Raw genomic sequence first — 57,006 nt, forward strand, 5'->3', positions numbered from 1 at the left:
AGAGTGGCAGAAACGGGCTTCCATAATTATCTACATGAAAATACAATAAATTAATACACACCACCTTACGTGGGCCTGTGAGGTTTTTTTTTTGGAAGTGTATAAAATACAGCATTTGCAAAGTATTCACTCGAAAATAATAATCTGGCCTGTGCTAAAGCACAGGACAGATGAGCATTGACATGAAATGTGAAAGCTGAAAATGTACCTACTCTAAATAATGACGTACTAAACCTTTTCAGAGGTCAGAAGCTGGGTCACTGCCTTTCACTCAACTTTCCATGACCCCTCACTCTTTCTTCTTGTTTTTGTCATTCAGCAGCTAACTGAAGCCAAACTGGATTAATGAGCTCCGTATTATTTACTTCTGTGTGCTGCAGACACTCCAAAGTAAACGTCTCTGCCTAGCTAAGGTCCACCCAGTCGCTGCATCCCGATTCTCCAAGCTGTCACAGCGGTCATTGTTGTTATGATAATGACTTATCTTGCCTGATGGTTGTGAACATCTGTGTGTGGGATGCTCAATTCTCCGCAGGCCGATGGAATTCAGACCTCCGCTGGCCCCTCAACTCCTTGGCTCCTTCGCTCCCCAGCCTTCACTCCTTCTTCTCCTGCACCTTTTGTCATCTTTCTCTGGTTAGCTCACAACACATCTACGCTCAGCTCTCCACTCTGTCTCTCACCGCATCATCAAACTCATGGCAGAGAAAAATACACGCATAAACATGTGTCAGCATTACAGAAGCCTAGTCTGGCATCCCGGGAATTTTTCTGCCTCTGTTGTACCTGGAGAGACTACAAAGGCGGACGTAGCTGCTTTTTTTTTGCCGTGAGAGAGGGCAACTTTGCTTGCTGTTCACATAAAAAACGATTGTTATAAGCTCCCAGCCTGACTACGCGGGGATTTTGACTTCTCTGTGCAGTATTTTATTCCAAATCGTAAAGCAAGCTTTTTCATGGGTGATTGCAGCGACACAGTGAGAATGAGGGAAAACAAGATCTCCATAAACTAAGGGACATGGCGAGTTGAAAATATCTGGAAAACGATCATTATGAGGCACTACTTAAAATAATCGCAGCAAAGACAGTTAAAAACCATTGAAATTGAAAAGAATAATTAGAAAAATCGTGACACTTGCAATTACATTTTGATGAGTTTCGAAGCTTTTAAACCTTTCTAGCTCTAATTTGCATAACTTTAGCTCCCGATGAGTTCAAAAAGCTTCTCACTCTAACTATTAGAGCCTTTCTTTCAGATTGATAGTGTTTTGAGTCAATGTTTTTTACTACAGAAGAACTACTCCAGAATGTGCTGTAGTTTACTGTACCGCATAACAATGAAAGATATCTTTGTATTTGCCTGCAGCATAAGCCCACCACATGACATGACCTCCCTTCTTCTTTATAGTTACCTAGAGACACTCTGACTTTAAATTCAGCATCTATTTTCAGGGACAAAGTTTTTCTTGTATCTGCTGTTCTTGTCTTTGTTTTGATGATTTTTTTTATTATTATCATCACAGCTTTTGGAGCACAGGGCTGGCCCTGGCCACTTTGGTGTCCAAGGCGAGATTTTATGTTGCTACCTAGATTGTTATGAAATCACCGCCTCAGACTCATTCACTTAAATCTGCAATCAGTAATCAGTCTGTTAAAAGGAGCCACGTCTGTGTTGTTCTTTACCAGAATATAGATGAAGGAGCAGGTCCCAGGCAAATACGAGTGAGACGCACAATCAATAAAATCAGTTGTTGATGTTTATAATACAATAAAAAAGATTTTCACACTGAATGTTTCCGAAAGGTTTAGCAGCTGAACAATCACTTGGTCTCCTTTCAGTCTCTCTCAGGTCTAAACAGACCTGAGAGCATCTGTGTGGTCGACCTTTTGTTCTGTGAAATATTTCATCTGTTTCTCCTTATAAAGTCTCTTTACCTTCTGCTCACTTACAGTAAAGTCAGACTTTCACCTGCGCTCGCCTCGTGTTTGTGAGCCAGTGTAGCTTGGCTGCATTTGGAGAAAAGAAAACGTCTGCCTTAAACCAGATAATGATAACTTAAAAAATAAAACATTCACAGTAAGCATTGATCGCTGTTTAAACAGGCATGTCTCTGCTCATGTTTTTTTTATATTTTGAAAAGATTAAAACATAAAATTCAACATTAGAAGCTTAGATTTCAGAGATGTACAGTCTAAAGTTACACAAAGGTTGGCATTTCACCAGATGAACCAACGTATGTCCTGCTGCTTGTGTTTCCCCAGCTGCAAAGACAAAACAGGTAAAGAAAAGCTTCAAGCATTATCTGCCCTGGTCAACACATTGCAAAGCACCCAAGGAAGTAAAATTTTAAAATTTCAGACACTCCATTTATTGCCAAAGTGTGGGTATTCATTGCTCCTACGGCACCAGACGGGATTTGTTAAGACCCTGTGAGGTTTTTTGGCGCTGCAGGAGACCACTGCATTGGGCATGGCATGGAGCAGCAGATCAGTAAAATAGAGGGGGAGAAGTTGGCTGTGAAGTAAATGGCGCAGCAGGGTGTTTAAGAGCAAACTGGAAAGCATAATGGCCATGCTGCTACCCACAGAGAGCCAATTGTGTGTCTGGGGCTCAGTGCTGCTGTCACTTGGGCTGAAACGGATGTGATGGCTAACGTAGGTTCCTTCACTTATATTTGTGACACTGTGACTTGAAAAGCCCACGTCTTTACAGTAAATCCAGAGCTGATGTACATTCAGAGGGAGTTGAGAGAAATGTATGAGGTCTCACGAAAGAATCCGTATTCCTGCAGTGTTTGGTACATAAACTTTGACGTATTTTATTGGAATTGGATGTAGTCGACCAAAACAAGTCAAAGAAACTTGATGTGTTTTTTCAAAGAAAATCTGAAAATTCTGGTGTAAATATACAGTACAGACCAAAAGTTTGGACACACCTTCTCATTGAATTCAATTAGAAAGTGTGTCCAAACTTTTGGTCTGTACTGTATATTTCTTCACCCCTTTAATCCGATTCCTCCAAACAAAACATGATTAAGTCAAGTACCTTCATAAGTCGCCCAATTTGCAGTAAGGACTTTGTGGATAAAAGAAATCAGTAGTGGAAAACAATGTGAAATTATGTTCCAAGTTTTGAAAACCTGGCATGGCACGATTTAATCCATCATCTCATAATGGGAAACATGCAACTGAAACATGATCTACCACCTAAACTGACAGGCCTTTTAAGAAGAGCATTAATCAGAGAAGCAGTCAAAATACCTATGGTAACTCTGGAGAAGCTGCAGAGAGTCATTGCTCAGGTGAGAGAACCGGTGCACAGGACAACTATTAGTTTTGTACTCCACAGATGTAGCCTAGAAATAGCAAGAAAACACTATTGCTAATAGAAAGTTATAAGAACTCTTGTTTTCAATTTCCCACCAAACCAGTTTGGTCAGGTAAAGTAAAAACTAAGTATGGCAACAAAAAAAAAAAATTACTGCTAATTCCTAATCTGCCTGAGTTTAAGATATGTTGAAAGGAAAAATAGGCAGAATTTTCAGTCTATAGATTTGCAAAGCTGTACAGACATACCTCAAATGGCATGCAGTTGTATTGGCTTCCAAGGATGGTTATACAAAGTATTATGTAACAACCTCACAACAAATCCATGCACAATTTTAGATTTTCATCTGCAAAAAATGTTGAAAACTATGTATCCCTTTCTTTCCACTTGAACATTTGGCATTACTTTATGTTGGCCTATCACATACGATTCCAAATGAATTAAAATAATAGAAGTTTCTGCAAATTGTGAGCTTTTAAGGGGATACGAATACTACTGCTAATCACCATACATATTTTATGTGTTTCCCTTTAAAAATTGTGCTAGGATCTTTGTCGCCACACAGTCTTCTGTACTGAAGTTTTCAATTTATATAAAAACCATAAAACAAACTGTAATCTGATTTACTAGGGTTTTTTTTCTGCCTTGGAGTTCTGTTTAAGGGCTGATCACAGTCTGTTATGATTCCATTACCATGGACTTTAAGAGCACATTTTCCATATTAAAAAGTAGCTGTGTATATTACGCCTCTATGGAGATTAGGCCACAGATTAGTGTAAAACATTTTTTTATGGTAAAAAAAAGCAGATTGGCTATTTAGGTGTGCCAGGACAGAGGAGTGAGCCAAGATATCTGCCCAGTTTCTGCTATAATTGCTAATATAATAAGCAGAGCTACACTGAAAAATACTGAACTATAGTCATAAAATTTGGTGTGTTTTTGTGCCCTGATGTCTCCCGCAGAAACTAGTCCCCTCTATTTCCCCTTTAATGAACTCCTCCTTTCCTGTACCTGTGATAATAAGTTTTTCTCCAGGCAGCTGACATGTGGATGGCAAGGAGGTGGCATGAAATGACTGTGTGATGACGAATTTGTCCATTAAACCAGGCTGAACAAGAACCAGTAGAGTTCTTCTGGCTCTATTTGTCCCTCTCCTTCCTTTCCCCTCCTTTACTTGTCCTCTAAAGCAGTCTAACAAAAACACACACACAAAAAAGCTCCACTCTGTATTCCCCCCGCTGTGAGAGAACAGCTGTGACATTTGCAGGCTTTTAGCAAAGAATATTACCTTTTAAGTAAACACGAGTGATGTTATTGTTAAAACAGTGCGTCATTACAGGTTTGTATGGGCACTTTGTAACAGAATGATGTCTTAGTCACCAAGCCCACACTAAAATCCCACACCTGTTGCTAAAAGCCCACATATGTTAGAATTTATCATTGCTTTTTTGGGTCTTAATAAAGCTTTGCTGCTGCAAATCCTTCAGTGACCTATGAGAATATAGTTCCAGGGAGAAAATGCATGCAGGGCATGAAACACAGAACTGTTTGTGAGCTGTACGCCACAGTCACATCTGACACACTGCTGAAGTCATATGTTTTAAATGGGCGGCACTGTAGCTTTGTCAAACTCCTCTGTAACCTTAACCTCCTCTGTTTGGGTCGGAGGCCAGACGATGACAGACACCAAAGTGGTTCTTCTAGAGGTAATGTCAAAATGTCACTTTTTAATACACTACAATTTCAGCTTTTATTGGAGGTTTCCCTGCTGGATTTCCTACGCCTGTTGTTACCCCACGTCAATTCAGATTCAGCATTTGCCAACTCCTAGTCCCAAGTGCAAAACTACATTACAGTGAATAAAATCACGTGCCATATAACCATGAAAACACTGTACATTTTTTTTACCCCTCCAGGGGGTCTTTTTGTGGGCTCTAGTGTCCCTTATATGATAGTAGGCTGACAGGAAACGGGGAAGGTGAGGGGGGAAGACATGCGGCAAATGTCGTCGGGTCCGGGAGTCGAACCCGTGACGGCCGCGTCAAGGACTCAAGGCCTCCAAATATGGGTCGCGCTAACCGCTACGCCACCCTGGCACGCCCGAAAACACTGTACATTTAATGAACAATAAAAATCAAAATACATTTCTTGAGTGTTACATGGTCTATATTGGTACAGTAATTGTGTGGCACATCTAGTCCCAAACCACTGTTGGTCTTGACAGCAACACATATTTTGTCACAAGTGAATAGATTTAATATGCTACACAGACACTGGCAAGTTATTTAATTCATTTTTCCATGACAGTGTTATGGAGGAATTGCTGGAAATTGATTGGCATATTTCAGGTTAAAAAAATGAAAACAATTAAAAATAAAAACACCACAGAAATCAGCAACACTATGCAGAATGCTCATATTTGTTGCACATTTGTGCATTCAACTCTACATATTTGCAATATATCATCATTATTTCATCAATGGATGTTTGAAAGCACTTATTTATGTTAACTGTATTTTTCTGCTTACAGTTAATGAAAACATGACATTTAAAATTTGAATATTAAAGCAAACCAATTTAAAAAACTATTTTTAGATACAAAAATGTGGGCTTAATGAAAAATATGTGTAATACCTGCCTAAAGGTTGTTATTTTCAAAAAGTACTTTTAATCTGACAAATGAGACTCATCAGGACGTATATTCTAATTTATTGAATAATAGCGTATAGCAATGGTCAGAACATAAAATTATTATAATTTTTTTTATGTACTACCGCACTTGCAGTCTATTTCATAGTTAGAGGTGTTTCTTAGTTTTGCAAAGCTTCAGAACACGATGGCCCGCCACATGTTCCAGTTGGATTACTAATGTGTTGTGCATCACCTTCCCAGTCTCTGCACACCCTTCCTTTCAAGCTTGACTTGACAAACATGAGATTATGTCAGTTAAGAAAGCTACCATACGTAGTCATTATAAATAAATAAATTATAAATGCATTTCGATTTGGCTTGTTTATCAGACTGAACAAACGTTCCGAAAATAACTACCTTTAATTACATCTTAGCTGTAGGTGAAATTAAAAAAGAAAAGCAAAGCCAGTAATAGTATATTGACTAACCTTGGCTGTCATTGAGTAAATGGTGATCTATGCCCAAGAAGTCCTTTCTTGCGTCACATTAAGTGCAGTAACAAGCAATACATTTGCTTGTAACTGCACTTACTTTGAATGTTTTTCAAAAATAAAACGAGAAGAACATGCAAACTCCATGAACCTTCTGGCTGCTCTAACCACATTACACTGGCACACTGCCGACTCAAAGTTTAAAGGAGCAACAATAAAATGCACTGCTGTAAAACAAAATTTAGCATGGACAGTACAACACCAAAAATATTTGGGTCACACGTTCCTGTAAAAAGATTTACTGTAAATTTCGGTAGATGACTTTAACCTTTATAACCTTTACAAAGTGCTCTAGTAGTTTATTTGTTTTTTGGGGCTGAGGAATAGTGTGTTATGTATGTGAACAAATTTAACATCTTACAAAATCTGACTATAGGGCCTTTTTCTTATGCAAGAAAAAAAACTTTGCTAAATGTCACAGTGGCATTCATCTGGTATGGACATGCTGTTTGATGCTTATGCAGTAAACTGAATTATATTAGCCTTCATGACCCGCAGGAAAGGAGCAACTTTTTTCTTTGTGCCCTGCCAAAAACAAGTCATGCCATGTTTCACTTTGACTTTTAAATGCAATGAAAGCACAGACGATTATGCAATATAAGGTAATGCAAAAATATACAGAACATTTACTGAGCTAAAGCTTGGACAGGAGGTAATTAGGTGCTGATGAATTTAGGGTAGGTTTAATGGGGAGATCTGTGTAAACGCATTAACACACAGGGGTGTTGATTTAGGCTGGCTGTTGAAAACAAGAATGTGAAGTTTTGAAGAGAGTGTCAGAAGACAAACTAGGGAAATTAAAATGTGCTTTCATCTAATAATTGACTGTGTAATCTTAGCCTGAATGGGCCGTAAGAGGTTTAGAAAAATCTCAAAGAACAAGACTGAAAATGCTGCCTGTCAAGATTAACACAATTATCTGCACTATCCACATACAGCATAGCACTCTGCACTGTGCTGTACTCTTATCTACAGCAGTCAATTATAAATATTAATTTTGGTGGAGCAAAATGAGCCTGACCCTTGATGAGTCTCAACCCAATTTACATTTTTAAAGATGTTTACATATAATCAGCAATCTTTGAGTTTATTAGTCCCTCAGTTCCTGGTGGTGCATAACTCCTGTGTGGTTTGTTTGTTTCCAGTATGCAGACAGGAAAGGCTTGGAAAGGGACTGTATGAGGCACCAAGAATTATAATTAGTTAATTGAGCTGCAGTGTGATTGTTCACTTTTCAGATTCAGACAAATAAGGAATACTAAACATGACTATCGAAGCCCATTGCTGTCGCTTAAATGAACAAAACAAAACAAAACTGTGAAGTCATAATTATGAGGTTTTTAAATCTGATTAACACTTGAATTTTGTTTCTACTATTTTAATTATGATGTTGAGGGTCAGAATTATTACTCTAAATATCCTAATCATTTGAATGTCATAATAATTGACTTTCCACAACTTTCAAAGTCAAAACTATTCCTTTTCATACCATAATTATTAACTTAATTGCATTGTATGTATTGTTGTTGATAACTTTAAAAGTGAAGATTCAACAACTGCTTTAAAATGAATAATTATAACTTAGAATACTGAATTTAGAATACTGAAGTCAAAAGTATACTAAAATATTGAAATCCTGTGTTGGCATTAAAAACTATGACTTTTAAAAATTAAACTTATAACTGAATCTCATTATTCTTAGTATGAAAGTCAGAATTGGGAATTAAACACCAATATTATTAATTACAAACTCATAATTGTGACTGATTTATTTGCCAGTTCACCTGTCCGGGGTCCAATTGACCGTTAAATACATCCACCAAGGAATAAAGGAGCATAGAAGCTGGATGAATATGTTCAATTTCCATCGTTGAAATGGTGAAAAATTGACTCCCAGACGTCACTCGTGGAAAACGATGTGGTTTATTTTCTTTACATCAGCGACATCTAGCGAACAATCCCGTCACTTAAAAGAAGGAAGTTACGTCAAGCCGGACTTCCACCAATCAGCAGCCGCGGTTCTGAATTCGAACGTCCACCCTCGGAAGACGACGTTAGAAAAAATGGATTATGTTGATGCTCTGTTTTCTTGGTTTTCTTCACGTATTTCGCAGTAGAGAAAGAAGCGAAGTTAAAATTCATCGTAAAATATATATCCTGGTAGGTTCAACGTGCCTTCCTTTCATACATAAATATTATCAGACCGCTGTTAAGGAAATTAGCCGTAAACGGTAACGACGACTGACTTTTTTTTTTTTTGTTTAGCTAACGGCGCTGTTAGTATCTTGATTTAGGTTTGAGCCCGATATATCGTTGTGGTAAACAACTGAGCACATAGAGAAGGACACATATGTTGATTATATGTTCATAACTCACATAGATCTTGAACCATGGTGAGAGAGAGAGTCCAGAAGAAGTCCTTCCAACAAAGTTTGGAGGACATCAAGGAGAGGATGAAGGAGAAGAGGAACAAACGGCTGGCTAATGCTGCAGCTCCACGCAGGGGACAATCAAGAATGATGAACAAAAACTCAGGTAAGTGTTTGTTGACTCGTTAGAGCTTCCGGTCGTTTAAGAGCCCCGGTTTGTGCGCACACAGAAGCGCAGGGGGCGTTTATGACGAGCAGATCTATATAAACTAAATGGGACGAAGACCATGCAAATGCGTGTAATGAAATGTACCTAATTTAAAATATAATCACACCTAATGTGTAGGTAGTAAACTAAGGTTCCAATATCACAAATACTGTATGACATTAGTTTTAAATGCAGCATTCTTGTTGCATTTCTCTGTTCCAGCAGCTACACTTGCAGAATTTAAATCTAAGTGAATCTGATTGTATTTTTTTTTTTTTTACAACTTATTGCTAAATATTTCCCATTTAAAAAGGGTGTTCCTAAAATGTTATCCCATAAGGTAAAAAAATTAAATATACTGGTAGGATATTTAAGGTTAATTTATGTATTCCTGGTTCTTCAAAAGATGCCAAATTTCTCTTTGTGGTTTTGATGCTCTGTAATGGAGGAGTGATCATTTGATCCATTCTAGCATTGATTTGAGTAAGAATAATAAAACGTATGCAATATAAGCATCTGCTAAACCAAACCACAATTTCCTGTTAGTTTTTATATCTCTTATATGAACCTTCTAACCTAAATATTGCTGAAGACCAAAAGCCATACAGTCCAATAATTTTTTTTTATTGATTACATTCAATTATTACAAAACATTTATGATATGGATGTGTGAATGCTTAATTGCATGAACTGTTAAATATTTTAGAATGGATTCTTCAAGTAAAACTTGGAACATCTCTATTTATTGTCTGCGTTCTATTTTATGTGAGTGTTCTTATATCCGTGTGGTCTCTTGGTTGGATATCTTTTATTCATCACTTTGAGTGAGCTTGCTGGGATTTTTTTTATGTGCTTCATAAATAAATTTGAAAAAATCCTATTCTGTGTTCTTATTTTCTCTTAGCATCCAGTTCTACACACACCATCCTTAAAGGTGTGCAACAGAATAACAAAGCGCTGGCTGTGGCCCTGCAAGCTGAGAAGGAGAAAGTGAGGCAGGCCAATGCGGTGATCCTGCAGCTGAAGCGTGAGCAGCAAGCCCTCTTCCTTCACCTGCTTCTCTTCAAGAGGAAGCTCAAGGAGCAGGAGGCGCTGGCAGCAAGTGCTTCACAGGTACACTCTCAGATAATGATGCCCATTTCTTGTTCAAGTACTTTTTTATTATTTTTTTTGTTATCCAGAATGTTATTTATGTGTCCAGATATCACAGTACACCTTTTACCTTTATATAATTTACATTATGTGTTTTCAATGATCTAGGCTAAACCAACAGGGATCCAACAGGAAACCCCAAACCATCAGAATTTGGAGACGTGAGTTGAAGTGTTTTTTTTTTCCTTATACATATAGTAGCTTATTTGGGCATCACTGTACATCATTTATCCTGCATTTCTTGTTGGCATTTGATTTGTTTTCATCCTCAGGAGGAAGCAAAGCAGTCAGCAGTTTGATCAGCTCACTTTCTGTGACACTTCACCAATTTGTCCTGGTAATTTTTTTGTTGTTGTTTATATAGATTTATCAGTTGTTTACATTTTGTACAGTGATTATGGCTTTCTGTATAATTATTTGCTGTTGTGTAGATTAGATATGCAGTGATCCTCTTTTTTTTTTTTTCACTTCTAATATTTATATAGATATCTGACATTTAGTATCGGCCGGTATGATCCGATGCAGAAAAACAGAGCTGGGTTGACTTAAAACATTTCTTCTTTTAAACACAATTTCAAACTTACTGAATTACAAATGTATTTGATAACTCTGCACCTGTACAGTAAACTTAAATACACCAATAGTTTCACAAATATGTACAAACAATACAACTTTAATTATTTCAGTCAATTCAATTAGGAGTAAAGCTGCCAATGTAAAATAAACAGAAACCGATAAAAACAATATATAAAAAAATAAACTGCAGCAAACCTTTTTTCATGTTTTAGAAAGTGATATTAGGAATTTTTTAATTTAAGTAAAGTAAATAACAAAGCATGACATCACTAAGATCACAAAGCATAGCATTAGACTGACTAGATCTGACCTTATGGGTCGTGCACATTGTCACCAATACTCACTCTAGAATTTATTTTATTTTTTCAATTTTGGGACCGATACAGATATTAATATTGGAGCAGCTCATCTCTAATTTTGATCCTTGACTAGAGTGAAAATATAGAAAAGGCACCTGCAAAATTTAGTGTTTTATTGTATATAATATGTTTAATTTTGTTCTTTACAGAGTTACTGTTATAAATTATTAGCTGGGAGAATGATCTGCTCAGATCATCAGTCTGCTGTATTAATTAAAGTAACTCATATTCAACATATCAAAACTTTTGTATTTATTTTCAAACCATTTCTCTGTAGACTCCCCTCCTTCTAAAAAGAACGGACACATTAACTGTGACAAAGAGGTTGCTCTGCCATCCACGGTGGGTGTGAGGCGTCGGCACGGCGACAGAAGAAGTAGGAGGCGCTCTGAGCGTGTGCAAGAACAACGGCGGTTGAGCAATGCAGACCCAGTTGCTGATCTTAGGGCCATATTACCAAGCCCTATTCACGGTGCGAGTTCAGGTCTGAATCAGAACCACCCAGGAGCAGAACCAGAGACAGTGGATGTCAGTGACAGAGGGGAGTTGCATCACTCTACACCTGAGCCAGTCCGTCCCAAAAAAACACACCAGCAGCCTGCCAGAAAACAAACCCAGCAGCAGCAGCCTCGCTCCAAACCTGAACCAGCTCCACGGAAACCCGACAGAGGCCGCAAACCCGATCGGGTCCTGCTAAAGAAGCCCTGGGAGAATCCCAAACCCAGAGCCCGCTCCAAGAGTCGGGACCACGTGGCCACACAGGGAAAAGCAGCTCCTCCGCCTCAGAGCAACAAGCTCAACACGTCGCTGGGATTCAACGACACGTTTGACTTTGACTGTGAGGAAACTGTCCACATCACGCCGTTCAAGGCGAAAGGCGAGGAGAATCAGCCAGCGACACTTCACATTAGTGAAGAGACGCAAGATGAAGACTCGGCGGCTGTTCCCAAACAGAGCGAAACCAGCTCATCATCGCCATCCTCGGAGTCGGAAGACAGCCTGTACGTCCCTCAGAAGACAAGACGGAGACAGTCCTCTCCTGCTAAAACCAAAGTCATCACCACTCGCAGAGGCCAGCGCTCACTGATTGTCAGAAAAAAGGAAAACATCCCTCCCACCCCAAAGATCTCTGGTGAGTTTTCACAGTAGAAGCTTAGTGGTTTTCTCCTTGTTTCATTGGTACCACTGAAAATGTCCAATTTTCTGTTGATTAGTCTTCCGGGACGAAGAGTCGAAGTTGGAGGTGGCACATTCTGGAAAGGGAGAAGAGAGTCACCAGAGTGAGTAAAAGCTGGATTCATTTATTCATATATTTCGCTGAACGTAGCTAAAGTTTCTTGTAGTGTGGAGAAATCTGATGAAATATCTAATTACATCAAAACTGGTAGGTGGAAATATTGAAGAAATGAATTAGTTTGATGAAATGTTCCCTATTTAAAAGTGGTAACTTTCTATCCCTCCATCTTTTCTTCTTACCTTCTTTTGCCGTCTGTGATTTTTGCAGCTTCTGTATTTAAAGCTTGACTGCTATAAAAATATCTGTTATAGATTATTGGAGCTGCTTTGCATTCTAGTGCAAAAATTTCCTGGAGAAAAAAACTGAAAATCTGGAAAAATGAGATTAGAATTTAGGAATGTAATTATTTTTGTTGTTGTTTTAACTCACTGCATCATGAAAATAAGCTTTTTTTATTAAGTCTTTCTTGTATTTATAGTTTGTAGGAGCAGGCTATGTGGATTTATACCAACCTAAAAAGTTGTTTCTTTCAGAACTTCAGAGGGACAGAATGGAGGACGGTTTCCCTGCTGTCAGCCCTCTGATCGAGGCCGAGATGATGAGAATAGATACCGTCCTGTCCAATTTTGGAGAACTGCCTTGTGAAAATTCTTCTCGTTTATCGAGCCAAACACCTAGGCTCAAAACAGGCCAGAAACGTAAGTTATAATCAACTCTTCCTCTCGGAGGGGAAAAAAAGCTTCTTTTTTTCTTTGGGTTTATTGAACTCTGGGTTTTAATTCTTCACTTTTGTTTGTATGTGATTCAATCTGCACCAATTTGCTTTTTTCCATTTCCTTTCCGTCACATCTTTCCTCACATTTCCACAGGTGGGGTTGGTGTAAGGTCAGCAGGGCGGGGCTTGAGTCTGTGTGACGTGACCAATATGTCCCCTGCAGCCTATCGTAATTTCTCCTGTGTCGGCCCACGCCGCTCCGACGCTCCCCCTCGGAAACGCCGCTGCACCATGACCGTTGACTACAAGGAGCCTTCGTTAAATGCGTAAGTTCTTTAAGTAGTTCACTTATGATCTTACTAAAATATGACTAAACAATGGTGTTTGTAACTTCCTCACAGAAAACTTCGGCGTGGAGACAAGTTTACAGACCTGCAGTTTCTTCGCTCTCCCATTTTCAAGCAGAAGTCTGGCAGGTCTGTGCAGAAATCCAGGAAGTCTTGCAGCCAGCAGCCATTTGAGAAGTACAACGAGTCTTTTGTTGGATGTCACTGAAGGCAGCTTTTTTGATATATGTTCCTGTAGAGGATTCCCATTTTTTCATGTCTCTGAAGGTTTCCTTTGTGATAGTGTAACCGTAATCAGTTTTTCTTGATTTAAATTCCTTTATTCTTGTTTTTGTCTCCATGGAAATGTAGATGATATTCTCCAAAAATGGTTGGATTTTTTAATTCTATGATCTGCAACATCTGTGTATTTTTAATTCTCTATTGTACTGTTTGACAATAAACTTTAAAACCACTCAAGTGGTTTGAATGGTGAAACATTTCAAAACAAAGGCACAAAACACAAAATTAGCCTCACATTTGTTTTATTTAGTCTACAAAATAGGCTAATTCTAGGTCAATAAAACCAATTGTACAAAGAGCATGAAATATATTTTATTTTACAGACATATTAAAAAAGATTATTTGTCCCAAAGTTTGGAAAGTACAAACACCTTTTTACAAAACAGCAAAACTGCATCGTATTGCACAATCTTTTCATTTATCTCCAAAGTATAAAGTTATCAATCTCCATCTGCAGGACAAAAATAAGATAATAAATTAAGACCTTGTCTTAAACATAATTCTTCTGAATTAAAGCGCATAAATAAGAATAAACTCTAGATAATTAAAGTAGTTCTGAGTTGACAGTGTAATCCATAAGTAGAAGAAAGGAAAATAGGCAAGAATTCCTGTTAATACTTGGAGGGGGAGGAAAGTGCATTTTGATAGTCGAACCTCCCTTTTGTGGGTTAATGGGGGAAATGTACTTTAAGTATAGATATTTAAAATATACATTGGGCATAAGTGCTTCAAAATGATTAAAATATGTACAAAATTTAAAGGTTATATTCCTCTTTTGGCAGGATAAACTCATCACAGACAAACTTGAACGTTAGTGCTGTACATGCTAATAGCTGCAGTTAGACAGGGAAGCTCCAGCTTGTTTTGCTAACAGGAAACACTTTTCTTAAAGACTCAATCCATCAAACATTTGGCTCCTTCACATGACAACCTGAGTCAACTGAGAGGAGAAAGGTGGACACTAAGAGGCTGTGTAAACAGAAGATAAAGTTAGATCTTTAAAAAAAAAATCAGGTGTCAATGTTTAATAATTTTTAAAAACAAATGATGAAAGCTTTCTCGGTTTTTGGGTATGCACAAAAAAAATCAAAATTGCCATTCTTTTTTCTTTTTCCAAGATTGTTTTTTTTGTTACAATCTTGAGTGTCTACATCCCTCTTGGCAAATCTTTCAAACAAGGAACTGATTCAAGACATAGGCCAGCATGCATTAAACATAAGATATGATCCTGAAACCAACTCCACAATCAATAATCCCTTTCTTTCTTTATTGTCTTCTGCATTACCCGCTAACCTAACCTGCGCCAGGCTACTTGAAAGGAAAACCTCTCATCTTTAGTCTACTTCTCGATGAGGCCTGCCTCTTTGATCTTGGTGTAGAAGAATTTCTCCAGTATGTTGGCACACTTGTAGTACTCGCTCTCCGGAGCGTTGTATTCGCGGCAGTTGGTGAAGATGCGCTGCATGTCGGCCATGAAAAGCTTCCGCGTCGTGTAGTACCTGCTCTTCAGGCGCTCGCTCATCGTCTTCAAGTCTGTGGGTAAAAACAAAATGAGCAAGGCAAACAGGCAACTTTAAAAAGTTGTTAACAGCACCTTAGATCAAGTTAAAACGTGAAGAGTTTAATTGTTTTTGTCCATTTTTGTTTTACCTTGTCGCTGAAATGTGCTATACATATAAACTTGACTTGACCAGTCATTAAATCAATGTGATTTATCACGTATTTTTTGTAAAGCTGAATTAAGGTTAACTTGCCAGACCTTTGGGTTAAAGTAATCACTTGAAAAGAACCGGTCTAACAACATAAACTAGGGCAAAATATCTCAAAAGGCAATACACCACGCCCCAAACTAAAGCAATTCAATAACAGATGATTAAGACATTGGCATCTCAGCAGTCTAGACAGAGTCACAAATCCATTGTTAAGGCGTTGAGACTCCAGCCAACCACAGAGAGAGCCATTATCCACATGTTGAGGAAACGTGAAACAGTGGTGAACCATCCTGACAATCAAAATTACACCTAAAGAACATCTAAAGCATCACAAGGTTTATAAAATGGTTGTGGATAGCTGGAATAGGAGTCATCTACATTCATCAACCAGAAAACTGTGACTTGGATTGTAGATTCCTCTGTGTTGATAATGCCTTTGGTAAAGTACGTAACCCCAAGTTGCCAACCGGTCTGCACAAAGTGAGTGTTGCTGGGTGTTTGCCCAAAGCGTTTTTCTTGTCCACGACTTGAAAAGCTCAACATAAGTTGAGTTAAGTTACCATTTGCCTTTGTTTAGGTCACAGTTTATGGTTTAAATAGAAGGGCCTGGGAATAATGTGTTATTTTTGGTAATTTCACAAGCTAAAAACCACTGCCGGCCAAAAAGGATCCTAAAAGGCTCATCTCACATTTCCCTAAAATCTCAATGATCCCCAAGACTTTGGAAAAAGCTTCTGTGGATCAATGAGACAAAAAATGTCACTTTTTGGAAGTTGTTTATCAGGTTCACAGAAATAGCATTTAAAAAAATAATGCACATAAAATCTACTGTACATCTAAACATGGTGCTTATTCTGGACCTGGACAACTTGCTCCAACTGATGGAACCTTCTTTCTAGCAGAAAATCTGGAAGGCGAATGTTTGACCACCATTTTGAGGTCTTAAATGTACTTCAGTTACACAGAATGATTACTTGAAGAGCACCACTTCTGAATGGCTCAATAAACAAAGGCTTTGAATTGTCTTAGTCCAAGTCTGGAGTTTAATTTGACAGAGATGTTATGGCGTGACATTTCATTTGTGCTTGTTTCTCTGTGAACAGTGGGCTAACCCATATAAATCTAAAAGACTCATTGCCAGTTGCTGCAAATGTTAGCTGCTGCATACAGTAGCAGAGCCAGTTGTTTATTCTTTTCACATAGAGCCAGCTTGCCTTGGAAAGCTTTCACCCTTAATAAATTAAATTAGAAAACCGCTTTTTGTGTTTACAGAGGCTGTTGCTGTTTGAAAAGCAAAAACAGAGGTAAGAGGAAAAACGTCTTCATATGACTGTAATATTTGATCTTAAACAAACCACAGTCATACACACCCATCGGGAAACGAATGACTTGGTAGTAGCCAGGTGCTTCTGTTTTCTTCACAGGCTCCATGAAAGGCCAGGCGTTCTGATGATTCTGAAGCACACATACATGCACAGCAATAAGTTTTCTTTTTATATTTTTGGGATTTTATGCAGATCCTTCCTTGCTAAAATTTAAACTTTGCTCTTCCCAAGTATTTTTAGCTAACGCTTCCGGTCAGAAGTAATATGTTTTGTGCTTTTGTTAGAGTTGTACACAAGCAGGATCACATTACTTCGCTCTCCAAAACGCAAAATCTCTAAGATTTAGATTAAATCTTTAATCAGATGAACAGGAGACGATACGGGTGGAGGGGTGGAGCAGAACAAAGATGCGTTTAAGTCATGTCCAGCCTAGATAGTCAAAGGGAAATGGAGAATTTCAGGAATGCAGTCGTTTCACTTACATATTCCTGACTAAAGGAAAAAGGAGACAAACAGCCGTTCTTACAATATAAATCACTCCCAACATTCCCTTTAGGGAAGTTATGTCATAGGAATAAATCATTTGTCCAGTTAACCTTGTCCCAGGTTTTTTGGAAACCTTTCCAGGTCTGGAAAAGTATGGATAGAAAGAACAGATTATATTTTCTGTCAAATTTGACCATCAACATTTCTTAAAAAAAATAAAACATCCATCCACCCACCCACCCACTTACACTCTTATCCCTTTTGGGTCTGGAAGGGTGCTGGTGCCTATCAATGGGCGAGAAGCGGGGTTCACCATGGACAGGTTGCCAGTTCATCGCAGGGCAACACAGAGACAGACAGGACAGACAACCATGCACACACACACTCACACCTAGGGAGAATTTAGAGAGACCAATAAACCCAACAGTCATGTTTTTGGACTGCAGGAGGAAGCCGGAGTACCCGGAGAGAACCCACGCATGCACAGGGAGAACATGCAAACTCCATGCAGAAAGACTCGTATCCAGGACCTTCTTGCCGCAAGACAACTGCGGCACTGCATCCCACTTTTCAATCCATCTGACTCTTTAAATTTCCACTTAAAAATGAGTTGAAAACGGTCGAGAACTTTTGGAAATGTAAGTCTGAAATGTTGTCATTAGAAGGGAACCATGCTGGAGCCTTACCTTCACATGCTGCAGGATGGTTTTCAATGTGCTGTAAAGTTGGTCAGGGTCCTTCAATTCCTTCCTACAGCAACAAAATAAAGAGTGAATAAATGACTCCAGACTATGACTGTTGTTTCTTGTATTTCTTGTCCTAGTTTAAATATCTTGCTTTTATCTCTATTATTAAAATCTGTTTTAAAATTATTATTTGAAAGACTGAAGGGTGAACTCCTGGACTCTTACCCCTTTCCTGCAGGCTTCCAGCCAGTTTCACCTGTTGATATAACAAAAAAAAAAGAAACATTCAATATCCTCAAAGCATTCAGAACAAATTAGTATTAGCTTGTTTTTCTATAGTGTGTGCCGTGTAGTTCTCAGTAACGTACGTATGCCGGGAATGCTCTCGATTGGAATCTGCCGGACCCCGTCCTTAAAACAGGACAGCCCCGGGTAGACCTTTCGGATCTGGGCCTGCTTCCTTTCTATCAGCTTCTTGATGATCTAACGGAGACATAGGAGAGGCTGAGTTTGAGAGCAGAGAGAGAGAGATGCAAGACTTTGTCAAATAAGCACTCAGGTACCTCCTTCTGCTTCTTGATGATAACGGAGAACTCTGTGTAGGGGATGCTAGGGTTGAGTTCACATCCCATCAGCGTGGCTCCCTCGTAGTCCTTGATGTAGCCCACGTACTTGGCTTTGGGGACCTTGATGTCCTTTGAAAAACCCTGAGAGGGATAAAAGCAAAACGATCAATTCTAAAACTAATTTAACGCTATTCACGTCTCTTCATCTAGATGGACTGTTACCTGTTTCTTGAAGTACCCAATTGCGTACTCGTCAGCATAAGTGAGGAAGTTCAGTATCTCGTGTTTTATGTGATATTCCTTTAGGTGGTTCATTAAATGGGTCCCATAACCCTGCAACCAAAGATCAGAAAACAGAGCTTTGAAAAATGATGTTCTAAGATAATTGCATTTTTTTGCATGTGAAAAAGCTGTGTGATAGAAGAACTACACCCAACTATTTGTAATAATTGGTGTTCAACTATAAACAGTCTTTTTAATCATGATGCTACGACACTTTAATCGGATTAAAGACCAGAAACTGTGGAATTGTGGGAAATGTCTCTCCATGTGGTTTACAGGAGTCATTTTTAACCCGTCCAGTTGTCAGTTAAGTTGTTTCTCATCTATTTTCTATCATTGTGTTGCTCTTTCTCATCTTCTAAGCCTACTTCATCTATATAGAAAGTTTATATAAAAGCAGTATATTGTGAAATAATCATTTGAAAACTGCATTTTATTTTTACTTAGATTACCTTTATCTGATGTTAAAATTTGATGATCAGACAAATCATCAAATTTGTCTGATGATTTGTCAGATGATTTGTCTGATGAGGTCAAAATTTTGGCCTCATTTAAGTGAGGCCAAAATGCAACAACCAAAAAAATAATAATTTGTGCATACTTTTCACAGCACTACAGATAAACAACAGGAAGTGAAGTGCCTAAGAGACTGTTCTCACCTTGACTTGCTCATTGGACGTGACGGCACAAAATACAATCTCTGTGAAGCCCTGCGATGGGAACATCCTGAAACAGATCCCTCCAATGACCCGGCCATCTTTTATCAAAGACAGCGTTTTATGTTTCCTGCCAGGAAAGAGACACAGGCGACCTCATTACCCTAATGCCTTTCTGAACACGGGTAACAATAATAAACCAACAAGTTAGAAATACTCACGGGTCAAAGACCAGTCGGGTTATGTACTCTTTGGGCATCCGGGGAAGCTGGTGGGAGAAGACGTTCTGAAGGCCAACGAGCCACATCAGGATCCGCTTGTTGGGCTTCTGATTGAGCGAGTTCCCGATGACGTGGAATTCGATAACTCCTCTCCGCTCTTCGAGGCGGGCGGCTTCATCGCGGGCAGAATGAGCAGACAGCAGACTCGTCTGACCAGGAGAGAGGTGTAAAAGATCCATGATCATCCTGTTGCCATTATGAAAACTTAACTCCTCACATTATTAAGGACAGAACCCAACTTAACATTGTTATATGATGCCTTAACACGGTTGGCAAAGTAGGGTTGATAATTTGAGGCAATAACAACCTGAGTTATTAGTGTCACGGAAAAAAATATTATCAAATAAATTCTTAAATTGCTGTAGCATAATGTCACAAAAATCCAACTTTTAATTTGAAAAGTTACTCAGTGAGGGAAGGAACTCCTATTTTAAGAAATAACTGTCTTTTACAAAACAATACAGCCATATTCAATAAATTAAGATTCTGATTCGGCTTGGTTGGCGGATAATAACAAACAGGATATATATTAATAAGGTTCCTAATCAGACCCACAAGATTACAGATTCTCCATCTGAATGATGAGCGTGAGGCGCTTTTCCAAATATCCATCTTATGTTTCACAAGAAACCCAGCTAGAATATTTGTTGCTTAAAAACTTCTCTTCATGTCATCACAAAATGCGCTTCATTATTTTCATTATTTAGAATAAAAAAGAAAATCAGATGTGGTACCACACGAAAGTATCAGAAACACAAACTAATATTAGTAAAAATAATTCTGAGGGGCGTGCCGTGGTGGTTAGCGCGACCCATATTTGGAGGCCTTGAATCCTCGACGCGGCCGTCGCGGGTTTGACTCCCGGACCCGACGATATTTGCCGCATGTCTTCCCCCCTCTTATTCCCCATTTCCTGTCAGCCTACTTTCATATAAGGGACACTAGAGCCCACAAAAGACCCCCTGGAGGGGTAAAAATAAAATAAACTTCTGAAGGAGCACAGGGTTCTACATCACAGCTTTGCCTCGTAAAACAGAAACGTGTCGGCTCAGTTTGTTCCAAGTGTTACTGGGTACAACAAGAACTGAAGAAGCTGTAAAGGAGGCAGATGCATCATCACATTTTAAGACGACACTGAACCGAAGATCCTCCTTAAAAATTTAAATATATTTAAAAAACAGTATTTTGTCTCATGTTTAGTTTAAACACATCTTTGGTATGTTACATAATCCATGCGTTTCTTTTTATTTATTTATTTTTTTTCTACCCTCTGCTTTCAATTAAAGGTTACCTCTGGAATGGTGGCAGGGTCACTGATGGTTGCCATGACTTCATTGATGAGGTCCATGGGGATGTCCCCTACCACCTTGGGTCTCTTGTTCTCTTCATGGTGAAGCGGCTCTGAGGCTTTTCGCTTTTCTCCTACTGTGAAACCAATACATACACGGTACAAAGCACTCTTTGAAATCCTCATCTTTCTTCTGTGTTATGTGCTTCACGAAAAAGACAGACATCAACCAGGATTTAAAGATAGCTCACTGTGAGCTTAGCTTCACCAGCCATGTTAGCATTATTTGTGTCATTTGCCTCATGTTTTGGTCGATGATACAAGCTTGCGACGACAAACTGACCATGCAAAGTGAGTCAATTTTCAGACGTGACAATTATTAGCTAGAAAGTTGCGGTTTTATTATTTAAGGAGACAACTTGAGTAATTGCAAGTTTGTCTGTGATACCTGGGTTTGACTCCAGAACAGAGGCGGGTTTCCTGGCAGGGCTCACACTTCCACAAGTGGACGGGTCCACTGACACGGGACTGGTGCTGTAGTATATGGGTCTGGCGACTGGGGGAGCACTTATCACTGCACAGACATTAGCAGAATAAATACGAACAGATATATTGCGCATGTCACTTTTTGTCCATATATATTAACATTATATCAGTAGCAAATGTCTCAGTGAGGGTTTGCACTACCTGTGTGGACAGGAATCTGCCCTCCTGTTGCTCCCACCAAGAAGTCTTGGCTCCAGATGGGAGAGCTGTGACTGTAAACTTCCTCTTCCAACATGGACAGGAATCTGAAAGAGAGGAAAACACAGCTAGAACATTACTATATTCAAACATGTTTGTACATACAATGCAGAACTGCACTGCTATTTTCAAATCGCATCAGGTAAAATAATGATTGGCGCTTTTTTTTTGTTCTGGTTACATTTAGGTACACTTTTGGATGAAATCCTTGTCTGACTTATTTCAGACATTACCGTATTTTTCGGACTATTTGCCGCTACTTTTTCCCCACGCTTTGAACCATGCGGCTTACAGCCCGGTGCGGCTTTTCTGTGTATTTTTCTTCAACCACCAGGGGGCTCTTTAGCAGGAAGTGAATCATTGGAAGTCAAAATTGGAAATCAAAGAAGAAAGTGCTAATTGTCAGTTAGAACAAGCACATGCTTGTAGCAGGCACAACGGAGAAACTTCTTCAAACATGATGCAGCTTTTAAGTTGAAGGCTATCGATCTGGCAGTACAGGACGGAAATAGAGCCGCTGCACATAAACTCGGCGTGAACGAAACCACGGTTCGGCGTTGGAGACGGAGGACTGCGTCCTTAATAAATCCAGCAGGTTTATTGCAGCCCTCTGCTGTGTCCTTGTGAAAAACCGAGAGCGGTGGAGATACCAGCGGCTTATAGCCCAGTTCTGCTTATATATTTACGTTTCTAGTTTTTTCAAAAGAATTTGTAGGTGCGGCTTATAGTATGGTGCGCTCTATAGCCCTGAAAATACGGTAACCTTATACATTTTTTTGGTTTACATTTACCACAGTGGGTACTCTCTGCATGTCATTTCTGTGCTTAGTCGTGTCTCTACACAAGACAAACAAGCTGACTGAGTTGCTGCCATCAGTAATTTTGTGTGATCACTTTAGACTTCAGGGCCACAGTAGGTTGAATACCATTGGATGTGCATAAATCTGTGGTCCAGATTAAAAAGTCAGATTTATGAAGCTCTGGTCCATAAGCATGAATGTTATTTTGCTCTGCACACTTTTACATATTTTGTACTTACTTGGGAAAGTGTGTGAGAATGAGAGTGCGTTTCTCAGGAGGAAGCTTGTCCTTCTCCTGTCTGGCCTGCTCCAGCAGCTGCTTTCTCATCACAGTGAACACGGAGCGCAGCAACGTCCGGCCGAAGATCTGCGTGGTCTCGTAGCGCGGTAAGCTGTCGCAGAACTGCGGCACATTGCAGTAGCAGAGCCATCTGTAGAGTGCGTGCCAACACATTTTAGAACGTGGAAATCACATTGTGCTGATGAATGCCGAATTCAAGTCTGCTTAATATAACCTGGTGTAGTTGACTTTGTATCCAACCACGTCGTCACTGGGCACCCTTTGGCGTCTCTGAGAGGGAGTTTCCAGCTGCCAGTAGTTGATCTGATTCAGGAACATCTTGGCCAGCTCCATGATAGTTTGTCGTTCCTTTGACGGTAGGTGGCTGAATTTGTACTGGACGAAATTATTCACTCCCTTTTTGAACAATGAGAGAACAGTGGCGTGACGCCATGGCGCTAATAAAATGCAGCTGTTCTTTTCCAGTTCCAGACTTGATTTACCTGCTCAATGCTGGGCTTTTCAAACGGCGGACTCTCTTGTGCCTCTAACATCGGCTTACCCATCTGTAGGATAGATTTTCTCAACAGCTGTAGGGAAACGGAACAATGTGTTGTTCGCTTCTGTGCAATGCAAATGAATGTCTTCACAGTAAGGGCGAGGTAGGCGGTAGGTTACTTTGAAGAGGGAGAAGTAGACTTGTTTGGTGTCAGCATCCTCCTCCTTGTGAACACAGGTGTAGAGATACTCCACATCCAAAACAACACCTAGTAGTCTGTTCATTTCCTCCTCTGAAACATTTTCAAGATGGGTCACGTGATCACCTACAGAGGACAAAAAAAAAAGCTATTAGCAAAGAAAACACTGAAACTGACAACACTGAACAATACGGAGCTGTAGATGTTTTTTGTTGTTGTTGTTGTTGTTTTTTAGTACCTAACGTGTGAGAACAGCTCCGACAAGGTTCCTGTAAGTTCACTGTGTTGGATTGCTGGTCAGTTTGAGGAGGTGTCGGAGGCGGGTTCTGACTTTTCCAGCCATTACATTTACAGGCTCCTTCAGCCTGTGGAAAACATGACTCAAATTAGTACAGTCAGGAACAGATGCCAGTGCAGTTATCAGATACAGTTTAATAAAGGAAATCATTCATATGTTAATGTTTTTGGTATTTTAATTCAAGCTGTGAAATTTGTAGCATCTATTAAATTTTGATGATCACGGTTTACAGCTTATTAAAATTGAGTTTCTCAAAAAACAAAAGCTATGCTATGTAAGAATACCTTAGAAATGTGGGTCTCGTGAAAAGTACATCAACACATTTACATTCACTAAGTACTTTGTAGGGCCTCTTTCTGCATGAATTAGTACTTTTCGGCAGTGTGAGCACAGTCCTACTGGAAAATTAAATTCAAAGCAAGTGAGTGGAAGAAAGCATGAAGTGCTGTATTTTTTCTTATTCAGGTAACTGGGGTCCTTTTTCTCCAGACCAGGGTTCTGCAACCTTGGCCAGATGTGCCTTTACAAAACTTGCCTCAAAAAATGTACAGAATTGAGTTTTTTTTTTAATTTAAATGTAATTTTTAGTGCTAAGTTTTAGAGTCTTGTATTAAGTTTAGTTTTTTCATCTCGACATCGCATTTTTTTTAGCAACTGAATTTTGTGTTTTTATTACTCATCGAGATTACAGAAAAAGAAAAACTCGGAAATGCATCTCCGTGTGAGACGAATCTGTGTTTGAACTTCATTACTGGAACAAACAAACTTATTCTGTTTGGCTCAGGTGCATCTTTACTCACTATGGTAAACAGAAACTTGCCATGGCTGTAACACCGTGTACAGGCGAGGTATCTCACCACGGTCAGCTGGGCTGGGCTGTTCTGAGCATGCGCTCTGGAACGACAACAAACTCCGCCCACCCCAGCAGCTGTCACCCTGTCAAAACAAAGACCCCGGTCCCTCTCTGCGGATCATAGCTGCATAAGCAACACAAACTCCTGTGTGTGCCTACAGATGTATTCTGTCAGGCGGCCCCGGCTCGGTGAAATGCGCCGGTGAAGTCGGGGTGAAACCGCGCACTAACACACGGAGGGAGACCGCGTCTCTGCTCACAGCCAGCGACTCCAAAAAAGCAGAGCTGAGCCAATGTTTACGCTCACCCACCCCCCACCTTGACAGAGCCAGGGTAGCGCTGTAAAAACACGGAGCTTGCAGCTACAGGGCCGCTGCCGAAGAGCCCGAGTGCAACACTTAAACTTCTTTAAATAGCTCTGCTCGTTTCATCAACCGGTTTGTGCATGTACACATTTTTAAAAATGGGGGCGGGGGGGAAACTGGTGTTCGGCAATGGCTTCCTTTGCTGCGCTTGCATTTAAGAAACTATTGCAACCGACCCAAACGAGCTCTTCGCGCGGATTAAACAGTCAAAACTGCAGTGCTCTAAAAGTCTACCGTCTGTAAGCTGTGCATACTTTACAGGACGAATACACCCCGAGTTTTTCCAGTTTCTTCGGCCGTGGTGAGGAGCGGAGTTGCGCCTTCTTCGCGGCTATACGTGCAGATCCTCCAGCGGCGCTGGAGCCCTCCGTCCCCGCGGCTCCGGGAGCGGCCGGAACCAGGCCCGCGGCTCCGACGGCCGGCGAACCTTGTTGAATCCCCACGCTGTCGGCCATGACTGCTCACCGAAAGCCCGAAGGGACCGCAGGCCCGGGGAACACGATCGCCCTGCCGTCCGCTCTATTCCACAGGCGGAGGATCAGACATGGCGCTCATCCTTATTTTCAATTTCTCGCTGTAGGCCCATTTTCCTCCGCTAGGGGACTCGGATTGGACGCGCCAGTTTAACTGACTGCAACTCTGAGAGGAGAGGACTCACAAAAAACAAAAAAAAAACGCAGCTAATCGTGGGGAATTTTCAAGGTCAAATCTGGTGGAGGGAAAAAACAAACGTGGAGCCAGATCACAAGTATGCAGCGGGGGAAAAAAAATGAACTGAATAACCCTCCCAATGCAATTACATGGGCCATTAAATTAATTAGTAAATACTTGAGAAATAAAAGAAAAATGATACATGGTTCTAAAATGTTGGACAAGTAAAAACCTAAAAATCCCTTCCACCCCTGACTCTGCTACACATAAATAAAACCCAATGCAACCAATAACCAACCAAAGACATCGAATTAGTCCAGACAGCTCAGATGAACACATAGGTAATCACACATTTAGACCAATAAACACACAACACAGGTCAGGGATTAAGTTGCGAAGTTGTTTTAAACAGGTTGTAAAACAAAAACATTGCAGTGATATAACATTGGGATGCTTTTCTTCAGCAGGAACCAAGTTGATGGGAAGGCCGATTGAGGGGAAAGCTGGAAGAAACCCTCACCTTCCAACTGGACGATGACAAGTAAAATAGTTCAGCTCGAAACACTTAAATGAAAGAGAAGCCTAGTTAAAGTCCTGACTAAATCTAGTTAAGAACCTGAACCCCTCTCTAATCTGAATGATCTTGAGTTATTTTGCAAAGGAAATGGGAGCAGGATTTTAAATGTCTACAGCTCTAAAAAGGTGAAAACCATGTATCATTTCCTTCAGCTGTGCACTCATTTTGCGTCTGTCACATAAAATACAGAAACGTTTGTGCAGACAGAACATGCAGACAGAAACTGCCCAACTACAATGATAAATGATCAAATTTATTTCGGTATGTATTTTGTCATTACATAACAGTACTGTAAAATGCTTGCATTTAAATGTGTTCTGTTGCAAAGAAGTGTTGAAAAAGGGAAAACATACAATTTATACTCCTGTTAGGTTACCTGACATCTGTTATATCGTTCCTGCATTACGGCAACAACGCTTTCTGAAATGCTGTGGATTGTCAGACCATCTCATTTATCCCGATTTTTGGGAAATTTTCCAACCAATAGCTCTGGATGTGGAAGTTCAGCTTTACTGGGGATATAAATGAGCCATACCAACAAGAAAAACAAACAAACAAAAGGCAACAGAAAGGTCATTTTTAACAAGCAGAATCTAATATGCTTGGGTATAACATTTTAGAAGTGTAAATAAATGCAATTTTATTTTTTTTACTTTTGTTAATAACACTACATACATTAATATAGACCACCACTGATTATAATTTAACCGTTTTTGTGAAAAGAAACAGCAAAACTCCAAACCCAAACTGTAGCTGTTTTCCTGCTATCTGTACAGTTTTTTTTAACCCCTAATGATTACCTAGATAACTCCCTAGCAAGCATTAGTCACTAGAAAAATCAGGAAAAAAAGTAGACTACACCGCAACACCATATTTACAGTATATTATTTATATATTTATATTATGTATATATTTATAACACACTGACTGAGATTATGACAACATAAATTCATAAGCATCATTAGTGCAAGGCATGAGTAAGACCAGTAAAAAAGTTATTGACAAGAAATAGTCTAGATAACTAATGTGTGTGTGCAAATATGTGTTGTGTGTGTAACAACATGTGGGGACATAGAAAAACACAAATAATGTGCTTAACATTGGTATGAATCGGGTGTAACAGACTGTGTGTCTATGATCTGCAGAGTGAGTGTGTGTTCCATTGTGCAAGTGTGTGTAATGTGCATGTGACTATAAGTCTACAGTTGAAATCAGTCACCAGCCAGCCCAGGCAAAGTTCGAATATACTGACACACCAACGTGTCTAAAGCACTTCCTAATCCACGTGTGAAATAATTAGAATTCCACTTTAAACATGAAGAGACCTCATATTGCAGCATCCCACTCACAACCACCACCTTTGTTTTGTTTTTTTTACCCTGTGCAAACCCTGCAGCGGTCAAGCAACACTGACATAATGGAGGAGAAAAAAAAAAAAAAAAAAAAGCTCTTTGCATAAACAAAATCCTCCAACCCCAGTTTGATGGTTGACACGGGATTAACGAAAGGATGCGACACATAAGAGATGAACGGTTGCTGATGTGTACCTTAGAGGCCTCTCTGTCTTGCTGAGGGGAGGGAGGGGGCTTTCAAGTGTTGCAATGGTTCTTGCAGACACTCGACGCTTTAAGGAATACTGCAAAACATGATACAATGCCACCGCGGCCAAAAACAAGCCGGCACAGTCCCTCGGAGGAGACTACAGGTAGAAAAACGTATAACACACACTCTAATTCTAAACTGATGAAGGGAAAGCCAGTGGATTGCTGAGGGAATCAAGAGTTTAAAAGTTTCTTTTAAACTTTGAATAAAAGGTTCTGAAGACATGAGAGGGACACAGATCTCAGGGTTCTTTTTTTGACTTTCTACTCAACGTCTTTCCTTTCCTCAGAGCCACAAGAAATGGCTCTTTGACTCCAACATTTGTCGCTCTGTTTGTGCTACTATAGACCAAAGGTAAAACAGTTTGATTTTCTTCTTCTTTTTTTTTTACCCACGTAAATACACGCGTTTGTGCATTGACAGCTTAAAGAAAAATATTCTAAATAACCAACAACAAAATAAATCTACCAAAAATGACCAATAGCAGAAGAATGGTGGAAATAAGAGCAGTAGTTTCCAGAAAAGGGAAGTGACCCCCTTCCTCAAAATTGAACTCCTATCAAAGATGTTGGATGAGCTGAGGTTTCTAATATCTGATCACTGATCCATCAATCAACTGGGAGATGTAAAGTAAAACAGAGTGGTTAGGAGGCTTCTTCAGGTACCAGCAGAACCTTAATGGAAGAGGCAGAGCCCCAAAGACATCAGTGAAATGGCACTGACTTTGCTACTGAGATAAAAAGAAACAAAGTGTGAGGGAGCATACAGGGCATCTTTTTCTGTTTCAAACAAAGGGGGACACGTTGCTTTAGTAGCTGCAGTGGCATCTGGGGCGTCGGCCACATTAGTTACTAGTTTACAGGTCAGGGAGGGAAAATTGTGTTCTTCATTCTAGGTAGAGCAGCACGGAGCCTTGGCTGGCTGAGCAGCTTCTGTCAGATCCACTCCCCTGGTCCGACCGCTGTTAGCTCCTGGAGCTTGAGGCTCATTTTTTGGCAATTTCTTTGCTGAAGATAAGAAAACAAAGAAGCAAAAGAAAAAAAAAGCCATATTTTAGGAACAGAAAGCTCAAGCAATAGATATTTTTTATATTTTAACTAGCATAATGTTAGATGTAACATTATTAATGACCATTTCAATAGGTAATATGTCAAGAACCACTTACCAATAGCCATAAATATCTCATTCACATTCATAGATGTCTTGGCTGAAGTCTCCATAAAAAGTAGGCTGTTGTCATCTGCGTATGATTGAGCATCCTGTAAAAAAAGAAAATGGCATGAATATTCAACACAGCTGGACACATTACCATAAAAGACATGTAGAGAATAATCTGCTAGACCAGCGGTATCCAAACTTTTTGGCATGATTGCCACAATGATCAAGTTGAAAGCACCGGCAGTCCACAAATATTTCAGTCATGAAACAGTTGGATGTTTGTGGTTCTATTAACTCCAAAATAAAGATAAATGCAGAAACCTGGTAAATAAACCAAGAAACAATTTGTGTTGCATCTAATATTTATTTTATTTTACAAAGATTTTATTTATCTGAGCTAAAAGACAAAATGGGTGCCATCTCCATCAAACGCCTGTGACTGCAGACCACATTTGAACTGTTCATAAAATGTGGTCCGAATTTTGTGGGCCACACAAAAATCTTTCAGCCCACAGGCCAGATTTTAGACACTCCTGTGCTAGGGAAATGGAAGGCAGAAAGAAAGTATTTAAGCCGCAACCACAACCACAAACCTTAAGTTAATTAAGTCATGTGATGCATAGGGCTGCACAATATCGCTAATTTATCACTATTGCAGAATTATTGCACCCAACATACATATTGTGAATATCCAACTACTGGAAATTACAAAACATGCGTGCTAATCATTCAAGTATTATTATATATCTTAATGTAGGATAGATATTTTAGAAAGTAAAGCGGTGGTAAGGTGCTAAAGTCAAATAAGAAATTATAGCCAAGCTGTTTCAATTTATTTATCACAAGCCATATTTTTAGGGCACCATTCATCAATCACCACACATTGCGTATTTACTGTTATTATGCAGCCATAGTGAAAAGCCAACACAAACATGTGGAGAGTCAACGTGGAAAGAAAATCATTCATGATTATCAAAATACTTTACAAATAAAAATCTAATACATGTGGAGTGCATTTATTCCACGACTCAATACCTGGTAGAGTTACTATCCATCAACTCTGACCAGTTTTCCTGTCTCTGCTAAGGAAAACATTCCTATAGAATTATGTTGCACTTTTCCAGAGATTTAAAGCATGTAACTAATAGTTAGAATATAAGACCCTGTCTTCCATCTAAAATAATCTGCCTATACTAGGTTGTCTTCCAGAATTGGCCTGTATTTAACTTCGCACACATCCACATCAACCCTGACCTGGTTAATCTTGTTTTGTTCCATCAGATAAATTCATATTTTAACGCCTTAGGGTGCGGCTGTGAAGTAACAAAAACACGAGAACTGTTACAGTACTTTTTGCAAAGCAATCAGAATATTTGTAATGTGTCTCTTAGGAAACAAACAGGTATGAAATGATGGGTGATTCTATAAAAAAAGAAACAAAAACCCAATGACTAATTGCAGGATTGTTAAGTGAGTAACAATATGACCTGAAAATCCACAGCTCTCTTGGAGGCCAGGTCGGCTTTATTTCCTGACAGAGCGATGACTATATTAGGACTAGCTTGTCTCTGTAGCTCCTTCACCCAGTTCTTTGCCCGCGCAAAGGACTCCTGCAAAACACACACCATGTGCCATGAGTTAATACTCTCGCTTTACATCATCCTGCAATCAGATGCAAGCAACCTGGTTTCATCTTGCCCTCCTGAATACATACAAGTATCATCAGTGCAACTTTCAAAACTGAGAGCTTGTACAGACGCACCTCGTTTGTGATGTCGTAGACCACGATGGCGGCTTGTGCTCCTCTGTAATACATGGGCGCCAAACTGTGGTACCGCTCCTGACCTGCAGTGTCCCAGATTTCAAACTTCACTGTCGTGTCATCTAGACACACTGTCTGGGTGAGAAAAGCCGCTGAGGGGACAGAATGAGGTGAGAGGCTGAGTTGGGGTTGCATGACGAGCATCCAAACGTAAAGAACTGGTCACATTTAAGAAAAGTCTCCAGAAAAATCTCAGAATAATTTATCTGCATTAATTATTCACATATATATCAGAACAGACCATAATTACTTACCTCCTATTGTGCTTTCTTGGAATTCGTGGAACTGGCCCTTGACAAAGCGAAGCACTAAGCTGGACTTCCCAACGGCTGATTCCCCCAACAGCACCAGCTTAAACTGACAGATCTTGTTTCCTGCGTTGGGTCCATTGGGTCTTGTAGCTCCTCCTCTGCTGGCCATGGCCTAATCAGATCCTCTGCTATCCTGTGGGCCAAACTTTACGACCTGGGCGTCTGCTGCAGGAAACGAGGAAAGAGGTGTTTGTTTACTGCACGGTAATGATCATGTTAAACTTCAGAATGTAACATAACTTGTCATCCAAAACGTTCTAAACATGAACACATTTCACGGTTTGTTTATGTATAGGTACACAACATTTGAACATAACTTATTAAATATCCACATTAAGTATATGTCAAACACAGCTAAATAATAGAAAATCCATACAAAAGAAGTGAAAAGTGTGCCCCTCCCCTGACAGATGACCAACCCCAATTCAGTGATTTAAAAAAAATAAGCAAACTAAAACATCCTCACAGTAAAGCCGTTTCAAAGCCTCTGTAATCAAACTGCATCAGGTGATGCTGGAGTAATGACTGAAACATGCTTGGATTTCACCAACACAAACTGATGTATTTTATTTTTTTGGATAACTGGTTCTCTAAGAACAGTAGACAGTAGAGAATGCTGCATTTCACTCAACTAGGGCTGATGTAAAAAAGAATATTTTAGTAATAGAGTACTCTATAGAATATTTTTACAATTATTCGAGGAATCCTCTCTCTCTCTGAGTAACATTCCCGACGTTCGCTCCAAAGCCGTGACGACGCGCTTCCGACGCTACAAAAGCTGTCGTCGTCCAGCCATCGCACCTCGAACTTCAACAATCCTTATTTGTCCTCCAAACTCTGCCAAAACGCCGCACAATTCAACACCATGCTGTTAGCACTTCACAACAATTCATAGGCGGAAGTAAGAGCGCTGCCCTCCACAAATAATGGTCCGGCCGGAACACGGTGACATAATAAAACATAATTTATCGAAGCTTCGAGGCAGATAAATTTTCCTCGCGGAATATTAATAATTGAGGCACTCGACTCATTCGCGGAACATATCCTCTATCAAACGTCTTCCAGAACAAAGCAAAATAAAAAAAATAAACAGATATAGGTGCCTCTCCAGAAAAAACTGACAAAGCACAAACAAACATCTCTTTGGACCAAAACAGCAGACTAATATGAATAATTTCCGTTATATGCCTTCAAGCTGTGTGTATCTTTTTCTCAAACATGTTTTACCAGTTCATGTGTCATTATTGACTCATACACTAATAAACTGAACTGAAAGCTGCAACAAGAAGCAACGACTTGACAATTGTTAAGAGTTGAAATCGCTGTCAAAGAAGTAAGGAGGAAACCAACATAAACAGACTAAGAGAAAGAAACAAAAATCCGGTAACGAAGCACAGCCGTGTTTTATTACAGGACAGAAAGAGAAGGAGATCCATCCAACCCACAATATTTAAGCCCGTTTTCTCTGTGAGAGCCACTGTTTAGGTGCATACCATGCATTGCTGACTAACTTATTTAGGAATAAATTCTAACTGTTGAGCACATGGCTGTTGTTAGGAAGTAAATCTTGTCTGAGCGGCATGCAGAGCAGTTTATAAACTCCGTTAAATACAAACTTGGACCTTTGGCATGCTCTCCCCTTGACATTGACAAGTGCTGTTAAAAAGTCCGCTAAATGCAGGCTGATATTGCTCTTAGAGAAGTGTTTGGCCCAGATTGCTTCGACCTTTTTTGCAAACGCAAATGTGGAAATATTCTTTCCATTTTAAAAATATTTATATCCATGTAAGCTTTTCTGTCCATTAATAAAATCAACAGAAATGATACAAGATTATTTATCAACTCACGAAACATTTAGAATTTGTTACACTTAAAAATGGCATTTTTATATTCAACTGACAGCAGAACAAAATTAAAACTAGGTAAATTAGGACTCCCATTTTACTCACAATAAAAATCAAATACTTTATTAGTTTATTAAGCGGCCATCCCATGAAGTCTGTTTCCAGCAATAACCTGTGAGTTAGTGAAAGGAGTGAACTACAACATGTTTTTTACTACACTATACAGAGCTTGGCCGATTTTCTGTCTCTCGTTTTTGTAAAGCTTTGACCAATTTTTCTCTTTAAGAGCAATAATATAAGAGAGATATGAGACCAGTATTTAAAGTGAGTTTTCAAGAATTTCTTCAGTGATCGGTCGTTATTTATGCTAGGAGCAAGAGTAAAAGCAGTTGCAAAACCGATTTTTACTAGTATTCTACAAGAAATACAAAATAATTTAGTCGACAAACTGGCTTTATATTAGCAATTTGAGCAAACAATTTGTGAATATGCACATTTTCTTGTGCATATTCACAAGAAAATGAGACATGTCTGTTCAGCCTTCCTATTATCCGTTTAGTCTAACATTCTCTTGCTACAATGAATGAAGTGCACACATTTCAATAAAAAATAGCTTCCATTTAAATAGCTTCTCGGGTCTCTATGCTTCCTCCGACACCTCAGTAATACAGAACATAGAAAATATTGAGTCTTCTTTCCACAATAACAACTTCCACATGGAGTGTTGTTGTTCTTGTTAATAAAATTAGGAGCTATTGGCATGTTTTGTCAATTTTAAGACAACCGGATTGGAGGTAACACTTAAAAGTCAAAACTGCCAACGGATAGGCAGATAGACAAATTATCTGTGGGGATCTATTTGAAAGAAATGTAAGCTTCATTTTCAAAGGGCAATTTTAAGGAGGAATGTCTAAAAACACAAGCATTAGAAAACATGAACACACAAGGAAGAGCACCAAGAACATAGTCCCTGTCTGTTTATCCAGACAAGGACTGTCAACAAACGATGTACAAGTGCTGTGATCACACACTAGGCGCACTTAACAGTCAATCGTTGACTGTAAACAGACTGGCTCATGCTAGCTGTGGCCCTGAGTCTGTTTTGATATTGGATAGCTACTCCTTTCCCAAATGTAGCTGGTTAGCTTGCACATTGCTAACATACTGCCACCGACTGCTAACTTGACTACAAATTTAACCATTAGCAATTGTAATAATATCCCACAAAACTGCACAAGAGTAAAAATAAGACAATAATATAATAAAATCAAGTAAAATGGATGCTAATTGCTAAGGTTGTTACGGCACTTGAACGGGAGTTGCCAAACCCCTAGCAGTAGCATGCTAGCATTGTTGGCATTCCACCCACCCTTTAGTTAAGCTGGTAACTAAACGAGCGGTTTTGTCATAAAACTACCTAAAACAGTCGTTTACAAAGCTACCACACACTATGGACAACAACACTCAGTTGAACCCGACTAAGACCTATGAGTCTGTATGATCCGTGGCTATCAAACATCACAGACTTTAGCCGAAGCCAGCTAACGGAGACCCAACAGAGCAAACGTTAGCGCTAATCACACTCAACCAGCTGCTAACACCAACATGTCCGCTACCTGAGAGCCAGACGATGGGGGGAACTTTTACTGCCACCACTTTGATGTGTATTACACACGGAATCCGGGGCACTGCGGTGAGATTGGTATGGGGAGCCGAGAAAACAATTTCAACAATCCCGTCACGTCTCCTCCTTTCTTTCTTCTGGCAACTTCCCCTTAGAACCAAAACACACAACGAGCTCTTCCGCTCTGCGCCACGTCACACAGTACGTCGGCCCTGGCGACACCAGATACAGCTCATACTGTCAGAGATTAAAAAAATAAAAATAATTAAAAAAAATCATACTGTCAGAGATTAAAAAAATAAAAATAATTAAAAAAAATCATACTGTCAGAGATTAAAAAAATAAAAATAATTAAAAAAAATCATACTGTCAGAGATTAAAAAAATAAAAATAATAAAAAAAAAATCATACTGTCAGAGATTAAAAAAATAAAAATAATAAAAAAAAATCATACTGTCAGAGATTAAAAAAATAAAAATAATTAAAAAAAATCATACTGTCAGAGATTAAAAAAATAAAAATAATAAAAAAAATCATACTGTCAGAGATAAAAAAAAATAAAAAAAATCATACTGTCAGAGATTAAAAAAAAAAAAATAATAATAATAAAAAAATCATACTGTCAGAGATTAAAAAAAATAATAATAAAAAAATCATACTGTCAGAGATTTAAAAAAATAATAATAAAAAAACTCATACTGTCAGAGATGAAAAAAAAAATAATAAAAAAATCATACTGTCAGAGATGAAAAAATAATTAATAATAATAAAAAAAAAAACTGAAAAAAATCATACTGTCAGAGACTTACTGAGCATTTTTTAATTTTTTTATCTTAAAACAGTATTACAATAATAGAGATATAGGCTTGCCACAATTTTTTAGACATTTAAGCAGCTTTTTATTATTTAGAAATAATTATTATTCTCCCACAGTAAGAATGCAAGCGTCACAGCAGTGAGTTGAGCTTTCATTCTCACACAAAAGAAAAAAATAAAAGAATAAGCAGAAAATATACGTGTATAAATATAGATAAAGAACAATGGGTCATTAGCTGTTTTTCTGACAATATATTATTCTTATCTAAAGAATCAACGTTAACATGGATAAAACAAAAACAAAATTTGCACACGTGAAAGGATGAGCTAGAACTGCGCATTTACATTAAAGACTAAGCTGAACAAAGAGCGACATTTTAATTGAAAAATAGGAAGCTCATTTTTGTTTTCCAAAAGAAAATGCAATAGGTTTGCAATGTGTTTTAAGGGCCAATTCATCTACCATGGATATAATTTAAAATGTTGGAAAATAAGCTGAAGGCTGAAGTACATGAAATATCCAGCAGGTGGCGGCTTAACTACACCTTTTTGTTTTTGACAAGGAGAAGAAGAATTCTGACGCTCATCTTCACCGTAGCTTCCGTAGGGCCATTATACCACGTTTTATTAGTCACTGGCTTAGCATTTTCAATCTTTTTGCCTGTAATGTGATATTTTTCACAAGACCTTCATCACATTAAGCGCAGCGGCATTCGTACATTTCATGACAGCTTGCTGAACCAGCTGAATAGCGACAGTCATGGAGGAGGAGACGCCAGAGGAGCTGCTGATGAAGCGGCACCGTAAAGAGAAGAAAGACCTGCAGGGTATCAACACTTACTTGCTGTTATTCTTCTGTGTCAGCGGCGGTCTGACAATGTGCTGTGACTTAGTTTGCATCCTCGAAGTTTTTTAATGTGACTGCTACTTAACTGCAACTGTATAAGACAAGGCTGTCGTTCCAGTACAGTTTGTTTATAATTTTAGACCAACTTCAAATATCCCAAATAGTAGGAAAAAAAACAGGACACAAACCTTTAGCTTGTCCGTTTTTTTCCAGTAAAAATTCGCCTTGTATCATAGCAATCGACATTTGGATTCAGTTTTTGTTCAACCACTCCTATAAATAATTTTATTGTTCTGAAAAGCCTAGCTTTTCAGCTTGGTAAAACTTTTATGTTGTAAAGAGTAATATAAAATTGACATAGTTTAGTTTTAGTGTAAACTCTTTGACAAGAAAGCTGTATTAATGCACTTTATTTTTTTTTTTTAGCAAAGATCCAGGGTATGAAAAACTCCGTCCCTAAAAATGACAAGAAGAGGAGAAAACAGCTGACGGAGGAAATAGCAAAGTTAGAATCGGATCTCAGTCAGAAGCATGAGGAGGAACTCAAGCAGCTGAAGTCTAAAGCTGAAACAAAGGTAACTTCTTTACTTACAACTGACTTATCAAAAAATGTTAATGTGTTCTGAAGCATGTTTCAGACATGACTTTTTATCTCTCCTTATCAAAATAACGAATACATTACCTTTTACAATACGTGACATATTATTTAAACATCATGCAAAAGAAACAGTTATTCAGATAATAGTATGACACTGACTCATTACCAACCTCAGTAAAATAACCTTTGCTCCCCTCCTTCACCTTAACCAGGTGGAGGAGGTGGTGAACTGTGTGGAGACCATAAAGCTGGAAGGTGGAGAACAAGAAGAGACCAAACAACCACGAGTAACTAAAGCACAGAAGCGAAGGGTGAGAAGCTTTTTAGAATGCTTCCCAGTATTACTGTGTTATAACCGATAAAACTGGTATACAGTTTTATCTGCCTTTCCTCACACATTCTATAAATTCTTCTGTAATGTACTTAAAGTGCAGTTATCTTGTAGTTGAAGTAAAATTAAGAGTTTACTACCTTAAATATTTATTTATTGCTTCCATTTGAGCTTTTACTGGTGTTAAATCCGTTATTTTTGCATGAACATTTCTCTCCAGGACAAGAAGGCTGCACAGGAGAAGGAGAGAGAAAGCAGGATAGCAGAGGCAGAGGTGCAGAACCTGCAGGGCGTGAGGCACCAGGAGGGTTTAAAGCTAGCTCAGAATCTTGCCCAGCAACAGCTTCAGATAAAGGAGATTTCATCTGATGGACACTGCATGTACCGTGCCATTGAAGACCAGCTAGCACAGCGATTAAAGGTGGCTTATTTAAATGGCATACTGAAATTATTTGACTATCTAATCACACATGCACTAGGCAAAAAAATTGTTGATGTTCTTTTTGTAGATTCTCCATTTGAAATGCCCGGTTGGAGACTTTTTTAGAAACCATTTGTACTTGTTTTCGATGCAAAAACACATTGTCATGGTTCTTCTGTTTTCTCTTAGTCTGGGCTAAAGATGAGTGTGAAGGAGCTCCGATCCCGCACTGCTGAACACATGAGAAACCATGCTGACGACTTTCTGCCTTTCCTCACTAACCCAAACACTGGGGACATGTTCACAACTGGTACCTGACGTCCTTATGGCTCTACATGAAGATACTGACAGAGGTGCAGGTAAACCACGAAATAAATGTTAACTTTTTGTGTTTGTTTCCAGACGAGTTTGAGAAATACTGCAGCGATGTGGAGCACACAGCAGCTTGGGGTGGCCAGCTGGAAGTGAGTTACCCCGCAGCTTTATTTGCCAATTTTTAGGAAACCACATGCATTAGGAGCAGTTAATTTGTTCTTATGCTTTTCATTCATTTTGTATTACTCTTGTTCACAGCTCCGAGCTTTGACTCAGGTGCTAAATTTGCCAATAGAAGTGATCCAGGCCGACTCCCCATCAATCAGGATTGGAGAGGAATATGATGGTGAAGTCATCACTCTTGTGTAAGATTAATGCTTCATAATCACACTTTAAACAGAAGGGAGAAGTTAAATAAGAGATACCAGTGTGGTTAGAAATGGTTTACAGCTGCATTAAACAGTGTGACTAGATTTGCATCCGTTGCAGGAAAGCATTCATTGCAGGTTTTCTGCATTTAAATGTAGCCTTATTATGCAAAATTAGTCTCTCTCATGGCTTTGGTGCACAGCAGCACTGAGATCATTTTCTATATGTACTGGTAGTTATATTCCAATAATATATGCCTTAGCTGTTGTTAATGCATAATTGAACAGCATGTAAATATGAACATCTGATAGCATAATGGCCATCTCATAGTGTGTAAAGTTGTTGGAGGTAAATAAAGCTATTCAGTCACAGAATATATTTTGTTGTTGCTTACAGATATATGCGTCATGCCTATGGTCTAGGAGAGCACTACAACAGTGTGGAGCGGTTAAAGGATTCAACCGGTGCTGAAGACAACTGAGAGTACCACATCTGTGACAGGAATAAATGTCTTTATTTAAGAGAGAACGAAACAAACGCTTTATGAACTGTACTTTGTTTATTACATGTGTATACAGAGGTTGTACACCACCTCTGAGACCGTTATGAAAACAGACAGCTGCTTTTTTTCCTGAATGGAGATTATTTTCTTTCAGAGTTTAAATGGAAACGAAAGGGTCACGATATCCAAATCCATTATTTCAGTGATACGATACTGAATCATTGTGCTCTTATAAAGTTGTTTTATATTAAACACTTTTGAGCCCCACTGATTGTCTCAAGGTTTCCTCGGTTTTATTAGCAGCATTTTTGTTGTTACACAAATCTGTGTGGACAGAGTATGAGCAACCTCTTCAATAGAACTTTCTCCAGTCTCAACCAAGTCTGCTAATAATCATATTCCGAGCATAGTTGACTTGTAAAACCTGTAAAATAGTGGCCAGCTTGCTTTATTGAGGTGTGACCAGTAGAGGTCGCACTTGCCCAAAGCAAGAACTTGAACAAGATTGTTGACTTTTGTCGCCATGGGAACTCAACAGAAAGAGGCTAACAAGAGGTGGGACTAGGAAAATGGCCTATGGTGTAGCTCTTAGAGGAACCGCGGTCAGAGCTTTATGTGGCAAAGGAAACTCTTTAAATCTGAATTCAAATGGGTTGAAGAGTGTTCCTGAGTTTGTTTCCAGATTCCCAAACCTCTCAGTCCTTCTGTTGTGCCACAACTCTATCTCTGCCCTCCCAACCCACCTCCAGTCTCTGTGTCACGTGAGTCTCCTCTTATTTCTTGTAATCTGCCTAACAAATCACAAAAATTGCTCAATCTACTATTTTGGCTTTATCTTCAAGCTAACAGAACTGAATTTGGGAAATAATGCCCTGAGGGAGTTCCCTGCAGTTCTCAGCCACCTGGGTTCACTGAGAAAACTCTATCTCTACCGCAACAAAATTGATGTGGTGTCACCTGATGCAATTGGTAGGCAGGTCTGGACTGTTTGGGGTTGGTAACACAGACTCTGAATCGACTCAATGACTGCCTCATCATGTTTTGAAGGTCACTTAGGAAACCTTGTTGTCCTCAATCTCAACCACAACAACATTCAAAGGTTACCACCAGAAATTGGCAGGTAAATAAACGTACCCACTCTGTCTAAAATTGTTCTCTTTTTTCTTTACTCGCAATGCTCTCCACAATTTTTTTTAGATTTTGAAAATTTTCACTTAATTTCTTTAAGAGTAGAGTAGAAAGAGTAGAATCATCTCACAGTAAAAAAAAAATGTGAGATGTACTGTGTATAGTTAGTACTTTGGCCTCCCTGCTGTTATTACTTTACACAATCCCACATTCTGTAAAGTGGGCTTGCTCCACTTTTGCCTATGGAGCAAGCCTTATGCTTCTTCTACAACATTTTCAAGAGTTTGTATCACACAGAGACGGATCTTTGTTGGTTTTAGCTCTGGTGAATCACTTCTGAGATGATCTTGGACAAACATTTTGGTGTGAAAATCTCAGTTTTCTGACTGAGGCCACCAGGTTTTTGTTATAAATCTGTTCTTTTTACTCCTTTATCATGTTCTTCCTCACAATTCGTACGCAAAATAAACCTGGATCATCATCCTTGTTTGTCACAGTCCCAGTTGTTTTAAGCTCCAAAAACAATAGTAATTTAATTGGAGCTCATATGGTTAAGACTTAGGTGAGTAGCACATCTTTATTACCTAAAGAGCATGTTTTCTCTTTTCTTTCCTATTTTTGAGAGAGCTTGCGAGGAACAGGGCTTGCCTCGTATTTTTTAAACGCACATTTTGGTTATCATGAAACTTTTGCCCCACTGTACCTAATGCATGCAATTTTAAATATTTTTGAGATTATTATTTATATTTAGTGCATTAAATTAGTTTAAGGCACTAAACAAATTTGCCAGCATCAGAGTAGTGAGATGATCAAATGAATCAAATGAGAAATATTATATTTCTATGTCAGAGAGTTTGAAAATCTGTTTATTTGCAGGCTGAGGAAGCTTCAGCAACTCAGTATGCTTGATAACAAGCTGGAGGAGCTTCCTGGTGAAGTTGGTTGTCTTAAAAAGCTATCTGAGCTCAACCTTACCTTTAACAATCTCTCAAGGCTACCTCGGCAGCTGTACTTTTGCAGAAACCTCATAAAGCTGTACGCAGCCAGAAACAGGCTGACAAACCTGCCAGAGGTGGGTATGTACTAATTGCTTTGTTAAAGAAGGCATAATTTATGGCAGCTTGTAAGGTGCAACAGCTGGAAGCACCAAATTTAAGTCTGACTATTTTAAAAAAAATACATGGTGACTAAAACTTCACCCATCTGGCTTTTCCTGCAGGGAATAACAGCTCTTGTTAAACTTCGAGTTCTGGATGTGGCTGGGAACATGCTGTCCATATTTCCTATGGAGGTACACTGGACAGTAAAATCCACAATATTATGGTTTTCTTCTGAAAAGGAAATAAATGACATCGCATAATGTGTATATTGGAAATATTTAGTTCCACCTGCTGCACCTGAAGGAGCTGTACTGTGAGGAGAACTGGCTGATTAAACTTAAACCGGTGCCAATACTGCCGCATCCTGAGAACCTGTCACTGAAGGTCAAGCTATTCTTCACATAATCGTCATGTTTGTAACTCAAACTCTTGTCGTTGTGTAACTGTGACCCAGATGTGTCTCTGTAGGAACTGGCTGCCAGGTTTGTTTTGTTAGAAGTCAGAAAGCAGTTCTCTCTGATCAACTTGAGTCTCCCTCACTACCCAGAGCTGAATGACCTGTTGTCCGGCAGCAACTGTTGTACAGAGTGCAATGGCCCCTTCCTCAATACATGGGTGGAGTGTGTGCATTTTGTCAATCTGAAGAAGGTCAGAATGCCACTTTCTAAACACATTGATATCGTCTATGTTTGTGATGAAAACCGCTACAGTGACAGGTTATTCTAATTTTTAATCTATGTGCTTCAACATTCAAATGTTCGCAGGCAGGTAAAACTTGACCAAGAAGATGAAGTATGTTAGACAAACTGATTTTGAATTTTTTTGATTAGTTATTGAGTAAAATGATCAGATTGCTCACAACTTGGAGCACAAATGACAAACTTGTGCAAAGAGAGCATCAGTTTGCGATTTAGCCCTATCTTGGACAAATTTCAGTCTAAACATCAATGATGACCAGCTTCAGCTCTGAAGTTGTTTGTGGTTTTGTGTTTTCACATTCATCTTCAGTTTTCTGCTAACTTTTCAACACCAAGTAATATAATTTAACTTTATTTATGTGAACAAAACGTGATTTCCTGCATGTTCTTGTGGATAACTTACTCTTTCCCTATATGATCCTCTCCCTGGACTATCAATGGATTTGCTTTTAGTCTGATTTGTCATCATCATTCTCTTCCAGTATGGATAAGAATACTCCTCAATTTTCTCTTTAATGTGTACAAAATCTATGTTGAGTCAAAAAAAAAATATTTAGCTTATTTTGTGACGTTTCTTAGCCTAATGAATGTTTTTTTCTCTGGAAGAACTCACACCTTGTGCAGGATACAATTTGAGAAATATAAATATTAGAATAAAATTAGAGCTTCACTGATCAGACTTTTCTTAAAAACACACAAAAAAGTCCATGAAGGAACATCCTGTTGGTCGATGTGTTTATGGTAGGAGTTCTATTGAGTTTTATCAGCAGAAAAAAACAAAAGTGATCAGAGCCTTTCAAGAGAAAATTGGATCAATTTAGCCTCTGATTATTTGGTCATCCTTCTTTCTAATCAACATACTTTGTTCTTGTGTCATAGTTGAGTAAACAGGTAATTACCCATGTCTTCAGAATTTAACTTTGGATCTTTTTATTTATTTTTACATGTTGCAATTAATGACAGCTTTGTAAAATGACTTGTCTTTATCTTTTTACAAATGTGATACTCATATTAATCTATCATTTCATAAGGGCTTTCTAGGGCTCAAGTACTTTCAAGAACACTGAAAGTGTGAAACTATAATGAAATATTCAACCTTGACTTTCTCCTTTGTGAAAACACTGTGTATATGTACACGTTTACATGAAAAAGAGAAAGAAAAAAGTTGCTTTTTATTTCCCCCTTTTTTATATACTTATCTTTTAAATGTCTTTATTGACAACAAAATGGAAATTTTTTTAAAGCTTATTCTGAAATAGTGAAAACATTCAGCGGCTAAGGTACACTTTCTCTGTGTCGTTTGTCTGCTGTAGGACATGAATCTGAGGAGTAGTCTCACTATTCCAGTCCGGTCTCTCCTGTGTTCATACAAATGCTTCAGAGCACAAGGACCCTGCTACTATGCCGTTGAGAGGAAATAAATGCAGGAATGCTGAAGGGTGCTTGTCTCTGTGGCCACAGAGTCAAGTGGCCACTAGGTGGCAGCAGAATAACGCGGTACTGTTTTAATCCATGCCAGGTTCACTGTCAGATACGAGTTCAAACAAAAAGTTTTTTCTGTCTCATCTATAGTTTTCATACGACTCAGTGAGGGAAACATCAGGCTTAAAGGATGAAGGAGGCAATTAAAAGCGCTGTTAGTTTGGAAAAAAACATCTTTTAATTGTCTTTGATGGATACATGCTGCTAATGTTCTGTACATAGGTCGACTTGTGAAGGTGTGCATGCAAATAACCTCTTATCTGTTTATGAAGGTCAAGGAATATGTGAAGCTATTTAATAATTTATATAACAACAATATAAAATCTTCCCCCTTACCTTGTCTGAATGTAGTTTTCTAATTTCTACCTCCATCTCCTCCTGGTGGCATCTGTTCCAACCTGCCAGACAGGAGAAAGCTAGAGAAAGAGAGATAGAGGGAGGGATGGAGAGAACTTCATTGCAAGCAAATTAATTTCTCATCCACGCCTCCAGAGCCTAGCAGCTTGTTCACTTGCTGCCGCGGCCGCCGCCGCTGCTGCTGCTGCTGAGCGTGTGTCTGCTGAGTCGGAGCCTCATACATAATGCATCAGGTTTAATTGCAAACCCAGAAACTAATGACTTTGGACTGGTTAACAGCAGGGGAGCCATACATCTCGAGCAAACTGAATGAAAAATCAGCTCAGAGGAGAGAAAAAAAGGAGCCTAGCCCTTAATTGATGAATAATTGAAGCGGCGAGCTACAGGGCATAATTGTGACATTTTGTTTCAATCAATTTCCAAGTGGTGTGGGCGAAAGTGCACTTAAAGCGAAAAGGCAGTGACAGTGGATGTGAAAGAAAGGGAGAGATAGATAGAGAAAGAGAATGGATGGTGATGGAAATGAACGTGTCTTCAGTCATTGAAATGACATTTAGTGGAGCAAAAGATGGAAACAAATGACTTCCCTCCCCGTCTACCTCTTAATTCTGCTCCAACTCATTTTATGCTTACTATTGAGTCACTTTTTTTCTGTCTGCCACTGGATGTATTTTATTTTTAAAAAAAAAATTTTTTTTATTTTATTAAAAAGAAAAAAAATATTGAGAGCCACAAACATCTTTCTAATGCTTTTAGATTATCCATTTACACGCTAGCTGATTTCAACAGTGTGTTGATGCAGTCCTTCTCATTTACAGTTTCTGCTCCGCATTCTCTGAGTTACTTTTTTAAATTTCTGGTATCAAGCATGTAAAAGCTTCACCACTGAAAAGAGACGAATGCGAAACTGCCGTTCAATATAATCTTTAGCAGTGAGCATGGCTGATAAATAGATCATTCCATTCTGCTGGCCACATACTAGCAGGTGAAGGGCAAACAGTACTTTTCTTCTTGCAGGCAGCATATGCTGGGTCCAACAGCGCCAACATGGTGACCTCGGGAGTAGCCGTTAGTCTGGTGTCAAGCTTTATGCATGCAGTCAAAGACACACTTCAGCAAACTGCAGAAGAGTAAACAAAAAGTGCTTAAACGAGTGAGCATAGTGTTATGTTTAGAACGACTCTTATTAGGATTCGATGACAAACTTTCACAATAATGTTGAAGTGGAAGAAAAAAAAGGCTGTTATTGTTTTCTTTTTTCTTACAAATGGAAAATCTGGAAAGTGGTGTGCATTTATTTTGAAGTGTCAATACTTCACTAACCACTTCGTCCATTATGCCTCTACGGATTTGTTGCTATTATATTGCTTCAGGATTTACGTATTGGCCACACCTCTGTGCATATGCACTCACAGGCTCTGTTTTTCTCTCCTGTTTTTGTGTGTGCATGCGTGTGTGTATGTTCGTGTGCTTCCTAAAACCGCACAGGGTGATTGACGTCTACGTAAATAGGAAGATTGCACCCTCAAAGGAGACGCCATACGGATGGGAGCTCCACACCGACGAAAGGCCCCTACAAAAACGGCGCTTGTAAATTCCTGACATGCCTAACATATGTTAATGAGCTTCTATCCAACTCTGATATAATTACTGTGAGGGGCATGTTGCCTTTGGTGAAAATGTCTGTCTCGTGTGCTGTGGCTACCTTATGGGGAAGAGAAAAAGTAAAGAACGATAAAGTGGTGAATACATAAATTCTCATTTACCGTGGTCAGAGGTAGAAGAGAGTGAGGTTGGCAAATTCACTCAGCATAATGTATTTATGCGAAGGCAGCGTGGGTTCATTATAATCCTCTTTTGTTCAAGTGCTTTCTGCGGTCTTGTATTGTTTCTGAGGAGATGTTTAGTTTGCCTTGTCAGTTGAAGCACTTATACAACAACAAAGCAAAAGTTGCCGGAGGCCTCCTGAGCACAGAATGTATCCTGCATGGGACTGTAACGATCAGGTTTTATATTCGAACTTTCTAAAAATTGGTTGACTTCTTTAAATTTTATTGCCTGTTTTGTGTCGAGTCTTTAGTACAGTGCTTGTCATGTTATCCCTTCATCGTTTTGTGCTTTTTTTTTTTACCACAGCTTTGGTATTTTTATACCCCACAAAAATTAGCCGTGTCATGCTTGACATACTTGCAGTGGTGGTTTTTGATATTGGCAACTTGGGCAGTTGTTCAGGGCGGGCTCCAGCGAGGGCATATAAGCACCAGATTAAAAACAGGCTTTTTAGCTCTTAGTTGCACTGTCAACAGGGAGTCCTTTCTTGAGGGACTGGGCTGCCCAGAAGTTCAATCTGTTTCTTTTTTTTTTTACTGGTTTTCGCGAGGCATGGTGGTGCTGTCCTGGAGTAACATTAGAGTTCTTGGGAATGTTTCATTTAAACTGAAACAAATATTTAAACTATACCAACCCAAAGTTACTTGAGTGCAGATGTGTTCATGGTACTCCAAAAGACAATTTATTAGGAGAAGTGCATTATTTTGGTTTGATCAGGGGCCATAATTTGTCACATTTCTTAACACTGAACCTGTTCAAACATGAACCATAATACTGGAAATAGGTTAACATGATATCCTATAAAAAAATATACTGGTGAAAAAATAAGTTGTAAATGGGATGTGAAGATTCATCATTTATGTCCTTTATACCTTTACGTAACACATTTTTCTTGATAATTAGTTATTTGTTTGACAGTAAACTGATATGCAATTAAGTACATAAATATACAAACATTTGCTAACATGGGAAAGAAGGAAGTAGGTTGTGTGGAATCTATGACATTTGGACACCAAATGGGAGTGAAAAATTGCCAAAGGGGTCAAATGTTCTGGAGACTCCATTAAATTGACTACTAGGTGCACAACAAAAACAATGAAACCACAGAAATGTGCAAATTGCAAACAGAAAACGTCCCTGACCTATGAATCCGGCTTGCAGTGTGAGTCACTGGTGGACTGTCTTCCTTGCTCCTTGTAAAACAAAATTCGTGTTAGAACCAAACGGCCCCTTTCTGTCTTAAGGTGTTTTGTGAAAGGGACCCGTCTAACATGTGGACTTGCTCGGACCTAAGCCGTTCCACTGTAGCACCGGTATTGTTATTGTCCTGCTGGAAGATAAGTCCCCTCTCCAGTCTCAAGTTTTCTGCAGCTTCCAACAGGTTTTCTTCCAGCATTTTATTTGCTGTTAAAAATAAGAAAGTATATATTTATATCTCTGTTAGATTTTAAATGATTTTCGTTCAACCAAGAATGAAATCAGATAGGCATCTCTCAAGTGATAACAGAACAAGCGTTACCTCTCTGACATAATCTCCTTGGGTTAAGATCAGCGTTGTGTTTTCTGCTCTGCTGATAACTGTTGCATTTTGCCTTCCTACAAATATTTTCTGATGTTTTTCACAAAGTTCCACATCTCAGGACACTTCAAGCATGTTTCGTCATCCTCCCAATTTCCAAAGTCCTTCACATGGTCTAAGCAAGCCTCTTCTCTTTAGCGACTCAGCAGCCAGAGGTGGTTCTGTTAAAATGAGTCCCATCGATTGCTGGTGCAGAAGTTCTGCGGATGGCAGAGCAGTCTCAGACTGCTGTGCAGCATTGGTGCCCATGGCAGATTCTGGTGTGGTGCCATTGGCAGAGCACCAGGATATTGTCTGCCTGACAGCTGCACAATCAATTCTTATTTGTTGTTAATCACGGTAGGCACTAGGGGGCAGTGTGATTCTCTGCTGGTTAAGCAGATGAATTGAGATTGAGACTGATAAGTAGCAAACCTGATGAATCTAAAAGATAGAGCTGCTAATAAAATATGAGAACAATGAGCTGGTATTAAAATCAAAGCTTAATTGAAATCCAAGCATCCGTTCAAAACGTTTGCATGAACCGTTTGGCTTTTAAATGTAATAAATGAGAGCAAAGATTTCTAGGTTTAGAGAAAGAGAAAGTTTTTTTGTTTTTGCAGTCATTGTTGCATGTCAATTACAAATAAGATGGCAAAGGCACCAGATGTGCGAGACTGTGCGTTAGAATCAAAACAATGCAACAAAAGGGTCTTCTCAATAGAAATTAGAAAGTGAAAAGAAATAATCCAGACAAGCTTGATGTAAAAGGGCACCCAGCTATGGAAGGATGCAGCAAAACAAAGCCACCCAGATGCAATAACCTAGCTTTCAGCACAAACCTCTTTTTTTGTGTGCTCATATTCGCATCACCAAGTATAAATAAAAAACAGTCAGAGTCCTTTGTGGTTGCAAGGAAGTGATTCCATTACGGAAACATTCCTCATTAGGGGAGTTCTGAGACAAGAGCCCGGTCGTCAGGCCAGACCCCCCCCCCCCTCCACCCTCTCTCTCTCTGGCAGTTCTGGGTCAGCACCAACCACAATGCAAAAAAAAAAAAATACATAAATAAAATAAAGTACCATTACCAGAGCGCATTTGCTGCAGAAATATGACAAAGCGCAGCAGTCACTTCAAAAGAACAAATAAATCTTTCATCTTGGGTGTCTTTGAATCTCTTGGAAAGTTTCCTCGGGTTTGGTTATAACAGGGACCTTGGAGAGAGGGACGGAGACAAGAGGAGCTGTTTATGTAGCTGAGGAGCAGAAAGAGATGTAGCAGCTAGTTTTTGATCATACTTCATACAGTTCACTTAGCTTGATATGATACAGGTGCACTTCCATAAATTAGAATATCATAGAAAAGTTCATTTATTTTCATAATTAACCAAAAAAAAGAAACTCATATAAGATGCAGTGTAACATATTCCACATGCTTATTTCTGTTCATTTTAACGATTCTGGCTCATAGCTGAAAAAATCCCAAATTGTGTTTCTTACATATTTTTTAGATTACATAAGACCAATAAATAAGGATTTTAATACAGAAATCTCCATCTCCTGCAAAGTATGTCCATGGATTGTATAGGATGTACACGCAATGCTTCATCAAGTCTCATGTTTCATTAATTACTGCATCTGCCTTTGGTTTTGCAGAGGTGTCAAGGAAATCTCTTCTGTAGATTCTCTATGGAGTTTAGGTCAGTTACATAAGGCGCAATGCTACCATAATGATTATACCACATATTGATGCTTTTGGCAGTGTAGGCAGTGGCGAGTCTTGCTGAAAAATTATACTAGAATCTCCTTAAATCTCGTCAGCAGACGGGAAGGATGAAGTGCACTTACATTTCCTACTTTGGACTTGATTAAACACAGGGGACCAACTCCAGCAGACGACATGACTGCCCAAATCGTCAATGTCTGGAAGCTTCACTCTGAACTTCAAGCAGCTTGAATTGCACAATGACCTGGGTGTGTCTGTGTGCGTTGTGTGTGTGTGTGTGCGTGTGTGTGTGTGTGTGTGTTGGCTCTTCAACCAGTGACTCCAACTCCAGTTGATGCCTTGTAAATCTCCACCAAAACTTCTTTGCTTCCCAATCTGCTCAGGGCTGCAGTTATCCGTATTGGTTGTGCAACTTTCCATTATCACATCTGGATACTTCTCTCTGTGAACAGCCAGCTTCTTTAGCAATTACTTTGTGTAGGCATAGCTTAACTTTTGTGTTGATTTTATGTAATATTCCTAATTTTCTGAGAGCTATAAGATCAAGTTGTCATAACTGATAGTGATAAACACTTGAAATAAATCACTCTGTGTGCTCAATCTTTACACGAGTTTTCACATTTCAAATTGAATTACTAGAATATATTACCGTTTTGATGATGTATGTAATTAAATGAGCTGCACCTGATACACTTTCCTCATTAGATTAATAAACTGAGAAATAAGCAGATTTGCAGCGAACACCGTGGATCTGACTCTATAAAGCCTTCTGGTTTCGGCTCCATAATACTCCGTCACTCATGACTGACAGCGCACCATCATGTAACCCCGTTTTGAGGTCATGCGATGGCCACTGGTGCATGTGGGCTGTGGCTGCGCGGCAGGCGGGTGGGACACCAGGTAGCGGCATCTGGCCTGGGTTTTTCTAGAACACACGCTGCCCGTGGCGCTGCAGAACATCTGTCTGCAGCATGCAGGCCGGCTGGATGAGCAGATCTGCAACCCAGCCAGCCAGCCGAGTGAACGTCCTGCACACGTGGATGTCCTTCAGGAATATGTGGGTTAATGTCTCTGTTATCACGGTCGGACTTTGGCGTTCTCCTCCAAAGCTGCTGTCAGAGTTAATCCCTTTAAGATGAAGAGAGCATTCCTCAAACTTCTCTGTTTCTTCATGCTTCGTTTCATGTGAGGAAATATTACTCCTCCAACAGGAAGTAAATAAAGTACGAGTCTGGTTTAGCCATTGTTTTTTTTATGTTTGAGGTAATGTTTCATTTTCACAATGAGGTGCTGCGCATTTTTTACTTATTAAAAATTTGAAGAGGTCCTGGAAACCAGAAGTTAGCAGCTAAGTTTTATACTTGCCTGCTTTAGCGTGTGTTTCTGTACCAGCAAACATGGTGGACAAAGATATTGATATTTGCCCTAATGTGCATTCGAGTAACCTCTTGACTTGTGTAACTGTCGCAAGTTCATATAATTTTTTTTCTTAAGCAGAACATAATTTTACTCCTTCTTGTACAGATATTATTATTTTTTGTAAAATCTAGGTGCATCTTTGCGGTCGTTATGTTCTGAATTGATCACACTTGGAGCTGTTTTCAGATTTACCAAGTGAAGCACACATCTACCTTATTTGAATTGTTATTTTGTCTTTCACCATTGACTGCAGCCAATGTTTAATGGTCTTGCTTGTTAGGTTTAGTAACATAATAATAAAAAAAAAACAATTTACTTTTGCAATGCAGTAGAAAACCTTAAGTTTATTCGATTATTTTCACTGCAACATGCGCACACTTTGATTATATTTGCAATTTAACACTGCCGACGGAGACAGCCAGGATAATACCAGTTGAACAACACGACACCTCACACATCTCAGACCAACAGAAAAGAGCAGCGTGATGCGTCGTGCCCACTTGCCCCCTTCTAATCCAGCCTCGCCAGCACCAGATGGCTGCCTCTCCCACAATGCAGCGCCGCCACAGATGTCAACAGAAGAGGTGACAAACACTCCGCAGGTGTCTGTCCCCTCCGTGTCCACGGTGTGTGCCCGTGTTCGTGTTTGTGTGTGTGTGTGTGTGCGACGTGGGGACAAAGAGCATCTTTCTTGCAGGGAGAGGAGTGTGTAATTGATAGCAGAGGACAACCTGCAGGAAGGAAGTGACATCGTATGGTAAATTGATGGGCTGGCGCAGTCTGGCACAAACTGTAGGAACAGATGCAGGAAGAGACAAACTTTGCTCGTTATGGATCGTGTCGAGAGTCAGATTCTCAGAGCTATTAAAGAGGGAACATTTGCGACCTGTGCTGTGCTGTGCTGAAATTCACATTGTCGTGAATTTATCTAGAATAAAAAAGACTAAACAAAAACAAAAACAATAGGAAACTCCTGCTTCTCTATTCCAAGCAGGGTTGCTTTTCAGTCTGCTGCACAATCCATTTCCTTTCCATGTGTGCCAGCTTGGCCAGGTGTGCTTGTTGGCAGGAGTCTCCACAGCCAGGTGAGCAAGCTGCTGGCCAGGTGCCCTCCAGAGCTCACTCCACTGACCACATACCATATGGCTTTGGAGCCAGGCGCGCATCCACACATGATGAGAACAACCACATTTAGTCATAGTGCTACTAAAACTTCCTATGCAATACACTCACGCAAACAAGAGCCGTGTGCAATAAAACGAGAACATTGGGAAACATTTTAGCACCCCAGTGAGATCCAAAGTGAACTGCTTAATGTCCTTTTACTGTATTTCTCTCCCAGCGGCCAAAGTGGAATACATCCGCAGAGCAAACATACGACATCCTACTCATCAGAGCTCACATGAATGTCGTTTAGTGAAGCTGGATATTTATGGACGGATTTCAGAGTTTTTGGATTTCCCTTCCTTGATCTTCTCCACATTTTGTCGAAACTCAAAATCTTCTTTTTGTATTTGATTGGAATTTCATGTAAGAGACCAACACAAATTAGCATATGATAATTTCATGGCATTACGTTTAGCCGAATATAAGACTTCAGATCATCCCCACAAAGAAACACGGTAGTGGCAGCAAAAGGCAGTGGGGACACTTGATTTCAGCAGAGACAGGGAAGACGGTGAAACCTGATAAGAGCAGGAATGTAGCTAAACTTATTGTGGCTGTTCAAACCGAACTTGTTTATTTGTCTTATTTCTCTATCTTCTAACGTTTGGTAATGTTTAAAGCTACTTTGCGTACTTCTCTAAGTTTACACCACTGAAAAATGGTGTAAACTTTTTCAGAATTCTGAACTTATTTCAGAATTTGCTCTGAAATAAGTTCAGAGCGAATTCCACTCACCAACTTCCATCTGATCGGGTCCAGCGAGGCCTGAGGAGCTGTACCACATGAGGAGTATAATGTCAAGGCTCCATGAGGAAACAATGTCGGCGGTATGTTCTGCGTTAACTGGTGGCCCATAAATCCCTCTCGCGGGCTCGGCATGGACAAGACGGATCGGCCATCTGTAAATATTTGTTCAGCATCTCTATAATTAAACGGAGCCGATGCTTAGTGTAGGCTGAGCATCTCTTGTGGTGATATTGCCTCGCTCACATGGCTGAGCAATACAGTGAGGAAAAGCTTAATCAAACATTCGCTGCACGGTGATGTGATGAACAGCTAGAGAAATCCAACATTGTGAGCTGGACTGATAATGCAAGATCTCAACTGAGCAGCTGAGATCATAAATACTTACAAAGAAGAGAAAGAAGAAAAAAGTTGGAAGAAAAAGTTTCACAGAAGCCTATTAAAGACTATTTGACCTAACATCGCCTGTTCTGATGGGGCTCTATTGCTTTGCAAGTGAGATGTAGTGGAACCAGCACTGCTCTGGATCAAATATTACATAATTAGTAGGATTTGAATCACAGCTAAAGTGGGCTGATGTGATATTATATGGAGATAAATCCCTGAGAGCTGCTCACTTTGAAGAGCAAATGTGCTTGTGTTTACTCTACAGCCAGATTTGTTTTAGTTCTCTCTAAGGTTCTGAGTTGTTCTTATATTTTTAAGTTATTTTAAACACAGGTTTAGTCAACCAGAAAATTTCTAATATTCTACCCATGAAGTAAATACAAAAATGTAACTACAATTACTTTTTCTTTCAAAGGGCATTGAGACAACATTTGTTGTGAAATGGTGCTTCATACATCAACTGAATTGAATTTCAAACTGTAAAATTTTAATAATAATAATTTTAAAAAAATGCAGGTTCCAAAACATATGAATTTGCAATGCCAGATTTGACTAAAATGAAAAGTTGATTAAAAAAAGCACGAGTGGTTCTGCAGGGTGAACATCCAGGTCCCTCAAAAATGTTGGCAGTAGGAGGACAGACAGTAGACAGCAAAATGTGTGATATGTCACCACAGCATTCTGCAGTAATAGAAATATACTGCTACATACATCAAACCCTCTAAAAAGTGCAAATAGATTGGAGGAATATATATTATTTTTAATGCTGCTCAACTTCTGCAGCATTCTTAAATGCTCCTCATCCAGCAGTATTTGGTGCGTTTCTCCCCTCCTCGCTACTCCTTTTATGTTTGAATCCTGTGAATAAAGATGAAATAAAGTTTTTAAAGTGATATTTTTAGGGATACATCAATAAGCATTTACAACTCATTTGCGAAGTTAACAAAAGAAAAAATGTTATTTTATTTATGTGATGCAGCAGCTTCATCCAACCCACGTATTACACCAAACAATAGATTTTTTCTATTTTATTGCATCAACAGTGCTGCTTTCCACAGTGTATTCCTCCTATAGGTCTCTGTCTGTGTGCCGTTTGTTTATTAGTATTCTGCTGGATTCAAATCCACCAGAGAGCTGCCATTTCTGTTCTGAGACGTTTCATGCAGATATAGGAGAATGTTGCAACCTTTCCTGGTCCCTTGGCAGCTAGCCCCAGACAATCTTTCTCCATCTTGCTTCACTCTTGAAATAATCCAACTTGTGTGCCCTGGGAGAGAACATGTATATTTCACTGTTTTCACTCTGCCAATCAGTTTTGCAATGCTTTGAGTAGCGTTACATTTAGAAGTAAAAAAATATATATATTTATGTATATTTTCTTTTTTCTGATCAGAAACAAATTACATTTTGTGAGGTTAACTTGATAAGCATACATAATTCTTTACCATTTATTAATAAATCCCATTGTTCAGACTTATTTATATTCTGCTTGCTGAGAGAATTTTATTCCGAGTCTCTCTGAGCAACAAATCGCCTAGCATACAAACAAATTCAGCCTTTTCTGTCCTTACAATTTTATACTTTTTTTTTTTTACTACTTATTGGTGCTTTTAAGATCTTTGAATAGCTTTTTAAGACAGCCGACACAAACATGAGTAAAGTAACTCACTTGAGATTCATTAAAATGCAAGCAATCACTGTGAGACACTCTTTAAAGATAAACTTTTAGAAACAAATGAATTAATGTTTTTGCAAGTAAGTTGAGTAGCCAAAGGTTTTACAGTGAAAACAAATCGAACATTTAAATATTCTTAGTGTTAGTCCATCTCATTCTTAGCAAGAACTAATTCCCAATTCAGTTCATCCTTGTTAAAATGAATAATTCCTGTATGTCATTTATGTAAAAGTTCACATCTCCAACTTGAACTAGGATTTAGGCAGAAGAAAAATCTTTGTAAAAAAAAAAAAAAGGTACTGCAGAAATTACCATAAAGGTCATGATGTCAACTAAGAACTAGAATCTGTTTAGTTTATCCCACTGCCTACCATCTGTTTTATTCTTTTCTTTTATTCCCCACATAAATTGTACCCTAAAACATCTGCTCCATTTCACATTTTAACACATTTATCAACGGAGAAGAAAACTAATTTTGAATGGGAACATTTCCATTTAGACTCCATTTGTAAACATCCCTTTTAAGCCTCTTATTACTCAGAATATTACTCAGAAGAGATTAGATTTTGCCCTTTAAATTGTTTTACACACTTGAAAATCTAGTGTAAAACTACCAAATAAGCTAAAGTTATCCAGAACAAAGCACTCTCTCATTGCACTTTTTCTCCATTATTCTTTAGTCATAGACAGATAAAAATGTTACGTTTCCTAAATATAGTTTTGCCAATTAGAGTTAAACCATCATAATGTTCCTCTTCAGTAAAATCTTGTTTCTGTTTAAGCACATTAGCTGACAAAACTTTCTGTTTATTGAATTAAACACGTCTCTGTTGTTTTTTTCAGTTATGTAACCAACGGTAAAGTAGTTTGTAGCTGCTTCTCTGACTTTGCGCCACCACTTCTCCATGAACACACACAAAAAAAACATTTTGCATTTTAAATCTGGGTTGCAGTGACCTGGTAGTCTTAAGACCCTAGAGCTTGAGCTTCATGTTTAAAGTGAAGGTGAGATGTGGAGACCTAAATTACCAACATAGATCCTAACAAAGCTGAGATGCCTCTGTTGCAAGTACACGCATACATTCAGCAAACTCAGCACATGCTTTTGCAAAAAAACACATTTTTGTGAAATACGATTCAAAACGCCCTCAAATAATGTCAAGATTAGTAAAGTTCTCACCTCCCTTAACTAAAAGACAGCCTTTTTAGTTCAAAGTCATCAAAAATGTGACCTCCTGTGTTCATGCCATTAATACTATGAAACACGTTTATGGTTTTATTTGGGGGGAAAGTTTGGTCAAAATAATGGCTAACTAAATCATTCCATCACAGCTCTGTCTGTACATAAAAGAAGGTAAACCTCTGCCTCCGTCTTCTTCTGCAGCCTCTAAAATGCTTCCTTCCAGGAGTTTCCTACAATTGGTTCTATCCATGCTTCCATCAACTCTGACCACCTTCCCATGTCCTGCTGAAGAGAAGAATCCCCGCAGCGTGATGACATCTTCACTTTTCACAAGTAAAACAATTTGTCGCATTTGCATGTGGGCTAAAACACTGAGATTTGATTTCATCTGACCAGACACCTGCATCCGTGTTTGCTGCGTCTCCTGCATGGCTTGTGGCTGAGTGTAAAAACGGTTTACTGTGGCTTTCTTTTCACAAGGGCCTTTTTTCTTAACTTTCTTCTATAAAAGCCAGATTTGTGAGGTGCTGTGCTAATAGCTCTATAGTTTACTGCAGTAGTTTGCTCCTTCAGACCCTGGCAATCTAATAAAAAAGAGGTGATGCCAACATGTTCAAATACTTTGCTGGTGTCAGGTTAAGAGAGAGAGCACAAATATAAGCTTTAACGTCAAATTGTGTCATGTTGTGTTTTTGAACAGTAAGTGGGTTTGACATGTATGAAGGCTATTGCATTTCACATCTACACAGCTTCTCTTTTTAAATGGAAGGATATTCCACACACACACACACACGCACACACACACACACACACACACACACACGCACACGCACACGCACACGCACACGCACACGCACACGCACACGCACACACACACACACACACACACACACACACACACACACACACACACACACACACACACAGTTTTTCTTTTTAAAGTTGGCTTGCAATTGTCTGTGAAACAGTCCTTGGGGGCTAACTATATTTGGGTGTCAAAACCTAGTAAAAATTTAAACATCAAGTCTGTTCGGGCAATTGTGTCAGAGTTGTCGGATTTTTAAGCGACACGTTTGATTAGACAAGATGAGCAGGGATTCATCCATCATCCTACAGATTCTGTAATGCTTGGTTAATACTTGAGTCATGTATATTTGCCCACATCCCTTCTCCTGCCATGTCTTTAGTTAGGATTTCAGGAACCCCCCAGCACACCTTTAGTCCACATGTGCTCGCTCAAAAAGATGGATGGCCTGTGTCTCTGTCTCCTTCCCAGGCCAACATCCAGGTGCAAAGCAGCTGGGGAGGCAAGGGTGCCGGTGAAGAAGAGGGAGGGGGAGACAGAGGACCAGAGATGACCGAATGGAAGTAGAGCCAGGTGATGTAAAGGATGGTTGAAAACAAGCCATAAATTTCCTCTGGTGCTCTCTGGGTGCTTATGGCTTCACCTGGTCTGTTCAGATGGCAAATCTAATATATGTCGTTGCATCACATAGAAATTGCTATGAGCACCGCTCTGTGAGGCTCATTGTCCCTGCTGATGTTTAAAAGTTTAAAAAGGTGAAGGACTTAAAAAAGGAAACGGTTTGAAAGAGAAACTGTAAAAGGGCCACATTGTGCTTTGCAATAGCATTCACGCCCCTTTTCAACATGTCGCCATATTATAACCACATTGAGTGAATTTTATTGT

General features: G+C 39.2%; 5 protein-coding genes across 8 annotated transcripts; 3 read left to right on the forward strand and 2 right to left on the reverse strand.

Annotated features, from left to right (window-relative positions):
- The first annotated feature begins 8,534 nt into the window (after positions 1–8,534).
- sgo1 (shugoshin 1) lies at positions 8,535–13,922 on the forward strand. Its single transcript, XM_005797428.3, has 10 exons — positions 8,535–8,670; positions 8,891–9,045; positions 9,992–10,200; positions 10,348–10,400; positions 10,512–10,576; positions 11,452–12,306; positions 12,389–12,454; positions 12,945–13,109; positions 13,281–13,452; positions 13,528–13,922. The coding sequence occupies exons 2-10, from the start codon at positions 8,901–8,903 to the stop codon at positions 13,679–13,681; spliced, it is 1,884 nt and encodes a 627-aa protein (XP_005797485.1). The 5' UTR covers positions 8,535–8,670; positions 8,891–8,900; the 3' UTR covers positions 13,682–13,922.
- Positions 13,923–15,011: 1,089 nt separating this feature from the next.
- kat2b (lysine acetyltransferase 2B) lies at positions 15,012–25,705 on the reverse strand. 3 transcript variants are annotated; one of them, XM_023344577.1, is made up of 18 exons: positions 25,330–25,705; positions 23,798–23,924; positions 23,540–23,685; positions 23,365–23,451; positions 23,097–23,278; positions 22,821–23,012; positions 21,725–21,828; positions 21,486–21,611; positions 21,041–21,183; positions 19,690–19,898; positions 19,472–19,598; positions 18,753–18,863; positions 18,528–18,671; positions 18,333–18,447; positions 18,190–18,220; positions 17,965–18,028; positions 16,838–16,922; positions 15,012–15,288 (listed from the first exon to the last, which is right to left on the reverse strand). In XM_023344577.1, exons 1-18 carry the CDS (start codon positions 25,528–25,530, stop codon positions 15,095–15,097), a joined length of 2,388 nt encoding a protein of 795 aa, XP_023200345.1. In that variant the 5' UTR covers positions 25,531–25,705; the 3' UTR covers positions 15,012–15,094. The 3 variants fall into 3 exon arrangements, with proteins under 3 accessions (XP_023200345.1, XP_014331565.1, XP_023200346.1); XM_014476079.2 differs by having other exon boundaries at positions 21,041–21,174; positions 25,330–25,704; XM_023344578.1 differs by having other exon boundaries at positions 25,310–25,342.
- Positions 25,706–26,112: 407 nt separating this feature from the next.
- LOC102221989 (ras-related protein Rab-5A) lies at positions 26,113–34,838 on the reverse strand. Of its 2 annotated transcripts, none has more exons than XM_023344579.1 (6): positions 34,657–34,838; positions 31,140–31,358; positions 30,826–30,977; positions 30,551–30,673; positions 29,071–29,164; positions 26,113–28,912 (listed from the first exon to the last, which is right to left on the reverse strand). In XM_023344579.1, exons 2-6 carry the CDS (start codon positions 31,303–31,305, stop codon positions 28,797–28,799), a joined length of 651 nt encoding a protein of 216 aa, XP_023200347.1. In that variant the 5' UTR covers positions 31,306–31,358; positions 34,657–34,838; the 3' UTR covers positions 26,113–28,796. The 2 variants fall into 2 exon arrangements, with proteins under 2 accessions (XP_023200347.1, XP_005797400.1); XM_005797343.2 differs by having other exon boundaries at positions 31,140–31,361; positions 34,657–34,837.
- Positions 34,839–36,047: 1,209 nt separating this feature from the next.
- Positions 36,048–39,130, forward strand: otud6b (OTU domain containing 6B). Its single transcript, XM_005797344.3, has 8 exons — positions 36,048–36,307; positions 36,754–36,902; positions 37,138–37,236; positions 37,477–37,677; positions 37,867–37,987; positions 38,080–38,141; positions 38,251–38,357; positions 38,758–39,130. Exons 1-8 carry the CDS (start codon positions 36,241–36,243, stop codon positions 38,840–38,842), a joined length of 891 nt encoding a protein of 296 aa, XP_005797401.1. The 5' UTR covers positions 36,048–36,240; the 3' UTR covers positions 38,843–39,130.
- Positions 39,131–39,198: 68 nt separating this feature from the next.
- Positions 39,199–43,210, forward strand: lrrc69 (leucine rich repeat containing 69). Its single transcript, XM_014476068.2, has 8 exons — positions 39,199–39,624; positions 39,706–39,832; positions 39,911–39,983; positions 40,868–41,063; positions 41,211–41,282; positions 41,374–41,475; positions 41,560–41,739; positions 43,103–43,210. Exons 1-8 carry the CDS (start codon positions 39,433–39,435, stop codon positions 43,208–43,210), a joined length of 1,050 nt encoding a protein of 349 aa, XP_014331554.1. The 5' UTR covers positions 39,199–39,432.
- The last annotated feature ends 13,796 nt before the right edge of the window (positions 43,211–57,006 follow it).

The sequence above is a fragment of the Xiphophorus maculatus genome, chromosome 13 (assembly GCF_002775205.1).
Source record: "Xiphophorus maculatus strain JP 163 A chromosome 13, X_maculatus-5.0-male, whole genome shotgun sequence".
Taxonomy (NCBI): Eukaryota; Metazoa; Chordata; class Actinopteri; order Cyprinodontiformes; family Poeciliidae; genus Xiphophorus; species Xiphophorus maculatus.

What these genes read in the sequence shown, in the direction of transcription:
- sgo1 (XM_005797428.3), top strand. Translation starts at nt 8,901, where the DNA reads ATGGTGAGAGAGAGAGTCCAGAAGAAGTCCTTCCAACAAAGTTTGGAG. An exon ending in TGGCAGCAAGTGCTTCACAG is followed by an intron (nt 10,201 to 10,347) that starts GTACACTCTCAG and finishes TCAATGATCTAG; the next exon opens with GCTAAACCAACAGGGATCCA. An exon ending in TCCCACCCCAAAGATCTCTG is followed by an intron (nt 12,307 to 12,388) that starts GTGAGTTTTCAC and finishes TCTGTTGATTAG; the next exon opens with TCTTCCGGGACGAAGAGTCG.
- kat2b (XM_023344577.1), bottom strand. Translation starts at nt 25,530, where the DNA reads ATGGCCGACAGCGTGGGGATTCAACAAGGTTCGCCGGCCGTCGGAGCC. An exon ending in TACAAAGTCAACTACACCAG is followed by an intron (nt 23,013 to 23,096) that starts GTTATATTAAGC and finishes CGCACTCTACAG; the next exon opens with ATGGCTCTGCTACTGCAATG. An exon ending in AGTCATTCGTTTCCCGATGG is followed by an intron (nt 15,289 to 16,837) that starts GTGTGTATGACT and finishes TTTTACCCACAG; the next exon opens with ACTTGAAGACGATGAGCGAG.
- LOC102221989 (XM_023344579.1), bottom strand. Translation starts at nt 31,305, where the DNA reads ATGGCCAGCAGAGGAGGAGCTACAAGACCCAATGGACCCAACGCAGGA. An exon ending in TCTACGACATCACAAACGAG is followed by an intron (nt 30,674 to 30,825) that starts GTGCGTCTGTAC and finishes TGTGTTTTGCAG; the next exon opens with GAGTCCTTTGCGCGGGCAAA. An exon ending in TGAGATATTTATGGCTATTG is followed by an intron (nt 28,913 to 29,070) that starts GTAAGTGGTTCT and finishes TCTTATCTTCAG; the next exon opens with CAAAGAAATTGCCAAAAAAT.
- otud6b (XM_005797344.3), top strand. Translation starts at nt 36,241, where the DNA reads ATGGAGGAGGAGACGCCAGAGGAGCTGCTGATGAAGCGGCACCGTAAA. An exon ending in AGCTAGCACAGCGATTAAAG is followed by an intron (nt 37,678 to 37,866) that starts GTGGCTTATTTA and finishes GTTTTCTCTTAG; the next exon opens with TCTGGGCTAAAGATGAGTGT. An exon ending in TGGGGACATGTTCACAACTG is followed by an intron (nt 37,988 to 38,079) that starts GTACCTGACGTC and finishes GTTTGTTTCCAG; the next exon opens with ACGAGTTTGAGAAATACTGC.
- lrrc69 (XM_014476068.2), top strand. Translation starts at nt 39,433, where the DNA reads ATGGCCTATGGTGTAGCTCTTAGAGGAACCGCGGTCAGAGCTTTATGT. An exon ending in GGTGTCACCTGATGCAATTG is followed by an intron (nt 39,833 to 39,910) that starts GTAGGCAGGTCT and finishes CATGTTTTGAAG; the next exon opens with GTCACTTAGGAAACCTTGTT. An exon ending in TTACCACCAGAAATTGGCAG is followed by an intron (nt 39,984 to 40,867) that starts GTAAATAAACGT and finishes GTTTATTTGCAG; the next exon opens with GCTGAGGAAGCTTCAGCAAC.